Here is a 72,089-nt window from a genome sequence, read left to right as displayed (position 1 = left end):
CTATCTGTATTTAACATCTTACTGCACAGCCGCATTCCTCATGTTTAATTTATGTTGGAGATCTTTTGTGAGAAGTCCACCTTATTTCTTTAAATGAAATTGATTCATTCTAGGTAAAACATTGGTGACCCAAATATTATACGCTCTCAAATTATGCATTATGCATAGTCCCTCTCCTCCCCCCACCCCAGACCACACACACATATATTTTGTTTTTCCTTTTTTTAGCAGTGTTGAATGAGATTCTGCTCTGCTGAATATTTAACCAAATACTTTAATCATTGGTTATCTGGTAGAAACATTAAGCCTATGCTGATAGACACACAATTACGTGGCAGAACTGAGGCAATTGCCTATATAATTCAAATTTAAAACTAAACTCAACAACCAGTTTTGTCTGAAATACCCCAATCATGCAGAAAAAAATGTCCCTTTGGTTTGCATTATTCCCATAATTGCCTTAATTCCCACTCGACTCAGTGTGTGTAGAACCACAGACACACAGAATTTTAGTCTCTTGGAGATTATCTAGTCCAACCCCCTTACTCATCGGATTAGAAAACAGACCCAGAGAGGTTAAGTGCCTGGTCCAGATTGTTAGAAGGTGGTGGCAGAGTCCAGTCATGGACCTCCTGCTCCTGATTCCCGGCACAGCATTCTTCCAACTGATGCCGTCTTGTTCCATTGCTTCCAGAAATCAAGAAAATGGTGTCAGCATGTAGCCAGCATGAGAAACTTTAAATGAAGGCAGCCAAATGCCACAGAAGACCTTGAACCCAAACCAAATGCAACAGTTCACCTTGAAGGAGTATCAAATATTTTTCTACCCACATGTTCTGCTAACACTAAAATGAATTGTATTTTTAAAATACCAATGAGTCTTCACAAAATAGGACTATTAATACATATGCAATAAAACACTCTGACTTTAAGACCTGCAGGAAAAATTAGGTCCAGGGTGGTGTGCGAGCTTCAAATCTAGCTCTGTGTCAAGGCACGCACGCCAGGTTATTCATTTGATGACCTTCAAATAAAACAAACACGTTACATCAGACCATTTTGAAAGAGCTGGCACTAATGTTCCAAGTTCTCTATAAAAGAGCTCTCAGCCTGTTAGCGGGGTGCTGTTTTTCCATCTCCTAGGGCATTGAATTCGACAAGCATATGTCCTTTGTTTTTGAAACAACAAAGTTGTTTTTTGTACTTCTGCCAAAAGGGTGCTTTCTGTTTTAAAGACAGCCCCGATTACCAACTGGTTAGTTTACCTGCCTTCTCTGCTTTGAAATCCAGGGCATGATTTTTTATTTATTTATTTATTTTCTCTGATTTTCAGAACCATGGAGTCAACCTGTACGGTGAGTCGTTAGTGTAAACTACCCAGGCAAAGTTATGCTTGTTCTGCCTTCTACTGGCTAGAAGGGAGGACCCAGACTAAGGTCAACATTATTATGTGGAGATTAAACTGTAGAATTTAATTATGTGTTCTGTTGCTCCTGGTACATTTATTAATTTAGCAGTACAAACTGACTGGAGCTAAACAAGCAGGACTGATTAATTTGCAAAGACATCTAGGTAACAGATTGTGATCAAAGTGGAGACCTGATCCTGTTAGATTGAAATGTGTTGTTTTGTGCTGCATGAAGGACATGGAGCAGCATGGTTTATCTTTATCAATGCTTTCCTCTGAAGGAAGGGAACAAGCTTGCAGATACTAATCAGGGCTGAGGCCCTGCCACTCAATAATTACCCACTGTCTCATCATAATCCCGGAACTAAGCCCCTGCCCAATCCATCTGGGACCCTTTTCCATCTATTGCACAGCTCAAGAATACGTGTGTAAGCTATTACCTCTGGGCATGCTATCTGTCCCCTGAGGACAGATTCATGGCAGTGACCAATTAGGTTGCCATGTTCTTTCCCCCTTTGCTTCTGAATCATCCTGTACTTCTCAGCACTGGTAATGAAGCACAGATTCATCGGGGTGCAGAAATTCACTCACCTATAAAAGCTGAAGTCACTGAAAAACATCACACGGTACTTAATATCGTGGGATGCTTTGAAAAGAGGGGTGCCAAGACTATAGTTCTGTATCTCGAGGCTTCTTTAAGGCACTCTCAATCTGATGCTACCTTTTGTCAGGAACAAATCACATATTGAAGAAAATATTTCTGACCCTCATCCAGGAATCACACGGCTGGAAAGTAAAGAGGGCAAAGGTGGAGATAATTGAATCCCGGGTCCCTGAATGAGAACCCAGTACCGTACAATGGTTGAAAGATTGTTTTACCAGCCAGTTACTTAACGTCTTTGAGATTCCATTTCCACCTCAGCAAAACAGCACCTACCTCACAGGCTGCTTTGAGGGTTAACTGAGGCTCTCCATGTAAAGCACACAACTTTACACGCCATAAAACCTCAAAACACGTTAGCTAGTCCTACCATTCTCTGAATCCCTATTGCATTTATAGCCAGAACCTAGAAGTAGCTTTCGATTGTGAGGATACATTTCATCTTCCCAAATAAACACTATATCCCTGAGGGGTAAAATCCATGCCTTTTTTTTTTGAATATCCCACAGGTGACTAAATTCATAAATGTTTACTGATTCTTGGACTTGACCCTTAGAACTCAAAATACTTCATAAACAATTTTGAAGGCAAGAGGGATGAGCAGACAAATAAAGAAATAGAGGCAGCAGTGATATTTAGTGATTAGTTAATAAGGTTGCTATTATCAGCGGGTAGAAATTTGTAAGTTACCTTCAAGTCATTGCTAGAAGAATTTGCAGAGCAACGACCCACATGGTGCCTGCTGGGTGCTCTTGGTCAGTGTGAAGCCCATCTGAAACCCCCAGGGTTGTTTCCAATGTGTGCTCTGTAGGGAACGGGTCCAGTTCCTAATTAGCCAGGACCCCTTTTCAAGTCTTTGCTGATATTGACAATGTTTAATTAGTTAAATCTACAACTTGGCTCATCTTGCTCTTCTCTGGCAAAGAGGAAAATATGCTAAAATGTTAATGTGTCACGTTTACACTTACAAAATACCTGTTCCCTGAGACTTCGAGGACATAGCCTGAAAACAGTGCACACTTTGGAACTTATACCAGCATTTCTGACAGCTGTTTTGTATTTATTTCTATGGTTGGACCATTTCAATTTGAGGTTCTTATTCATTATATAGGCAAATATTTGGGAAGGAAACAAGCACTGGATGAGGTTTGTCTGTCAGGGTTATTATTAAGGTGAAGCGCATACCCGGGTTAGAGGAGGACAGGGATGGTTTGGATCCTGAACCCACTGTGGCTGTGTTACTTTGAAAGACTTATCAACTTCTCTGGGCCGCATCTGACCCTCATGTATATATATGTAGTCCCTGCTTCTACTCATTCAAAGGGTAGGTAAGAAACAATTAATTTGGATAAAATATGTTAAGACCTTAATACATTAATTTTGGCAAATTCTTTGCCTGCAGCAGTTCCTACCCCCTTCTGTTTTTCAGGTTCAACTTTCCTTAGTGGATTAAAAGTCTAATAAACTAAAAGAATATTTTGCTTTCTGTTTTTAATTATTTCTAATACATTCATCAATATTTCCACTCAAAAAATGATTATAGGTATTAAAACGAGTGCTTTGCAGGAGACATAATTATTTCTCTAAACCATTATGTGGCTTCACTGATTAGATCTGCACTTGACCTCGAGAGACACCAGCCTCTGAAGTGTGGCACTCACTTCTCAACTCCCTTTGGGGCATCTTTACATCCCCAAGCACTACCTGTGAACATTTCAATAACGCTCGAATCCTTGTGAAATGAGAAGGCATAGCATATGCAAACGTGGAGCATAAACTCATTCCTTATAAGCAAACTCCCTCACTTCACTTAATACCTTGTGTCTTGGGATCAATATAAATTCATTAATTTTGTCTACTGTGGCTCATGAGTAGGATGTGTTTGTATTGGTAAAGTGGCTAAACTGAGACTGTGAAGTTACAAGATTCCCCAGGGGGTCAGCCCTCTTAAATATGAGGAACTCAGAATTGCTGAATAATATCCAGTCCTGTCCCACCCATAACTCCAGGTGCCTTTTCTCCATCTTCATTTTCCTCAACCTCTTTGTGGCTGTGTCACTGCAGACGCTCCCTCCATCAAGTACACCTTTGACTTCTGTAACATGACCTTCCTTGGTTCTTTCTTCTCCTGGCCTTCCGGCTGTGGGTGTTCTTTTTTTTTTTTTTTTTTTTTTTATTAAATTCAGTTTTATTGAAATACATTCACACACCATACAATCATCCATGGTATACAATCCACTGTCCACAGTATGATAACATAGTTATGTGTTCATCACCACAATCTATCTCTGAACATTTTCCTTACATCAGAAAGAACCAGAACAAGAATAAAAAATAAAAGTGAAAAAAGAACACCCAAATCATCCCCCCATCCCACCCCATTTGTCCTTTAGTTTTTATCCCCATTCCTCCACTCATCCATACACTAGATAAAGGGGGTGTGATCCACAAGGTCTTCACAATCACACTGTCACCCCTTGTAATCTACATTATTATATAATCATCTTCAGGAGTCCAGACTGCTGGGTTGGAGTTTGGTAGTTTCAGGTATTTACTTCTAGCTATTCCAATACATTAAAACCTAAGACGTGTTATCTATATAGTGCATAAGAATGTCCACCAGAGTAACCTCTTGACTCCATTTGAAATCTCTCAGCCACTGAAACTATTTTGTCTCATTTTGCATCTCCCTTTTGGTCAATAAGATACTCTCAGTCCCATGATGCCGGGTCCACATTCATCCCCGGGAGTCATATTCTGCATTGCCAGGGAGATTTACACCCCTGGGAGGCGGGTCCCACGTAGGGGGGAGGGCAGCGAGTTCACCTGTCGAGATGGCTCAGTTAGAGAGAGAGAGGGCCACATCTGAGCAACAAAGAGGTACTCGGGGGAAGACTCTCAGACACCATTACATGCAAGTTTAGACTCTCCTTTGTGGTAATGAGCTTCATAAGGGCAAGTCCCATGCTCAAGGGCTCAGCACATCAAACCGCCAGTCCTGTGGGTGTTCTTTAGTCCTCTACCCTTTTCTTTCTAAATGTAAACCCTCTAGAACTTATTTATTCTTGTGTCCTTAATGTCATTCCTATATAGGACCTGCAAACCTACTTCTCGGGTCGTGACCACTCACCCTGGCTCTTTTTCTGGACTACCAACTATTTCCAGATATCTGAGCCTAGAGAAAGCCTCATCTTAAATTCAACATGTCCCAAAAGAAGCTCATTAACAATCCCCCAACCACCACCACCACCACACTCATACCCTAGGAAAACATTTCCTCTTCCAAACAACAGTATTTTACTTCCAGCAACTGGCTCCACGCAATTTGACAAATGCCTGTTCTCTAATTGCTTGCTTTGTGCATCTGTTTTGCCTCCTGACTAGATCGCAGTATCTTTGAGGGAAGAGGTTCCAAGGAGGCTCCCAGAGAGCCCCTAAAAGGTGCCAAATACTAAAAGGTTGAAGTCACCAATTGAGAAAATCCCCATAAAATACACCTGAGCTTTTGGCCTGTGTAGGATCAACGTATTTTCTCCAGGGAGTGGTTCACAACATATAATTTTTAGTTCCTATTCTTCCCAATGCTCAAGTTACTTCAGGAAGCAATTTGGGGTGAGAGGAAGGCATGGGTCCTGCTGAATACATGGAAACAAAAAATGTTCTAAAACATCTTCTATGAAGAAACTTATTCCACCTTGACTGAATATTCTGGTGACATAGGTAGACCTTGGAAATGTCCCACAAACAGGCAAGGTGTAAATACCTTGCCAAAGGAAATCAGCATGGTATAGTGGAATCAGACAGACCTGGGTTCAGATCTGACATTAGCTGCTTACTGTCTGTGTGCTCTTCAGAAAATCACTTAACTTCTCTGAACCTCAATTTCCTCACTGTAAAAACTGAAATAAAATTATTTCCTAGGATTTGTGTGGAGATTAGCAATAATATAGGTGAAGTGCCTGGTATAGTGCTTGTCACAGAGTGGGTTTTCAATGAATAGGGTCATTATTTATGATGAGGTTGACAATGGTGATGAGAATGATGCCCAGAACACACCTACTCACAGTAGAGGTCCACTTACATGATACCTGGCCCACAAGATACCTGCTTCATTCACTATGGTTAGGGGGCGGCGGCTCATATGTCCAATCAGCAGTGATTTCTCCAGCAGTTGCCTTCCTCCCAACCCCTAAGGAAGATACCCTTCCATAGTGCAGCCCTATTTCAAAAGAGAGAAGCAACAGAGGAGATGCTTCTGAGTTTCCGTTACAAGTGAAAAACCTGATTCGAAGATTTTTTGTGTGTGCAAGTCTTTCTTTGGGCAGAAATGTTCACAAAGGATGGACTCTTTGGAAGGACTATTTAAGAGGTAAGTCCCTGGAGTGATAGTTCCTGGACTCAGATTTTGTACTGCCCATGATAGCCCTGGTGATCTCAAGAGTTTCTAAAACTTCTTAAAAATTCACTGTCATTTAAAAAATAAAACTCCAATTGACAAAAAGGCATTACATCTCCACCAACCTCTGTAATCACTGGCTCTGAGTCAGCAGGTTTGGTATAAGGGAACAAGGATTGAATATTAAATTATAATCTAATTAGCAGATTTCCCCTCTCATTTTTTTTTTCCTTTTATCAGTTGAAGGATCACTTCAGTTGTGCAAATGTCCTAGGGTAGACCACTGGCCACCACAGAAACACCTCCTGGAGTTAGTGAAAAGTCTAATGGTGCTCATGATATAATGCAGATGGGCCATCTCAGACTCATATTACACGTTGTATGATCTATTCTATAAACACCCAGTTTTGGGATTCCATTACCAGTTCTCGAGGTGCACTGCTTGGTCACTACTCTAGAACTGTACCTGTTCTGAAGAAACTCACAACTCATCTCTCATATTCACCTTTAAGAAGCTTATTCACCTCCAGTCTTCTTCTCTCCATCTCTCAGCAACAAAAGAGCAAGGGTCAATCTTTGGCACCCAATTTTTGGAAAGTTTCCAACATAAAAATAGACATTGCCATCTTCCGTGCATCTATCCAAGTCTCCATCTCTCCATATAGCTAGTTCTCCATTGATCAATCTAATCTATCTGAGAATCGAGCCTGTAAACAGTAAGGGCTCTCCCTGGCCACAACACTTTGAAAAATAACTTTTATTGAGACATTGCCTAGCCTGATGTTCTTTTGGGACAGACTTCCAAAGCTTTCTTTAGTCCCATACAGGGGCACAAGTTTCATTCTATGCAAACTGCAGTTGTACTCTCTAAACTTGAGGGGCGAAAGTTCCCTTAGATATAACACACCATGAAATGAACATTGAACAAGGTCTGAGAGGCCTTTGACTTAATCATTATGCTTTGCAATTGAGGGATATTCTAAAATAGTTTATGATAATTTTATCTGTCCACGTGAGTTAATGTCAAATTTTCTATTTGACAGAGACTGCCAATTTCCCATCTGTTGGATTTGAATAATATACAAAATGCCCAAGATTATTTGTAATCCCTTTACTATCATAATCAATATATGGTGCATATGGTGCACCTTGGCCTACAGATGATGGCTGGGGCTCAGTCAGGTCATTATCTTCAGATACTTCCCAGTTGCTTGATGCCTTTCTTCCTGGTTTCTGATTATGTTCCTCACCTTTGCTGTAGTAGAGGGCATGCTTATTGGCAGGGATTTACTCAATCTGAGGCATTTGATAGACTTTCAGATTCTAATCTAATGGCTGTCTTTGGTTTTTTGTTTCTTTCACACTGACTGATCTCTCATTGCCTTTTATAAGGATTGGAAGCCTCTAACTTCTCTAGGAAAGTTTGTTGAGAAACCTGGATTCCATCAAAGTTGAGTTCCTTGTTAACATTCCATAGTCTGAGAAGAGAGGAAATGTGTAGATTTTCCCCTCCTTGCAGCAGAGTGCAAATCCTGAAATCTAAAGTAGCTAACATAATAATGGCTTCAGCAATCTTAAAACACCTGCCTGCATAGATGGGAGATGTCTACATGAAATTTTCCCAAGTCAAAATGCATTGGTTCATTTGTCCCCTGAGGCAATTCATGGATTTACATAGATTTCTCAACTGTGAATCAGTAGGTTAAGCACCCTATTGCTTCTGACAAAATTAAAACCAAGACCTCCCTTCAAATGGTTAAGTTTGGTGATGATACGTTAGGCTTGAGATGAGTGGTGAGCCTTGCTGAGGAACATTTCTCTCCTAACAGATAAAGCCTTCATTTGTGGCTTGAGCACAGAGAAGAAGATGAAGACACCAACCACAGCTTGGGTGATCAAAACCCCAAAACTCCAGGTAGAGCAGGATGCTGAATGACTCTTAAAACTGCTCCATCTTGCTCCCTGCACACCAGAGAGAACAGGATCCTTTAGTCCAGTAGCTGGAGTTTACATCAGAATGGCTATATGGGGTGGGATCTACCACAAGTGAAGCTCACTTCCCAAATCAGCAGGCTGTCTGGGAACCAGCATCATTTTCATTTTTCCCAATTGTCATCAAAATCCAGGGACCTATGTAGAAGGGGAAGTCACCTATATGGTAAGGAAGGCATAAGGGAAGACAATCTTAACCCTCAATTTTCCCACCATCTGTTTGGTGGTGTCATGTCCTCCTTTTGCATGGGATTATGCCTTTTATCCCACATTAGAGACTCAACTCATATTAGTTAGGGTAATACTAGCTGCTGCAATAAATAGACAGCAAATTTCTTTCTTTTTCATGTAATACTCTAGGCATCTCTTAGATCAGAAGTAGTTCTGTTCTACATGACATGACTATTTGGAGGCCCAGGCTGACAGAAGTTCTGCCACCTTCAACACATGATTTCCAAAGTCACCTTGGTCATTCTCCATTCAGTCAGTCAGACTGGGGGGAAGCATGGAGGAACATGGATGTCACCCTGAGCCATTCATGTTTATGAACCAGTTCATTTGCATTCAATTGTCTAAAACTCATTCACATGGTCATACATAACTGCAAGGGAGGCTGGGAAATCTAGATAGTTGGGTACCCAGGTAATAGATTCTTGATGAACAGCTGGCAGTCTCTACCCCACAGCTTATAATGCAGAGATCCCTGGGAGAAGTAAGTGTTGGCTGTTAATATTAGTGACTAAATCAGGTTTTGTCAGAAAGGAAAGAACAGAGGTCCTGTAAGTATGTGGAGGAAGGTGAAAGAGGAATATTCCAGAAGGTGGTGGCAGTGAGGTGGTAGCTCTGTGAACTTGGGCAAATTATTTGACCTCTCTGTAAAACGGTGTTATAGTGCCTACTTTATATAGCATTATAAAATCAAAAATAATAACTTTTTTATTATCCACCATATGCTAGACACCTTACATATGTTATTTTGTTTAGCCCTCACAACTATCCCTGAGTTAAGCATTATTCCCATACCTCCCATTTTATAGATGAGAAAACTGAGGTTTAGAAGAGTTAAATAGACTAAGCACATACAGCTAGTTAGAAATAGAATTGCTATCTGAACCCAGAGCTTTCTCATTCAAAGTCTATGGTCTTAATTACTACATTACCCTGCTGAGAAGATAAAATGAGGTGATTAGAGTAAATTATAGTACCCGACCTGTAGGAAATAGTCAAGAAATGTTGGTTTTCTCCCTTTTCTCCTTTATTTTTGTTTTTCACTGCCTAGGTTACTGCTTTCCTTTTCTGTGCTCAGATAATTCTAACTGCACTTGAAGTTGGCTTACTTTCATTCAGATTCACTTATTCAATAAATATTGAGTGTCTACTATGTGTGCATGATGCCACACACTTGGCATCAGTCACGAATATAAAAGACTTGATCCCCCATCCTTAATGCAGTTGTAGCAATGCCAACAGCATCTCTGAATATGGAGGCTGAACCATGTTGCACTTTTTTGAGATTGATTAATACCATAGCATTTGCAACTATAATATTATGTTACCTTGGACACCAGGCAATTAGCAAGTAATTAAATCTCCCTTGGTCTGAATGCACCTGCAACCAAATTGTGTGCTGAAGTTCTGTTACACTCATTAATTAGCATCAGTTGAATGACAGGATAACCAGAAAGAAAACACATCCTCTTGGAGACTAGGAGTAAATGACGGAAAAGTGGAATGTGCTTTAAACACTTTTTTCTTGGGGTTTTATTACTGCAGAGTGTATGGATGGGCCCATTGTTTATCAATATTAATGTCTCCAAGCAATAAATGTTCCTTGGGATGTTTATATTCACCCTTTCAACATCACAAAAACTTTGAAGATATCTGTTGCTTAGTCACTACCTGAATGCTACCAACAGTAACCAGTAGGCCCCTCAGAACAGACGGGGAAGGCACTAATACCTGATTAAGTAGAGGGACATTAATTATTATTAAAGAAGCCACAATTTTTATCTTTATGACCATCCACTACAAAGACATTGCAGAGAACAGAGGATTCTCACCCAGTTTCTCTCTAACCTATTACATTGCCTTTTTCAACAGTCTGACACCAGCCTAGATTAATTAATAAATCAGGATAAATTAACTTTTTGGTTATAGAGTATTTTTTTAATAAGTGGAGAAAAATTCAATAGATCATTAGAAATTATGTTTCCCCTTTTTAAAGGTCCTGGCCCTTTGATTAATAAATTGCTTTAAAAACTTGAGTGTGAAGCATGGCCCATAGGCCCATTTATGAGCCTAAGAACATCTCTCAATTAGGGACAAAAAGTCACCATCTGGGCTGACTCACTGTGTATGCTCTGCTGGACCTGCCACTGTTGGGTCCAGTGGTTCTCATCTCCACCCAGGGCCCCGTTGGGCTCCAGCCTCCCAGTCTTCAAGAAGGGCCATGAATCAAGGCTGCAAGTTAGAAACAGACCCAGGACAAAGTAAGAAGTCCCAGAAGCCCACTCTAGGCTGTTTAATGTCTATTATTCAAGACATTTGCTGGCCCTTAAACAAAAGTTCAATGGACAAACTTCAATGTCCCATACTCTAGAGGAATTTAGCTTAATGCTAAAGCAGAAGAAATTCCCCAGCCACTCATGTAACTTCATTAGGCAAAGTGGAGCATGCCTGCTCTTAAAAAGAAAAAAGACATTATTTTCTTTTGCAGAGATTGTGCTACCCTAGAAAGGGAATGCATGTGAAGTAGCAAATGTAGACATTTCAGGCAAATGTGTACTTTGTCTTCAAATGAACAGCTTCAAAATGATCTTGGTTAATCTCCTTTTATTTTTATCTTTTATTTCCCCTACAATGCCAGCTGAGGTTACCCATCTCCCAACAGCTACCAAATGGACTAGTAATTGTAAGGCTCGGTGATTTAATTAGACTCATTCTAAACACTCACATTTTTATCAATTAGTTAATGGGCTAAAGAGAGTGTCTTTGTTGAAGCCAGGTCATTTGGAAGCTAGAGGCTTCTTGAGGGCAAGAAGCTGAGGAGCAGCAGTGCTAATATCTGTAATTAAACCTCAAGAGTCCTAGGTTGTTCAATTAGGAATGACCTCCCTTCCCTTCCCTATGCCTTTCGTAAGATGGGGTTTTAATGTGAAACAATCACCAAAGAAAAATGCAACCAATACAAAGACTGCTTCCCCCAGAACTTAGATCTCGAGGTAAACAAAGCCAAGCAAAAAGAAAATGTTCCCAGTCTTCAGATGTCTCTCCATTACTGATTCAGCCAGGTCTGTTAACTGGTGGCATCCCTAAAAATAATAATTCTGGGTTTTTCAGATCAGCAATAGATATCGAGGAATCTTTTAAAATAGGTTCCGTCTCTCTCACAAGGGCCAGTTTCTAAAACAGGGTTTGAACTCGCCATCCTTTCTGAAAAATTTTTGTAATCACTTTTGTAAGTTACTGTCTTCAGTGTTTTTTGGCTTAGAGAATTCAATTTACTATTGCCCTGTGAAAGAAGGCTTCCATCTTCTGCCTAAAGTTATAATAAATAAACACTAGATACCTTAAGTCAAGGACTATTTTGCTTCTTAATGTGCTAGTCCACTTCCACTGTAGTAAAAAAAGACCATGGGCAATTCACAAATTGTAAATACTGTTCCCACTTGCTGATCACTGATAAAAATGTGAAGTGGCCTTACACATAAATAAAGACTAGCATTGATTAAAAACAAAAAAAAACAAAAAAAAAAACTAAAAGAAATTACCCTGTGAGAAATGGATAAAACAATTTACAAATTAAAACATACAAAAGACCACACTGAGTGATCTACCAGAAAACAAAATCCACACCCTCAAAGAATACACTCCATTATATTTCATTTCAGCATCATCACAATTATGAATCGGACAGGGAAAGATTTGCTTTGAAGCCAAGCACATCAAAATAATTGCAGTTACAAAGATAATTTGTTTTTTGCTTGCTTAGAAACCACTCATAGATGGGAAAATAAAGGACTGAATTTGTGAGAAACATGCACAACAGAGAAGAAATGACACTTGTTTTGAGCATTTTAACAAGTCTAATTCTTTAAGGCATTCATCGCTAACTTTGAGTCCTAGCCTTAGCAGTTGCCCCCAATCATCAAAATTAAAGTCACCAAAGCAGCTGGTAAAAGGTAACAATTCCTTGCTCCTACTGTAATTGTATGTATGTATCAGCTGTTTGGACCAGCAGCAGTTTACGTTTATTGTTATGGTCAACAATTATATTGTGCATGTTCAGTAAACACGCTGCTCTGCTGTGCTTCATAAATGTGCCCTTTGTTTCCTTCATCATTAGGCAGACAGTCCATTCTGTACAATTTCCAACTTCCAGACAGGTGGAATAAGGAGGTGGCATCTGTCTAAATATTGAATGCCATGCTTCCCCCATCTGCTGTAATAACGGTGCCGGGTCTGCTTGGCTTCAGTTATCCTCTTCTGCATACAACCAGCCAGCCATATGCCCTATATACTGCACGTGCCACCAGAGAGACAGGGCCTGTTTCACAGCCTCTGAGCTAGTAACCAAACAAGTAGGGGAAAGAGGAGAGGTGGAGGTTGGAGGTCAGGCACGTGCAGGAATCAGCAGGTGATGGTCAGTACAGCCACGGAGGATAGCTGCTCAAAGAACTGATAGAAAAGGCCTTCAAAAGTCAATGGCCATCAAAGAGCACACTGCCAATCAAATTTTACAGGGCATACCTTCCAGGCTAGGCAAATAAGATTTAGAGCACATGGCAGTTTATCGTTTATAATCCTGTCTTAGCCCAGAATGGCTTAGTGGTAGTTCAATGACAGATGAGGAGCACATGACAGCTGCAGGATCTTATACAAACACATACAGTAAAATTAAAATTAAATTAGTGACACGTGTGTACACATTAGTTGTGCAACAGTTATACAATCTGTTTGAGACCCTTCACAGACTCTGCCACTATGCCTTCGATACCAGGTGCCAAGAAGCACTTTCAGAAGGCAACCAGGAATTGGTCCTAGCTGGGGGTGGGGTGGGGTGGCCCTTCCCTCCGGCAAAGGTGTAATTCAAAAGGCCTCTATAGCAAAGGAAGGTGCTCAGGTTTCCATCCACAAACTCCGACGATTAATGAAGTTTCCAGTTGGCCTAATTAAAACTGACCGAGGGTTTTGAGCATCTGAAGGAGAGGAAAGGCGGCCAATGAGGCCGTAAGGGAACTGGGCCTGGAGTAAATTATCAATTATCTTATAAAGATGTCACATATTTTTAGAAATTAAAGGGTTTTTAAAATTATTAGTTTTACTCTCTTCTCTTACCCCAATATATTTCAAAACATATGACTATGTTTCATATTCACATTTGCTTAAACTCAGATTTTAATAAAAACCACAATGTTGTCTAGCAAAAATCCTAGAAAACAAAGGAAATGGTTTTCACAGTTCTTGAGCTGCTTGCCACACCTTTGTTAAACACCAGTTTCTTTTGAGTATATTAGTTCTCTTCATTCAGTCTTGCTGAATTCATAATCTGCAGAGCCCTAGAAAGTTTTTAGGAAAAAAAATGTTACTACAAATGAAAATTATACTTACTGACTTTAAGTGTTTTTATAGTAGTCTAGAATAAAGTTAACTTTCTTCCCAGGAAATTGACCCAAATATAATAAATGTTTCTTCCAAATGTCCAGCTATATTAATACCTCCTAAAATTCAACAAAAGGTGTAACTCTACAGTTCTGGATGTTTATAGTAATGTATTCTATAAATAATTATTTTATAAATCTATTTTATATTTTAACATATAAAATAACTCATGAAGAATTTTTTAAGTTAAGGAGTTTTTTTTAAAGACCATTTTTAAAAAGACTTTTTAATTATTAGAATATTATAACAAAATATTTTTTACATGTAATTCTTGCTAATCTCCATAACACCTCTTTGAACATTAACATTACAGCTGACTAATGCAAGAAAGCACTAAAAGGAATAAGCAATTTGACCAAAGTCACATGTAAAAAATGTCATCAGTGAGGTTAGCGTTCAAACAAAAAAACTTCCTACTTACTTTGCCTTTCTGGTTTTTATTATAGACTCAAAACTTTCTCACCTAATTTTACACACACACCCCCTCCCCCAATTTTGGGTCTGCTCCCCTGGTTTAAATCACCTGTGCCTCCCAAACAACTACACAAGAAGGAAACCTTAGAATCAGATAAAGAAAGAAAAGGCTTTTCATAAATAAAGAAAAGGCTGAAAAGTGCTTAAGAAGCCTGACTTCTAGATTGCTTTAGGGCCATCTCTAGGTACTTCAAAGAATTATATTTTCCTAACAATGAAATCTTACTTATCAATGATAATAGTGTGTTCTTCAACAAATTCTCATGAGGTACTAATAAAATTACTTATTTTCCAACTGAAATATCTTTGAGCATGTCCTCTTTGATATCTATATGGTATTTAACTTCCCTTGGGATCCAGTGAAACATCTCAGCGTTCAGAAGACTATCTTAGTAGATCAGAAATCACACTGGGTAAATAAAGGGAAAAGTTTGTATATATGTGAATTTAAAAATTAATTTAAAAAAGGAAAGAAAAATACGGATGAATGTATTTTGCCTAGATCAGAAAATCACCTGGGACAGGGTAGAAATTAAACTTTATTTAATTTTATTTCTGTTCTTTTACTAATCTTTCATCCACCTAGGTTCAGAGCCTTTATATTTTTTTTCTACCACAGATGTAGCATCTAAGAATGCATCTCCAAAATTCTTACGTGGATTCACTGAATCTTGAAGCAAAAGCTCCTTGATCTTTCTCCTCCTTAACGTGTCAAGTTCTACCGAGTATACACACAATCATCACATGACTCAATTAAAGAGATTTCCTACAGCCATTCTTAAAAAGAGAAAAAGAAGAAAACCTTTCAAAAGCAACTGTTTTGTTGTTGCTGCTGCTGTTGTTTAACCAAAGTTTCTGCTAAATCCCAATTCTCTGTTCCATTCCCAGAAGGCCTTTCAGTTAAACAACTTTTAGTCATCAGCCATATATGTTGTATGGTGGTATAGTTCAGACAAAGTTTGGAAAACAACCATTCTATAATGGCATTTATTCTATAATGGCATTTAACATAAGGTGGCAGAAGCCTTGTGTGAAAGAAAATGAAAGAAAAGGACAATTTCAAATCTGTACCACCAAGTCTTTGTTTGGTGTATCCGAACTACAGGCTGAAAATCTGCCAGCCTAGGGGCAAAAATTTAGATTAGATTCCTGGCTGATCCAACTAACATGTGCAGTCTGTGTACTCATGAGCACAATAAACCACAGAGATTGTAGACCTAATCTGTGCAGGGCTTTAAGATCTGCAGACAGATAGGGATAAGGGTGGGCACAGGAGATGTGCTTTTTTTCCAAAGAGGGCTGACAAAAGTGAAAAATGAACACTGACAGTAACCAATATATTTGTCCTATAAATAAATGTGCACTTTTTTTAATAAACAGTCACAACTGAGCATCAAGGCATCAATGGTAAATTGTAAAAGTTGTCAAAGGGGCTGAGAGTCAAGGTTTGGGGGTGAAATGTCTTATTTATAATGGAAAACAGTAGCAATCACTGCAGGTGATCTCAAGTTTATTTAAAAATGACACAAATCATAAAAATAGAAAATAAATTTTAAAAATACATCATTAAGTCAATTATTGGGTCAATAGAGTGGCTATGTTTGGTGTTGCCAAGAACAAAAGGGATAAGGGTTTCCTTTGGAGAAGGTTCTGGGTCTAAGATACTCTGTGACCCACCCATTAAGATGAAGCTTCTTTACTGGGTGGGCAGCAGTGAGGGGAGAAGGTGGGGTAGAGGATGATCTTACTACATCACTAAACAAAAACCTTTTTGTTTTTTTAATCTCCTCCTCATTATTATTATTATTTCCAGCTCCAGTTCTTCATTAGAAATAAAAGAGTTGTACTCAGGAGCCAAATCTGAAATGATGAAAATCCTTAGAGGAAAAGAAAAAAGAAAGATTTAGCAGCTCACCCTTTTACTACTGTTATGATTACTCTTTATTACTTAGCACTTACATGGCACTTTATTTCTTCCAAGTGCTTTACAATCCTTAATTACTTAATCTTGAAACATATTTAGAAAGGCACTTGAATTTATTTGACGCTGCTATTCAAAACCTATTTTGCCCCATTTTCGGCCCCCACTCGTGGAGGTACAGTATCTTCCTGCTGGGAAGCAAGGTACAGAAAGGGGTGGCTGATGGAAAGGAACTCCTGAAGAAAAATGGAGGGGGAGGAAAGAGAGGAGAAACCAGCCTGTGTTAAAATAACAATAATCAGCAATGACTACCACTCTCTACTTCTCTTTGGTATTCTTTGCCAATCCAGAGTCTTTCAAATTTTTAAATAATCAGTAATTTATAAAATGCAATAAATATATATTATGCATACCATATACACACAACAGATTTTTCTAACTGAATTATGTTGCCTGTCATGCAAATGGGTAGTCCTGAATCAATTAAAAAACAAAGCCATGTTGTAATGTAGTAACAGAAATTTCTGAATGCCACTCTTAGGCACAGGGTCCTTAAAGATGGAGGAGAAAAAGAAATACGGAGAACAATATCGTCATTCTATCAGCAGTTAACTCGAGTCTACTTATGCATGATCAAAGACTACAAATGTAGTTTAAACAGCATGAAATAATCGCTGGATTTACAATATGAAATTATTTTTAAAAGCAAAACCGACAACAATCCTGGTGCCACTATGTTAGGCAACCAAAGACTAATTTTGTGATGCACAGCCAAGTGGAGGAGGTGGTAGGGAAATTAGGGTTAAGAGGCTAACCTCCCTCCCAGGTTCCCTTTGAAGATTTCTATATTCTGGGGGAGAGAGTAATGAAAATATTTTACCTCCCCTATTGCAATTAGGTCGGTGGGCCAAAGAAAAAAGCTTCTCACACCACCACAAGCCAATGCAACTGCAATTCCCAGAAGAGGCAGAAGAGAAAGGATTCAGTTCTGTTAGCTGCATTAGAAAGGCCAGTCCAGTGGCAGTGAACAAATTTCCTTCAGAAGAGGTCTTCCTTCTTCAGCTTGGCATTTTGACAAGCGAGTGGGGGGCTAAAAGAAGCATCTTCCTGAAGCGTCTCACACCTGACAAACAACCATGGAAACAGTGAGAAGAAGGAAACCAAAACGAACCATGCCCAGAGCTGGGAGATGAGGAACAGTATTTATAAAGATGAAAATGATGCTACTCTTAGATTTCATGACAGTCCTTGGGAAGAAAAGAAAGACTTAACTGGAAAGATCCATCTATTTGGTTGCTTTGTTGCTGTCATTTTTCTATTTTCATTTCTGACGCTGCTGAGGCAAAGGTATAACATATAGAAAATCTGGAAGCCAGAAAGTTCATCAAACAGCTGTAAATGTGACAGCATTTATGAAAAAGATTAATTACTAGGAGTAAAGAGGCCCAATGCCAGGAATTTATAGGATTGATGCAAATACGATGCCCTGCTGGGCTGCTAGGCCCATAAAATGCAACCCTAATCTTCAGGCCCATTGTTGTTTTTGCAGAAACAACAGGCTTCTGCCATGACAACAAAAGGGTTTATAATGGAGTTTCAGTAGGGGAAAAAAAATCACTAAAGCCGTGGAAAATAAACACCTTTAGAGAATCTGTTTGTGAACATGTAACTCAGCCTTCCCTTAAAGCACCAGTGTCTACAGAGTGAAGGTACCATCCTGTGTTTATCGCAGAGACCCTTCCCGCCCGCCCGGTGGAAAGGATAGGACTGATTAATAAGAAATAGGAATGCTAACTGCATAGCCTGTAGCTCTGATTGGCAGTGGACAAAGAGTCCTTTCTTTATCTGGGAAAAAATCTGGCCACCTCCTTAAATAAGCAAATTGCTCTTGTAAACACACAGGAAGACCTTTGCCTAGAATCAGTACTTTAGTTTCTTGTAAACATTTTTAAAACTCTCTTCCTCTTATGGTTCTCCTTATGCATTGCGCCCATCTCTTATAATTGATGTGTCTGACATTCAGAAACATTTTGTGAAACCACAGGTTAGGCATGGCAGAAATAAGAAAAGAAGCTCAAATAGGCAATTGGATTACACTAACCAATCGGACCGGTGTCTGCTTTTGTTTGTACTCACCACACTGACGGCAAAAGAGAAAGACAACTTCTGTAACTAGTAATTTGGCGTTTGTACACCTACAAGTTTAAAATCATAGACATTTTCTGGGTACCAACTGAACAAGGGGGAAAAACAGCATGTCATCCTTGTGTGTGGATTCATAACATCTTTGAAAAGTGTGAATGGGCATATGTATAAACACCTACCCTAAGTGCAACTTATGTTTACATATAAATTGTCTTGACGTTCTACATCGTCCAAAGGGCTCATTAAGAACATATGGTGTCTATTTCACACACTAACAGTGACTTTTTAATTTGAAGTGAGCCACAATCAGTAGTCTTAAATCCTCAATGTCTCCGGGATTAATTATGGGCAGTAGACAGCAATAGCAATCCTCTCTTCCATATAAGCTCCATAGACAAGTTGGCAAGAGGAGAAAATAGGCCTTTCAAGGTTAGAGAGTAACAAGAGATGACATACGCAGGCTTTTCATGACACCCATTCAAACACGTAACATTAATGATAAAACTACTTCCATTCATAGGGCATCTTAGTAAAACACCATACATGCAAGAAACACCATTTCTAAATGTTTGCCTGTTTATTTTTATTTACAGAAGATTATTATTTTTTCTCCTCAGTAGAATAATTTAAAGAGCCACACACCACTGCCTTGAGTGACTCAGAGATTTAAACAAATGAACAAAACAACAACAATAATCCATCAACAGAGTAACGGGCCAAGCAGCAGCCTGTGGTTCTGTAGGTCAGTGGCTGCGCACTGGACTTTCAGGGGTTCAGGCTGTGTGTGTCAGGACACCCTACCTAGCTGTGCATGTGAAGAATCAAGGACTCTGCCCACAGTTGAACAGAGCAGCCACGGTGTAATTGACCGTGTACCTATCTGCATTCCCTGCTATGTCCAACGCAAAGGTGGATTTCCTAGCCACAGTCTCTCAGGCAAATTGTTCCTGTAATAGCTGTTCAAACCAACATAATGTTTTAGGAATGTATCCTACCCCACTCACCCCAGCTTCTACAGACTGGGGAAGGGGTTAAAGTGATATTTTGAGATCCTTTTAAAACCTAAGCTGTTTTACTGATAACAGACAAATTGTGTCATAGGTACCCGTTCATTTATTCTCCTGAGGACTTCTTGAGCATGTACAATGTACCAGGTACCACTCTGGGATTGAGGGTACAAATGGGATTCCTGCCTTTGGGGGTGCCAGAGAGAAAGGGTACCAGATCTTTCAGAGGCTTGGGGAAGGCTTCCTTGAGGAAGTGATACTTGTGCTGAAATGTTAGGGAGGAGTGGAGTCTTATTTTGCCAGACTGCTTTGAAAAACACCACACAATGGGCTGGCTTAACAACAAGAATGGATTGGCTCATGGTTTCAGAGGCTAGAAGTCCAGAGTCAAGGTATGGACAAGGCCATGCTTTCCCCTTCAAGTCTGCAGCACCTGGTGCTGGCTTGCTGTAGTCCTTGGGGTTCCTTAGCTTGCATCTCTGCCTCTCATCACATGGCCATCTCTCTCTCTCCTTGTGTCTGCTCTTCTAGTTTCTGATGACTTCTGGCTTCTGGCTCCTCTCTGAGGCTTCCTCTGACTTACCACATCCGGATTTCTTCTGTATATAAAGGACAACAGCAACACAGATTAAGGCCCACCTTGATTCAGCTGGGCCATACCTTAACTAAAAATAACATTCTCTAAAGGTCCTGTTTACATATGGGTTCACACATACAGGAATATGGATGAAGATTAAGAACATGCTTTTTGTTGGACTGTATAATTTGACTTACCACAAGGAACACCTAGTGAAGAAGGGAAACGGGGAGTCAGGTCACTCAAGGCAAAGGGCACAGTATGGGCAAGTGTCTGAGGTGGGTGAAAACAAATGCTTTTCAGGAAACTAAAGAATGCTGGTGACTGGAAAACTGGGAATAAAGGGGGCCTGGAGCTAGATGAGGCAACAGAGGTAGACAGGGGTCCGAACACAGGGTCTTGCATAATTACAGAACCTCTTTTCCTACCAAGTCCTCTACAGTTATAGATTCCTTTCAATTGCATTGTGACCAAATAAGATTATGGGTTCTCATTTTGGAAATTCTCAAAGGTTTAATGAACCCAAAATACTCCAAACAATATAGAAACCTGAATATAGAATACAGAAACCTAGGGTTTATAGTCTGAGCTGTTCAGACATCCAGAGTCCTGTATTGCAATTTACACCACACTTTAAAGGCTTAACCATCCAAGAAATTCAGAAATTCATGCATGGAGCAGGTTAGTCTCTGGGTTAGGAACTTCACTTACATACAGATGGATAAACCCTTTTCATAACTTGTCTATAATTAACAGAATTTTGGTCTTTTATGGAGAAAAATTTCGATTCTATAATAGTTCAGAATTGGTTTCTATAGATGTCTTCTTGTTAAAGCCAAAAGATTTTTAAAAAGTTAAATACAAGCACTTATTAGGAGATAAGTCCTAATAAAAACTGGCTAATTCTTAAAAAGCAGACAGACAAACAAAAACCATCCAAAGTCACTGTGAAATTGAATCGGCCTGCCAATATGGACAAAAAATTTGTACTAGCCATAGATACACAGTTATATAAGAATAATTTTATATGTCTTTGGAAAATTGACTCCATGAAAGGCAAATGTAAAGGGTCCTCATAAATAGAATGCATTGACTATTACATTTGACATGATTCCAAAATCACTAAAGCAAACATCTTTATTTGTCATAACCTAATTAAATATACCCATTACTGGTATACAAGACAGTATTTACCACTAAATTTTGCTATTTCTCAATTCATAAATAGCCTTCAATGCACCGGCTCTTAACACTTCATTGATTCTTTTAGGCTTTTCCCAAGCTCTTCCAGGTCTGAGGTCTGAGTTCTTGTTTCCCTGAAAGCAACCTTCCCATTGTTGGTTATATTTTTGTAACAGATGTGTTTTCAGGTTGGGAGAAGTCTTTTAATGAGTTGCCTTCTCACCCTATGTTCTATCTTCTTTTACTCAACCCCCTCATTTAAAAATTTATATGGGCTTTTTTCTTAGCCAAATGCTATTTTTAATATAGACAGTTTTCTTTCTCTTTGCCTAGTATGGACCCATTCTCCCCTTTCTGTCCATCATCCCTTGAGCACTGTTACAAGTAACAACAGCAGCATAAAAGCAGAGTAGTTTTCTGGGATTCTTAGCACCCTTTCTCTCCAAGAGATCACTCTTCAGTTGCTAAGGAGTAATATTACTATAAAACCCAGTAGTTCTGTGTATGGGGTTTGTATTATTGTTGCAACTGTTCCTGTAAGTTTGAATTTATTTCAAAAAAAAAAAAAAAAAAACCCACTCAATATATCCAGAAACCATATTGATAATTATATAAACTCTATACCAATCCTCCAGGCTATTGGTTTTTGGGCACTTCACTTCTCATTAGCACTTTTATCAGAAAAAGAACAAGAAAAACAGATGGCCAAAGTTACTGTAAAGGAGGCTTGATTCCTCTCATGTATTCAGAATCTCATAATTTTGGAGTTGAAAAGAACTTTAGGGATCACCTAGCCCATCCCAGATATGAGGAAACTGAGGCCCAAAGACCCCAAGTGACTCCCAAGGACACAGGGCTGGCACCAGGGCAGCATGGAGAGTAGAACTCAATGTGCTGACTCTTGGTCCTGTGTTTCTCTACTTCTTTATGGATACTCTCTTCTGGACCAGGAAGCAGAAGTTTGGAATTCTACTTCCATCCTGGCTTTCTTCTGACACTGCAGTTTTCGGGAAGTCATATAACCTTTCTGAAGCCCAGGATGATAATGCCTGCCCTAACTATTTCACAGAGGTACTATAGGGGAAATTACTTGATCTATAAAGATGGTGTATGGGAGACTTGTATTTTATGCATGATTATTCTGTAAACCCACAGCTTCTACACTAAAGGGAAAAAATGCTTAAAATTTTTTTAAAAAAAATAGAAAAAGCTTTACATTTATTTATCTATTTATTTATTTATTTATTTGGAAGGCAGAAGAAAATATATTTGAAATACTTTAGTGAAAGTCTAGATCCCAGCAAGATGGCAAACAAACTCAGGGTACTGACTTCCTTCATTGAACCTCAAATCGGATGCCACTGAAGTGAGTGATGAATTCAGAACACAAAATCCCCAGTTCTCTTAGTATGGGGAGTGGAAGGCAGGGAAAGCAGACAGGGTCAGGCATCACAAACATGCGACAAGCTAGGGAGGCAGGGCTTTCCTGCTGGGCATTTTTACTTCACAATTGCCCTGGGCAGTTCTTTGCACAAGCCAGTACTACCCAGGGCAGGGAAATAGTGCCCAGCACTAGTTAGAGGCAGTATCAGGGCAGCCTTAAAGCTGTCCATTTTATTTGTCTTCATATAGTGAATCAATTTTTCCAACACTATCGTTTTCTAAGTGACCCATTTTTTCTGCACTAATTTGTAATGAAGTGTCTCTTATATACCATTAGCCTATTCCTATATATCCGCACACATTTTTTAAAATAAAAATTATTATACCAAGCTTTATTGCATATCAATATCTGGTAGGGTGCTTCATGCTTCATGCTCTTCTCTCTTTGCTCTTCTGTTTCAAAAGTATGTTAGGCATTCACAGATTTTTATTTTCCCAGATTCAAGTTGGAATAAATTTGTCAAGTTTTTCAAAAAGTTCTCCTGGAATTTTGATTGGAATTTCATGAAATTTATACATTAAGTTATGTTACCAGCTCCTCAACTGGATACATACATATACAAGGAAATATCCATGGAAATAATTAGAATCAAAACTAAGAGAATTCATCTCTTCAGTCACTTTATTTCTAATTTTGTTAATGCAAATACAATGCTTAAATGAAGTATTATTTGAAAAGCGCTTTCTTTGTCAGTAGTTCGTTATTAAAAATTGCTCAGGATGGAGAGATACTATTTGTAACTCCATTTCAAAAGGACTCTATTGCCAAAGAAATCTCTTGCAACATGCAGGATGGCCCTGTTTCTACAGAAGGGCCTGGAAATGAATTAAAGGCCTGGGGGTTCTGCCCCTTTTAACTATTAAATCATTTATATGGTGTTGGATGGTGTGGTCCTGGCTGGGTTATAGATCCCTGAACAGCATTCAACTGTTCCTCTCTTTCCAGCCCTGCTTGGACTGTCACCGGTGCATTACTAATTGAACATGATGGGCACTATGTTGATTAAAGAGAAAATTGCATTCTACTTATGAAATGCTGATTAGCGTAAGTAGCACATGTGCTTGCTTTCTCTTGCCCTATTCAATAAACATTTCATCAGAAAAATGAATTCTGTCACTCAGGAGATGGCTCTAACTCATAAACTTCTTATTTGACATGTAGTAGTCAGAGGAATTTGGTATATGGTGCACGGTTTGTGTGTTGCCATATTTATTTGAAAAATTCCTTAAGTAAATCTTGGTTAGTAGTTTCCCTTTTAAAATGGGGAAAGTAAAAAGGACAAATTATGAAGTCCTGACCCCCCAACTATGAAGAGCAGCTGACCCAGGACCCTGAGCACTAAACCAGAGCCCTACTAGAGAGACCCAGGAGCCAAGGCAAACTCCTCCCAGAAGATGCTGGCACAGGTCAGCTGCAAAGGGCCTTGGAGAATGCAGTCTCCTGCTGCAGGCTGCCTGAGCTCAGGCCCTACTCTCTACGTGCAGCACCAACAACTTTCCAAAGCAGCTGTGAATGTCTGTCTTCCACACCCCCAAAAAAACTGGAGGAAATAAAGTATCAGCGAAATTAGGTGAGTGAATAATTGACTATTTCCCTTGGTTGCTTTTGGGATATCTGCTCAGCTCACAGTGATTCCCTCACTTCTGTAAACTGTTCTCCTACCCTGCTTATCTACGTGGTAACCTGGCTTATACCTTGTGATCCACCAGAATCTTTGCTGATTGGATTTATCAGCGGGGTGGGGAGGAATGAGGGACTGCCTCAAACTGGGCCAATTTAATACCTTCCTCAGAATGTGGAACTGGGTCAGAGAAGCAGCAAGCTAAACTCCACTGGTACCTGGAATTGTCACAGGTTTACTCAGGAAATGTGAGGAGGCAATATTCCACCATATGGACCAGAGAGACAGAGAGGGAGTTGATCAAAGAGAAAGCAAGCAAGAAAGGAATTAAGCAAAAATATCCAGAAAAGAAAAACAAAACACAGCATCAAAGTTCTGGGAGTTTTGTGCTTCAGCTCTACCTGCATCCTGCCCTTGGGTCTGAAAGGTACCCCTGGATCCTGAAATATTATTCCCACTTTTGCTTAAACCAGCTTGAGTTGTTTTCTTTTCCACATAGCTAATGAGGCTTGACTATTAAAGACACCATTTCTCTTCCAAACAGTTCAAAGTGACTGAAAGAGAGTCCTCAGTATCCATGAAAAGCTCTGCTGAGATAGGCACAAAACTTCGGAAGACCGAAAGTAGAAGGTCAGGCAATAACTGTTTTAGCAGAGCAGAGAAAGTAAAAATGTCAGCACCTAGTGAGGAACAGCCCCAACCAAAACAAAACAAAACAAAACAAAAGCAGGTGGATTTGTGCCACAGAATCCAAGAAGGAGTTAGGATTTAGAGGCACCAGATATTGTCAAAAACAGTGAATTAATGGTAGTACTAAACACAAAAAAATAAAATACTGCATATGACTGCTCATACAGGAGCAATTGGCCAGCCCTCCCTCATACCAGCAGGAGAGAGGAATTACTCTGAAGTAATGGAACGAGAGGGGCATCTGACTTGGGCTCATGAGGCATAGAGGACAGCAGGGGTGAAATGCAGCACTAAAAAATGGAACAGATGACGGACAGTTCCCATGCTGAATCAGGATCACTCAGCCCCTTTTTCCTTTTTCCTCCTTTGTCAGAGTGCCAGGCATATTCCCAATTTTTAGTATGCTAAACATGGCCAAATGGAACACAGCAGGGAGCCAAATTTAGGTCAAAGTTAGCCCACCAGTTTTCAATCTCCAGTGGGGGTCAGGAAGAGTAATGAGGTGAGAGGCACTGCTCTAAATGCTTACTGTGTAGTAACTCATTTAATCCTTACAACTGGGAGGTGGATAATATTATTATCCCAATTTTACTGATGAAGAAACTGGTCTTGGGCATTAAGTAACATGTCCAAAGTCACTAGACTAATGGTAGAAAGCTGAGATTCAAAGCCAGGTGAGTCGGCCTCTAGAGCCTGAGGTCTTAATCACTATGCTAAACTGTGTCTCAGGAGACAGACCATGATCATTAGAGGTTACCCAGTCTGACCCTTCAGGTTATAGATGAGGCACTTGAGGCCCAGAGAAGAGGGAAGTAACCTGGCCAGTGACACATGGACCAAGAACAGAACCCAGTTCTCCTGAGATCCACCCAATCCTTTCCTCACTCACTGCACATCAGGGAAGTGACATGAGATGGAAGCTGTCCCACAGGCAGCACACACATAGTGATGTGAGAATTTTCCAGTAAGTCAAAACCACTATGGGGGAGCCAGACCCCGAAATGAATTCTGCTCCCAGGAACAAACGCCCAGCCTATCTCACATCTAGATTTAAGAAGGGAGTCCAAGCACTAAGATCCAAAAAGCTGTAGAGTACAACTTGTGATACTCACCAAGTGAGGGCATTGAGGGTAACAGACATCATGGAGAACTGCCTGGAGGGGTGAAGAAGCCAAGGATCTGAGGGGGAATCACAAATGGAAATAAGATGGAGAAGTGAGTTGGCAGAATTCCAGGCTCCAGAATCCTAGAGGCCTCCTACGGAACAAGCATTCTTCCCAGAGCACAAAAGACAAGACCCACTTCACCTGTATGGCAGCCTATTGCCAACAAAGTGCTTTCACAGACATCCATTGTGGAATCTCATTTGACCTGCATAGCAGTGGGAAAGGACTTTATCCACATCTTACAGAAGAGGAAATAAAGAGCTCAGAGAAGTGAAGTAACTTGTCCAAAGTGATACTGTAAGTAAGTAGCAAGAGTAAGTTCTAGAATAGTGGTCAGCAAACTATGGCCCTGTGGACCAAGCATCTGTTTTGTAAATAAAGTTTTACTGAGGCACACACACACATATGAATACATGAATGACTGCTTGTACTTTTTTGGTTGGTTTTGTTCTATGGTTGTGATTTCTTTACTTTTCTTTCTGTGGTTGTTAATTATAATTTTTTGAAGTCTTTCATTTTGTTTGTGTGCGTGTGCTTCTCTGCCTTGTCTGAGTTCTACATTTCTGTTGTTTACCTGGTGTCTGTCTTATGGCCAAATAATATGGCCAGTATAGCATTAGCACCAACCAACTGGACAAGAGTGGAGTCCCGCAGGTCCACTGTTGTACCAGGTTTTAACTCTTTAGTTGGTAGATTATGGGGAATGGGGTGTCTGCAGCAGGGTCAGCATGGCTAGAGTGAGGTATAGTCTGGAGCTCATGGCAGTAGCTGTACAACCACAGTAATAAGAGTTTCAATATTTTAACAACCAGTATGGCTACACTAGTGTGTACCAGCTAAGTATCACCCCTGTTCATACCCTACAGGTAGGAGATTAGAGAATTCTCTAGAGAAACTGAACAGGACCAGAAAAAAAATACTGAAAATGTAGGGTCCCCCCCACCAATATAAAAACCAGTCATGCCCAACCATCCTGCAGTCAACAACAGCCGACAAAATTCTACCCATGCACACAGAGCTTCCAATTGCTTTAGGTGCCTCATGTGTAAATATGAATGGACATCCAGGATCACTCTGTTTTTGAGGAAAGACACTACCATTAAAGACAGAGACCAAATAAACAACAGAAATGCAGAACTCAGACAAGGTAGGGAAGCACACGTACACACACAAAATAAAAGACTTCAAAAAATTGTAATTAACATCCACAGAGAGAAAAGGAAAGAAATCGCAACCATAGAACAAAACCAACCAAAAAAGTACATGCAGTCATTCATGTATTCAATAACTACTGAGCACCTGCTATGTATCAGATATTGTTCTAGTGATCATGTCCTATTTTCTACCTCCTAAATAGCTCTTTAGTTGGCTAGCTACCTGACTCTCAGTCACAGACCTAGAAAACCTTCATCATCTCTCAACTAAACTTTGGCAATTGACTTTAACTCGTCTCCCAGCCTCCATTCTTGCTCGCCTATATAATCCACCATTTACACTTAGAATGTAAGTTCCCAGGATCTGCAGGATCTCCATTGCCCATAGAAAAGAGCATAAAAGCCTTAGTTCAGCATACACAGCCCTCAGTTATCTGGCCTCTGTCACTGCTCCAGCCTCATTTACCTACCCCACCCCCAATCCCACCCCCAAAATACCAAAACATTTGAAGATTCTCTAATACCTTGTGATGTTTCACAACTCTTTGTCTTTGAGATTGCTACTCCTTCTGCCTGAAATATCCTTCCCAACATCATCCATCCTTAAAGCCTCAATTTGAGAGACACACCTTCTCACCTCTCCCTAACATCAGGCAGAACTGAACACTGTCCCCTCAGTGCAACTCCACCTGCTATTGTGCAGTTCCCCTTGCATGGGTGGCTTACATGTCTGTTGCCACCTCCAACAGCAAATTCTTTGAGACCTGATGCCATCTGTCCTTTGCATCTTTGTGACTTAGTCCAGTACTCAGCACCTGGTAGACAGACGATGGATGAAAGAATTTAGGAGAATTTAGGAGCTGAGCCTAGCCTTATGGGGTGAAGACATTCCAAACAGAGAGAATGCAATGAGTCCAGAGAATGAAGTAAGAATGGGCAGAGCGTGTTTGGGAGTTGTGGAAATATTCCCCTACCCAGAACACTGGATTGGCAAGGGCAGGAGTGATTCCGTGGAATCTCTTGAACAAGCAGTTTGGTTCAGATACAACAGGGAATAGGAAGTTGTTTGTAAGTCTTTAAGGAATTAAAGCTATGAGTTAGACCAATGAGACTGTCATGACATCCAGTATTCAGGAAAAAAAAAAAAAAAAGGGAATTGTAGAGAGAGCGGCATGTATTAAACCCCTACTGTGTGCATAGTTCCATACACCTAATATCTCAGGTAACATTCATTTCAATCCTATGAAATAGGAATCATTATCCCTGTTTTAGAGATCAAATATTTGAAACTCAGAGAAGTTCAGTAACTTGCCAAGATCATGACAGTAGGATGACAGATTTAAATTCAGATCTAGCTCCCTATGAAGATCACATTCTTTCCATTACTCTGACTGGTCAGCAATCTAGGTCATTTCCATATCTGATCAAAAATATGGCAATTCTCTGAAATAAACACCATTTAAATTAATTTATGGTTTTCATATTTGGTTTGTTTCAATTACAAGTAAGCAACAAACAGGTGGCATGAGATAATTAACTCACTTCTCTGGCCTTAGTTCCTTCCTCTGTAGACACATGGACTAATAATGATTACTTCAAAGTTGTTGCGTAAACTAATAAGTTAGCACAGGTAAAATACTTAGAAAGTACCTGGTATACATAAATACTTGATAAATATTAGCTTTTGCTGTTATATTTCTTTTGCTAAACTGATAATACCATTATTTAATAATTCTAACTAACCATTTAAAATGTTTCTTTTCTGAACACAAAATTCCTTCACAACTTGCATTAGATATGATTATTTTGAAATTTAATGAATTTTAAATGAATTATAGGCAATATGTAAGTGAATCTTCTTTATATATGCTTACTATAAATAGCCATACTACAATCACCTATATTAAGATTACTGACTAGAAATCAGAGCAACCTTTTCTAAGTATGCTATCACATGAAATAAATATCAGACACACAATGATGCACTGCTTTTGAACTTCTTATAAGCCCAAAAGTTACCACCACTTGTTTACTTGACAGCTCAGCCATTAATTTCAGAAAGCCTACAATGAATAACCACCAAGGTTACAGTTGCCTTGCAGGAATCCCTCTGCTATAATCTCATAGTTTTTTCACTTAATTAATTTACCCGTTCCTTGCATGAACGTTTCATGAGTGTATCTTGTTTCATGAGTTTCATGAGTGTATCTTGTTTGGAGGAGATTAAGAGTCGCACGCTTCATTAGCAAGGTGTAAATTATCAGCAAGGCCCCCTCCATCCACCTGCTTAATCGGGTTAATGAAGCACCTCTGTAGGGCCTTCCTACAGCTGCCCTTACTACACTCTCTGTAGGTTTTACTTCCCTCAGCTGCTTGAAACATGGGGAAATGTTGAAAGGCGCTACTGGCCTGCTCTGTTTCCAATAAGGGAAAACTTGCCTCTGAAGTTCAGCTTAGCTTTAGTCTTTGAAAGACAAAAATGGTTGCATGGGGAAAATTACCAATGGGTGTTTTTGGTTTTTCCTTTTTGTCCCCTGCTCCTTTAAAGAATTCATCATGAGCGGTGCATGAGGCGACTCTTGAAATTAGGGGGTGATCATCTAGTGCAGAGTCTTTGCCTCCTTCCAGGTTTCCTGAATGTCATCATTGTTTTATATGGTTATCTCAGTCTTAGATTATCATCAGGGAAGCTTTTCTTTTTCTTCACTTTTCAGCTCTTGAGTATTGACTTATAACCTCTGCCCAATAATTATAAGAAATTTTAAAAATTGTGATGCTTCATGGATAACTACATTTAAGCTAGTCATTTCTACAATATCCTTCATAAAGGAATATTTATGGTGGCTCTTTCAAACCCTTGAGGCAATTTGCAAACTGACTTGGAGCGCTCTTGTCTTAGACCAAAAAGTCAAAATGAGAGAACTACAAGTAAATGTAAATAATTACTGGAGGACTCTCAAAGGGGCTTCTGTTCCTCTCTCCACTGCTGTCTTTCCTGATGGGCAAAACTAGCAGCATTTCAAGTTTCCTCAGGTAACATATAGGCTGAGTGGGACAGATGTAGCAGGAATGGACCCTTGGGTCTCCTCTCTGATATGCCTTCAGGTCAAAACTTTCAATGAACTAAAAATTAATTAGGGGTCAAATTTGGATGTCAGTAACCATCTTGAGAATTTTCTCAGAGAAAGAAGCCCATTGTGCTTAAATTCCTTGGCCTCTGAATTAAATCTCTTCTCAGACTTCAACTTTATCAGTTAGCTGAGTTGCCTATCCTTGATGACCAGTGAGATATGCTCCTGCCCCTGCTTTCTTAAACTCTCTCAAGTGCAAGACAAATGCATGGAGGAAAAACTGCTTTACTAGGTTGAGTTCTCTCTTTCACTTTGATTCAAAGCGAGTGGGGAAAAATTTTAAAAGGAAGAATGAGTAGAAGGAGACCTGCAAATGCATTCAACATGTGCTCTTGCTTTGGCTACTCAAATGGAAACCACTAAATACAGGAATGTTAAAGGTTCTCAGATTCTACTACAGAATTTATACTCTTCAGTTTATCTAATCTTCAACACACTGAAATTTGAGCTTTTAAGACCATTTCTCATTTGGTTAACACCACCTCTCAAATATAAACACACATAAACACACATAAACATACACATACAAACATATACAGTCCTGTGCTTGACAGAAATGCTTTCTTCAGTCTCTCTTATGATAGGGCAATTTAAGGTGAATTATATAAATGAGCAGATTGTTGCATCTATTATGTCAACACTGATAACGCAAATAGGGTAGGGGAGTTTAGGCATGTAAGATTTTCCTTTTATTATTAATGGAAAATTAATCAAATGACAGCTGAATGTGTTTCCATTCAGGCTTGTGAAACAGTATTAATATTAATGTCCAGATCTGTTTATCTTCACTCTCAGTCGTAGTTACAATTATTATGTTAAGATAAGAAACCTGAATATTTGCAGCAGATACCTCATTTACTTCTTTATAATCACTCCCATTACAGTCACAACTACCTACTTCTGATACAATAATTCTCTTTGCAACTGTGTAATCTCTAAGCTGACAGCCATTTCTATGCACCACATTGACCAGGGTACAGGAGCTGAGAACCAGGAAGGATCGAGGACTGCTTGGTAGTCGGAGGCAACAGAGGACAGCTCTGCCACCCAAAATGTGTGAGATATAAGTGCATTGCGTCCTCTTCCCAGAAGGAAAACTTCTGCCTTTCTCTCTTCTGGAAACAAATGCAGTTTCTCATTGGTTCTGGCATAAATCTAAGGAGAGGATGAGTCTTAAATTCCATATCTGGATGATGGCTGCACTTCAGATGTGTTCTCTGATCTGGTTTGCAGCGTTTACACATAATGTTTTTAAAGGCAAACTAGTGGGAAGTTGTATTTCCAGTCACATTAAGTTTCCTAAGCCTGAAGGCATTAGCCATGTTTGGACCATTCCCCATCTAGGAAACCATGTATTTCAGCTCCATAGTGATTTCAGCAACAATTTGTGTTAACATACACTGACAACTACGGGCATTATAATCAGCGTTCAAATAATATCAAAGGACAGGTGAGAAATTGGATCTTTTGGGAGAACCACCTGCAATGTCAGGTGATTCCCAAGAATGTGGGTGTGATCACATGATGCTCAACTGATCAGAAGCCATGTAAGTTGACTCCATATGGTTCTTTTCCATATATACTTGGTATGTTTCTAGCTATTGAACTTCAAAAGTCACTGGTGTTTTTATGCTTTTAAATTTTCTTTAATGAAATAAAAAGCAAATGCAACTTTGAGGTTTCTTGGTTTTTGGCAACCTTGAAAGCACATTTTGATTTTTCAGATTAATATGATTTCATTCAATTATGGTTAATCCCCCTCATATTACTGATAACTGAATAGGCACTAGGGAACAAAAGGGAGAGAAAGTATATGATTCATGAGCACAAGGATTTCCTACTGAAGGTAATCTTTTTCAAACTGAAACCTTCCAGCTTTAGCTTTTTTTATTCAAATTTTATAGCCATCAATCCTAAATCACCTCCATGCTTTTATTTACTCAACATTCAGCAATCCCTTACTGACTGCTAATACCCTATGCTGGTCACTGTCCTAGATGATGGACAGACAGAGATAAAAGTCAATCGCTACCCTCAAGGAGATCACAGTCTAATGAGGACAAGCTATTAGCACAGTGTGTGGTACATGTTTTGACAAGGTAGGGAGAAGAGGGCTCACTCCAACCAGGGCAGGAAGGAAATAAGGAAGGTTTCCTTGGAGAATAGAAACTGAGGATTTTACAGTAGAAAGAGATCTTAATCATCCTGTAATTCAACCTCCCGTCTATAGACTATAGAATTCCCTTCTGCAAAATCTATGGCCAAAGTTTCATCCTGTTTCTGCTTGACAGTTTACTGATAAAGAGCACCCAGTCTACAAGCCAGTGCATCCCACTATTTGGCAGCTCTAATTAAATTAAATTATATCTTAGTTTAAGCCAAAATCTTCCTCCTTGTAACTTCCATCTATCACCATCTTGCACTCCAGAAGATTATTAATTCTCTTTTTGATATTTATTTCTCTCACATATATGAAAACAGTGATCAGAGGCTCCCTAACTTTTTCTTCAGATTTAAATATCTCCCAGTTTCTTCCAATGTTCCTCAAATGAGATAATTCCCAATTAACCTTATTTTTCCAATGTCCTTCATAAAGTGTGAGCCAAAACCTCTGCAGTTCTTCATTTATGATTAGGACACTATATTTCCATTAATTCAGTCTACAATTAGATTTAATGTAATTTCCTAGGGGTGCAGCATTGGACAGATCCCCTAAACCCTACACCTATTTCCTTATTTTAAGAATAGGCTTGTTTTAATGAAGTTTTATTGTAAGTTAATGAAGTTTTATATGTAAGTGGTTAGCGCAGTGCCTGGCACACAGTAAGAAATCAATAAATAATAGCTATTAGTTATTATTATCATAGTTGATAATATTAACATCTATGATCCTTGTGATATGACTTCTCCCTCAACTCTGTAAAGATATGTTTTTGTCTGAAAAACATTCATCATTAAAAACCTTCTTCAGAAGAGAAATGTTGGGGATTGAATTCTGTCTCCTACAAAAGGCATGTTCAGGTTCCAATCCTTGTTCCTATTGGTGTGGACCCACTGTAAATAAAATCTCTTAAAGATGTTACTTCAGGTAAGGTGTGGCCCAACTGAATCAGGTTGGGTTTTAATCCAGATTACTGGAGTCCTTTATAAGCAGAATGAAAGTCAGATGGAGAGAGAAGCCACAGGGAGCAGTCAGAAGCTGGAAGTCAATGGAACCCAGAAGAGAAAGGAGGAAACGCCATGTGCATTGCTACGTGACAGAAAAGCCAAGGAACCCCAAAGACTGCCAACCAGCCAGAAGATACTGACCCCGAGAGAAGGCAAGCCCTCTGAAACCATGAGCCAATAAATTCCTGATACTAAGCCAACCCATTGTATGGTATTTGTTCTAGCAGCTAGGAAACCACAAGAAGTGATAATGGGAAGTTTAGTTCAGTTCAATTCAATTCAACCAATATTTATTAAAAAACTACTGTGTGCTGGACTCAATACTGGGTGCTGAGGTTAGAAGATGGATACAGCCTGGCCGCTTGCCCTGTGTAGCTCATGGTCTAACTGGAGAGACAATCACATAAGCAAACAATTATGATAACTTATAATAAGTGCTAAACATGGGTACTTGCAAAAGTGCTATGAAAAACTGGGAGACAGAGGGATTAGCTGGCCAAGGAGAGGGGCAGCTGAGCTGGAAGGCTTCACAGAGATGGTGATATCTGAGCTGCTCGGAAGGAGAAGAAATGGTTTAGCAGGCAGAAGGGGTATAACATAAATCAAGGCAAAAGTCAAAGAATTGCCATGGAAAGACAAGAACAACAGTTTTGCTAGAATGTAGGTGAGGGTGGGGAGTGACCAGAGATAAAGGTAAAAGGCCTTTAATAACTAAGCCAGGCTACGTGTTGTAGAAACTTGCTATTCAAAGTGTGGTCCCAGGACCAGCAGCATCTGGAGATTGTTAAAAATGCAAATTCTTGGGCCCCACCACAGACCTACTGAAGAGAATCTGTATTTAAAAACACCCCAAGTGATTTGTAAGCACATTAAAGTTTGAAGAGCACCTTAAATGCCAGACTAAGTTGTTAAGCCTTGATCTTGTAGCCCTTATGTGTTATAGATCTGGCTTCTAAAAAGTAAATTTAATAGCAGCAAGGAAAAAAAAAAAAAAACAGATTGAAAGGTGGAGAGCAGAAAGCAAGGGACCAGGCAAGAGACCAATGTAAGAGGGGAAACAGTTTTACCCTGATACTTCAAACATTTGTCCTGTGCCTGGAATGTTCAAACATAAATCATATTTTGTACCTAGCAATGTATTTTTTTCTTTTTTTAATATTATTATTTTTTTAAGTAGAGAAGCTGTACGTTTACAGAAAAATCATGCAGAAAATATAGAGTTACCATATAACCCCCCTCCATTATTTACACCTTGCATTAGTGTGGTAACTCTGTTACAACTGATGAAAGAATATTACTATAATTGCACTATTAACTATAGGCCGTAGTTTATATTAGGGTTCACTGTGTTATCCAGTCCTATGGGTTTTTTTTTTTTATTTTATTCTAGTAACATACATACAACCTAAAATTTCCCCTTTTATTCACATTCAAACATATAATTCAATGCTGTTCATTATGCTCACAATTTTGTGCTACCATGATCACTATATATTACCAAAACATTTTCATCACCCCAAGCAGGAATTCTGTACCAACTAAGCATTAGCTCCATGTGATGGTTAAGTTCATGTGTCAACTTGGCCAGGTTATGGTGCCCAGTTGTTTGGTCAAGGAAGCACTGGCCTGATTGTTATTGTAAGAACATTTCATGGACTTAAATCATCAGTAAGTTGATTGCATATATTGTTTATTACATCTACAATCAACTGAGGAGACGGCCTTCAACAACGAGAGACTTCTCATCCAATCAGTTGAAAGCTTTAAAAGGAGAAGCAATGATTTCAGCAGTCAGACAAGAGAATTTCCGTCTCCACTTCAACCAGCCAGCTTCTCCTGAGGAATTCATTGAAAACCTTAATTGGAGTTCCCAGCTTGCAGCCTGCCCTACAGAATTTGGACTTGTGCATCCCCACAGCTGTGTGAGACAATTCTTATAAAAATCTCCTAATATTCTTAGATATCTCCTGTTGGTTCTGTTTCCCTAGAGAACCCTGACTAATACATTCCCCATTCCGTATCCCAACCCTGGTACTTGGTAACCTGTATTTTAGTTTCTGCCCCTATGAATTTGCTTATGCCAATTATTTCATATCAGTGAGCTCATACAATATTTGTCCTTTTGTATCTGGTTTATTTCACTCAACATGATGTCTGTGAGGCTCATGTATGTTGTCACATGTATCAGAACTTCACTCCATTCTACAGCTGAATAATATTCCACTATATGTATATAGCACATTTGTATATCCATTCATCAACTGCTTCCATCTTTTGGCAATCGTGAACAATGTCACTATGAACATTGGTGTGCAAATAATCTAGCAGTGCTATTTTTGTAGAAAAGAAAATAAAGCATTTCTGCACTTCACACCAGTAGGATGGCTACTACTATAAAATAGAAAATAAGTGTTGGCAAGGATGTGGAAAAATTGGAACTCTTGTGCATTGCTTATAGGAATGTAATATGGTGCAAATGTTGTGAGAAAACAAACAAAAAATTAAACATAGGAATAGCATATGATCCAGCAATGCCAAACTTAGTATATACCCCAAAGAAATGAAAGCAGGGACTCAAACTAACTCTTGTACACCAATGTTAACAGTGGCAATATTCACACCAGCCAAAAGGAGGAAACAACCCAAATGCCCATCAACAGATGAATGGATAAACAAAATGTATTTTATACATACAATGAAATATTATTCGGCTGTAAAAAAGATGAAGTTCTGATACATGCAACAATTAGGGAGAATCTTGAAAATATTATACTAAGTGAAATAAGCCATTCACAAAAATCCAAATATTTTATGATTCCACTTATATGAAATATCTAGGATGAGAAAATTCATAGAGACAGAAAGTAGATCAGAAGTTACAAGGGTCTGGGAAAAAGGGAATATGGAGTGATAGCTTAATGGATAGAGAGTTACTGTTTTGGGTGATGAAAAAATTTTGGTAATGGAAGGTGGTGATGCAAAGTGTTAAAGTAATTAATGCCACTGATTGTATACTTAAAAGTGACTAAAATGGTAAATTTTGTTACATATGTTATCACAATTTTTTAAAAAAGAAGTTCTGCAATGCATTTTATTCTCTCCATTCATATTAGAATTCCTTAGTGATGAATTAAAACCTTTTAGAAATACTATCTAAGTATTAGGAATGATTCCAAATATATTAACTATTTTATTTCTTAGTATTAATGCCTATCTTCCTGGAAAATGGAAGAATATTACCTGTAAGAAAATCCCCATCCTGACCAATGTTGCATGCTAGTGTACACCTGTGTTCTTTCTTTACTGTTGGTGTAGAAAGTAATATCTCAGAAGTTCCACAACTCCATGTATTTTACAACAGAAAAGTATCAGAAGAAACCCCACAGCAGTTCAACCTATGGAAACAGTTTTTCGCTCTTCTTACCTGACCCAGAAGAGTAGGAGTATTGGGGGAATTAGAGCTTAGCTATTAAACTAACAAGTTCTAAATATATCCCCCCCCACACACACACACAAACCAACATGCACATACACTCTACCACCAAACACACACACTCACACATACATCTCCTTTCTTCAAGAATTTCTCTATAGAATCAACTGTGAACAAAGCTGACTCCATGGCAAACCCAGGAGGAGTGAGAAGGACTTGCACACTAAATTAAGGTATGCAACAAAAATATAATTCCATTTCATTATTAAGGGAAATATGAATATATGTTTAGAAAACTATTCTGAACTTGATTTGAGCATTTCATTTCATTGTTATATAACAAGTGTGTTAGGAATATCGGCTATTGACAAGGTTCAAGAATGTCACTGAATTCTGCATCATTCTGAGAAGGAAATTTTGGAGCAGTTTGGCACTCCCTCTGAAAAAGAGCTGTGAAAGCTGATGTTATATAGACAAAGATTTCTAATGCCAGTAGAGATGTATTTTAATTTTTTTTCATAGTAGGATTATTACCAGCAGGATCTATTAAGATTACAACTAGACCATGAAAAATAAAACAAAAACAAAAACAAAAAACTGGTACTATTTCTCTCAAAATCAACTAGTGTCCAAGTTAACTACCTAGCAGGTGAGAACTCTGGCACTTACCTGTCATATAACTCACTACTTAAAGTACCCTGTTTCTCTCTGGTTTTAAATATTTTAAAAAGACCACCACAGAGATTAGTTTACAAATATCTTCAATGTTTTTCCAAGTCAGTTCACTTCTGATGAATCAAAGACCTAGCAGTGACCACTGAGGTTTCAACTGTGACCTAACAACAGTACTTTTTCCAATTAACTTTTTCTAAATAGAATAAAACTGTTCAGCATCCTGCTCTGGTCACTCCTTCCCTGCCTGGTGGCCAGAGGAAATGTTAGCCATCCTCTGGTCCTGACAAAGACAGAATAGGAGAAAGGGTGGCAGGCTGTGGATGGACTGCCAATTTCATGCCAGCGTTAAAAAGGGAAATATTAAAGCCACAGCAGTCTTTTTGAGAGCCCATTGATGCCAGGCACCACAAGAAGGAAATCTGTATTGGCAGGTTTTGTTATTTTTTAACTTGACCCTGACAATACCTGCTGGGCTACCTGTGCTTTCTGCCAAAGAAATGTCAGATGAGGGAGGAAGTTTGCACACCTGGTGAATTCAACCTCACAATGCCATTTGGAGGGAGGAAAGAGAAAGAGAGAAAGGCAACTACAGAAAAGAACAGAGCCAAGAAATAGAAACTGGGGAGGAGGAGGAAGAGAAATGAAACAAACAATTTAGAGGAATTCCTTTATGACATTTTCCAAGATCACATTACACCACAGGGACAGTAATAATTAAGTATTATGGCACCTCTGGAGTGTGAGAATACAACGCTCTGGGTTTGAAATTTTGTACCTGGAACTCAAAAGTAAACTCTGCAGCAGTCACTTCGTCTATTTTACATTTTGATGACCTATTTGGCTGAGCTGTTACTCTACAGAGTTTCCAACAGCATGTAATTAAGCATTAAGTGGTCTCTTAATGGACTGTCCTTTCCAAAAAGGTCTGTCTTTAATTTACAATCAGTATGTGTGTAGAAAACACTAAGTAATTGATTTTGCCCATTTCAGTGGCACTATGGCCATTCCTTTAACATCCTTTTTCAGGAGTCCGTTTGATTGAGAGAATTGCAGGGGGGTGGAGGGTGAGGGGGCTAAAAGAGGGATAAGTTTCAAAGATGTTCAAGTCAAAGCCAACCTTGTTAGCAAAAACTGTCATGCAACTAGGATAGGGCACAGCACCACAGAGAGCTTCAGCAGCTACACACCCTGGGACCAATATACATTCTCACTGCAGAGCCCCTCTTGTGCTCTGATCTCCCTCTTCCTGCCCAGGACACACGAAAAGGAACTGGTAGACTTGGGTATGGAGTGTTGCAAACTGCTTCCTTTCATTAGAGTGCTGACAAACATTAGTAAACTTCTTGTGTCATTTACATTTCCATATATTTTTTAACCCACTAATGTTTCCCTTTTGACTAAGAAATCTCTGGCCCCTGTAATCACTACCCAATACGATGTTCTCTCACAAAAATTAATATGAGCTCCATGGAAGCTGAAATCTCATAAGTCCCAGATATACAGTACTGCCTGGCACAGAAAAGACTCTCAAATACTTGCTGAATGAATAAACACATCTTTATAACAGTCCTGGTTTTCCTAAATCCTAATAAAAGTTTAAATGGAAACAGTTTTGAATAGTTTGACACCTGAGAATCCTTTCCTGTAGCCATTCCAAAACCTATTTTAATGTCTCTGGGGCCAGAAAAAGATGATTTTATTATTCATGTAAATGTTAGTAATTCAGTTAGCGTCTGCTGTTTGGAGAAAATACAGCAGACGTGAGAAGCTGCAATGTGCTTGGTTATTCTTTCAATCTCCTGAGGAGGTCAAAGCTGAAGCATCTTCAAGGCAGATACCAGCCAATATTAAATAATTACACTTCCTGATGGAACAAATGCAAATCCATATAAACTTACAGAAATCCCTTTGGAAATAACACTGTTAGTGCCATAACTGTCAAGAGAACTGAAAAATAAGAGCAGTGTTTGATAAGCATACAGTTAGATCAATTATAGATGGAAATTCACACCCAACAGGTCATTTAGTAGAAAGTCCATCCTTCTCCTGATGCTGGACAGTTCCCCGCTGCTTGGTTCCAAGTGTTCTTCCCTCCCTGGCTTTAAATGTTCTAAACTGGAGTTTCTGCTACTTTCCTTGAGGGACTCTTCCATAGTTTATGAGAGGTCACCATTGAGACATTTATTTTCATCTCTTTACTCCAAATTTGCCCCTTAGACGACCCTGAACAAGTCTTCTGCCTGCCTGGTGAGTTAGGCCTCCTCAGACGATTGCAGGTGGTTGTCCGTTCCTTGCTCCATTGCAGACATCACAAAGAAGGTCTTGCCTCCTTTCGTGTGCCCTCGGAGACACGTTTTGACTTTGAAACCTTAAATAAAATTGTTTGCACAGACCTGTGTACTAAAGAACTGCAGAAGCTGATGACTAAAGCTCTGCTCTTTACAACTGTGGTCCATTTTGCCTATTCAGGCTTTCTTGAGATATCAGCCCTTCTAGCCACTTACGCATTTTCCCTGTAATTCCTTAGAGAGCTGAATTGCCATCTTCAGTAAATTTATTTGAATAAATTCATTAGCCTGTTCTCTTCTCTTTCTGCTATCATCCATATTAGCTGATTTGCATAAATTCTTTTTAATTCCCAATTATTCTCTTCTTTTTTAAACCAAGAGCCCAATTTACAAGGTCTTCATTACCTTATTGCTAAACTGTTTTACTTCACTTTTCTTGTTAAATACCAGTGTTTAGGGGGAAACTGTGAAATGTGTTGGCAGCTGTGTTTGAACCATGTTTAAAAGGAAATTAAACCCATGTTTTGACAGGGTTTTTAGAGATGGAGGGGTGGGGGGCATTGCCCACAGACTGAATTAACCTAAACTGTATAGGAATGAAGATGTCAGTATCATTCTCAAATATAGTGAGAGCAGTTTTGGTGTTCAGAGTGTTTGGAACTGGGAAAGAACTGCTTGCAGTGATGGAGAAATATTTTAAATCTTTAAATGGTGGGATATAAAGAGGATAAGATGGGTTTGTTTTGTTACACCTTGTTGTCTTGTCAAATCGTTACTATTCTTATTTCCCACTTTACAAATATATGTGCTGGTCTCAAAATCCTTATCATTTCTTTGATAGTTGAAAAAATATATAAACTCTTTGTGGCAAAGACAAACACAATACAAAATTAATTTAACCATACAGTTATACTACTTCTGCAGTTTGATACATATCATACATCATGTAATCTCTCTTCTTGAATCCATCCTCTCACATCTGTATTCCTGTATTTTTAGTAGAATAGTATGGTCAACATTAGTTTATCAAGGCTTCTGATTCTGACTTAGTTTTGTTGGCCAGATACTAACTACAATGACAATGACAATAATGATGACAACAATAAAAGGGAAATGGATTGGGCACTATCTGCGAGACACTGAGCTAAGTGCTTTAATCTTCATGACAATCCTGGGAAGTAGTTACTATTATTTTTCTTGTTTTGTAGGTGAGGCACAGAGTGGTTAAATAATCTTCATAAGGGTGAACATCTACTCGGTTATAGACGAACTGGGATTTCAACCCAGTCAGTCTGACTCTGGAGCCTGAATGGCTTAACCATTATCTTAAACTACATCCCTGGTGACACTAAGATCCAATTCTCAAATAACCAAAAACATGTACTAATTCACATTTTCTAAGACACCTAGAGGTCACAGCTCCTTATCAAATAATGTTGTATGGGGGTTTCTATAATGTTAGGAGAGCTGGAGATAAAGGCCAAAAAAAAAAAAAGGAAACCCTATTTGAATATGAGGTTGAGATAAAACTAACCAAAGCTCAGGGATATAATCAATATAATCAGGAAAGATAAGATGGATAAGCATACATCACACTCCCATAAGGAAGCTACAGACTTCTTTTGACACCAAATCTACTCAAGTTACCAATAAGATACTCAAGTGTAAAAGTTTTAGATCAAAAATGAAGGCTGACTTCTGATAAGTAGCATGTTTGCCTGTTTAAATAGTTCTTTAAAAGGCTGAGTAAATTACCTAGACCTGCTCATTGGTTTAAGATATATGAAACCATTTCAATCCTATCATCATCACCATCATGATGAATATGTGGCAGTACCAGGCCAAGAGAATAAAGGCCTGGTACCTCTGTCTGTAGAGAGACTACCTCTGATGGAACAGATACTTAAGATAGTTCTGAAATTATATTCCCTTCCAAATACTCTAAGCATGATGGTTTACCTCGTCTGACCAGGCAAATGCTGTGATTCTCTTTATGTTTTTGAACCTGGTATCACCAAAACTCTGTAGCGAAGGCCAGTCTTAGGCAATAACAAGACTTCAATGTTTATTCCATGCCTTATTTCCCTACAATTAGACAACCACTGAATGTTACAAAATGTACCACTTTATCAGACAATCAGTGATTTTTTATCATAAGGAGTGTCCCTTTACCAATTGTATATAATGAACTCATCCTGTGACTATTGGACTTCCTAATTAGTCATTAGTTTGTGTTTATCTAGTATATAATTTTTAGGAAAAGATACCAAACAACAGAGTAGAGTTTGCATATAATACATTAATTAAAAATGTAGGGCAACAAACAAAAGATCTAGGAATGAAGTTATGGAACAATATAGCAGGATGTCTCTATGACACTGCTGATGACTGAAATTCTACATATGTCAACCTGGACTTTGATCCTGACCAAAGGAGTTTATTGCTAAAAATACTTAAAGTAATTTGGTTTTGCCTTTTGCCATCAATAACTCATTTCGAGCACACGGACCTTAAAAAATGTATTATTAAAATAGTTGCAGTATTTTTTTTAACTTTTTATTTTGAAATAACTTCAAACATATGGGAAAGTTGCAAAAAATAATATAAAAACAATACACAGAACTCCAAAAGACCCTCACACATATGAGTGAGATTTTACTACCTTTTAGCATTTGGGGACATATATTTTATCATCCTATCTATCTATCTATCTATCTATCTATCTATCTATCATCTAAATATGTGAGAATAGGTTGCATACATCATGCTTCTCTAATACTTAACACTTCCAGGTACATTTCCTGAGAACAAGGGCACTCACTATATAACCACCTTGAGTATAGCTATCAAGTTCAAGAGATTTAACATTGATATAAAGCATACAATGCAATTTTCAGTTGTCACAATAATGTCCTTTTTCCTTTCTGGGTTGGAAGGCTTTTTTAATTTTAATTTTGATAACATATATGCAACCTAAAATTTCCTCCTTTACCCTCATTCAGATATATAATTCAGTTGTGTTAATTACATTTGCAATGTTTTTCTACCATCACCATCCTCCATTACCAAAACTTTTCCATCATCCCCAAGAGAACTTCTGCACCAATTAAGCTTTAACTCCCCATGCAGTATTTTTTTTTAATCATCATTTTATTGAGATATATTCACATACCACGCAGTCATACAAAACAAATTGTACTTTCGATTGTTTACAGTACCATTACATAGTTGTACATTCATCACCTAAATCAATCCCTGACACCTTCATTAGCACACACACAAAAATAACAAGAATAATAATTAGAGTGAAAAAGAGCAATTGAAGTAAAAAAGAACACTAGGTACCTTTGTCTGTTTGTTTGCTTCCCCTACTTTTCTACACATCCATCCATAAACTAGACAAAGTGGAGTTTGGTCCTTATGGCATTCCCAATCCCACTATCACCCCTCATAAGCTACATTTTTATACAACTATCTTCGAGATTCATGGGTTCTGGGTTGTAGTTTAATAGTTTCAGGTATCCACCACCAGCTACCCCAATTCTTTAGAACCTAAAAAAGGTTGTCTAAAGTGTGCGTAAGAGTGCCCACCAGAGTGATCTCTCGGCTAGTTTTGGAATCTCTCTGCCACTGAAGCTTATTTCATTTCCTTTCACATCCCCCTTTTGGTCAAGAAGATGTTCTCCATCCCACGATGCCGGGTCTACATTCCTCCCCGGGAGTCATATTCCACGTTGCCAGGGAGATTCACTTCCCCCATGCAGTATTTTTGACATCTCTCCATTTTTATCTGTCAATTCTCTCTAGAAAAATCAAGCAGAATCATTAAAACTGCTAGAGATGGGATAGCAAGGACAGATTAATTCCACCAAGCAGTAAAAGCACATTTCTGTGACTTAAGGCAAGAGCTGAGTACCCTGGGATATGAAGCAGAAACTGTTCCCTCTACATATTTGAAAAGCGCAAATAGTAGCGGTCCTTCCACGGGCCATTTGGCCTGGTTTCCCTCTGGGAACCAAAACACAGGACAGCTTTTGTTCACCAGAACATCCCTTTCCTTCATTCACCACTGTTCCCCCACTCTCTCTTTTCCCTTCTAGCCCTGGATTGATGCCAAATGAGTATACAGTGATCTGTGCTGAATTTACAGCTTGCAAAAATAAGGCCATTTGCAAAACAAAACAAATTCTAGATAGGACTTTGCTTTTTATTTTTTAAAGTGCATTTTCCCTCTACTTATCCATTTCCAGAGGCTTTTTCTAGTCATGGTCACAGTGATGTTGTCCAAAGTTTATTGGGCAGGGAACACACACATTTACCTTTTCAACCTTTCTAATTCGTATTGAATTCTAAGCTCCCACATCTTGGCCCTCGAGCATTTTCCTTGATAAAGCCCCCCTACCTTCTAGTCCAACAAAGACCAAAGACTTTGGATATGAAATTTTTAAAGTAACCACTGGAGAAGAGGCTTCAATTGTATTGGCCCAACTGGCAATCTGCGGAAGGCCACACGAATTGCTCAGAGATAACACCCTTGCCTTTCACCTTGTGTCACCATTTGAATCAAGCGGAGATTAACAGTGTCCAAGGGTTGTTATCACCTGGTGATGGCTTGGGAGCTGATATAAAATAAATTGCTAGTATCTTGTGTCTACTTGCCTGAGGTCACTTGGTTCAAGCTATTTTAGGAACCAGATCAAAATCTTAGCTGCTATGGGTACTTTAAATGGAAGCCTCTGCACAAAGATCAAATGCTAAATAAACCCATAGATTATGCTTGCTCTTGCACTAATGGAAAATATCATCTCAAACAAGGTTGGAAGTAAGCTGAGGAGTTGTGAAGTGAGAGAAATGGGCAAGGTCTGTGTGTTCTGAACCACACGTCTCCAAGTATTTAAATTCCTTCCTGAGTCTCTTACCAGTAATTTTAACACTCTGACCTTGAATTCCCCACCTGAAAGGCAAAGCCATACTCTCCTTCCAACTCAGTCAGAAGGTCCCACCTCCCACATCCTTTGTTTCATCCACCTTTGACAATCATCAAGCTTTAAGAGAAATTAAAAGCTTTTCAACAGGAAAATTTGTGGAGCGGGAGGGGAGGGGGAGAAAGAAAGAGAGAGAGAGGTAGGGAGGGAGGGGGAAGAGACAGAAAAAGAGAGAGAGAGATTGAGAGAGAGAGAGAGAGAGAGAGAGAGAGAGAGAGAGAGAGAGGCTCAGAATTCAGACTGGAATTACTGAAACTTAATTAAGGCCAGATGACTGCTTTCTTTTTGCCGTTCTTGTTTGTTTTGTATTGGTTAAAGGGGCTTTTAGGTTTGAATTATTAAAATCATTACTTAAATTTTCACTTCACTTTTCACGTATAGATGCTATTTTAAAAACCACTCTTCCATTGATTTAGAATTTATGTAAAAACAATCTCATGTAAAATAGTTCAGATTATGCTTAACTGAGCAAAATTTAGAAATCAGGGAATTTAGAGATTATTTTGTTTTAAAAATTCAAGGTTTCAAAAATTTGAGGGTAGATTTAACTTTTTATGGGGTTGCCATATTATCCAACTACAAATGTTTCTGTCTCCAAGTTTACCCTTCATTCATAACATATGCACCATAGACCAATGGCTCTTAATTCTGGGTGGTTACAGACCCTTTTGTGAATTTGATGAAAGCAGTGGATCTTCTATCCAAAAAATCACACTGCATACACACAAACACATACAAACAAAATTTTCTATACAATTGAGGGTATTCACCCATCCTCCAAAACATATCTATGGGCACTCATTCCCGAAGGAATGCCTGAACCACAGGTTTAAAATCCCTGAAAAAGAAGATCAGCTCAGGCATTCTATTAAAAATTATATTACATACCCAATAGTTTTATCAAAATATATAAAGGGAAAGAAAAAAAGGAAAGTAACATGACCATTTTAAATGGGCAGAAATTGAGATTATTCATTTAATCCACTCAGTAACTAGTCCTTGAAAAGGGTTGCATGTTTGTACCAAGTTTTCTACTTCTCCCCCATCTCAAAATCAGAGGATCCTATGGCACTGTAACTTTTAAGACCAAACAAAGGCTATGCCTCTGGTAAAAAGTTATTCATAAGCAGACTGAGTTCTTGTTAGCCTTCTAAAGCTTCAAGTGGCCAGCTCAGACTAGAATTAAAAATCGATTTAATCAGGAAGAAGAGCTGTTGAAAGATGCATTTCAATTACACTTGCATCAATTTAATACTAAAACTATTAACGTGATTCTTCTTTCGAAAATCACCGAATTTCATTTTTAAGGATTTCAATTTGAAAAATACATACAATTACCCAAAACATCCGCTCCCCCCACCAAAAAAAAAATCCTTTGCATTTCCATAGCAATAAGGATGGCTGGAAACCTCGAACCAAACATTACACAAAAGTTATCAAACGTGCTTCGATTAGTGGACAAAAAGGACTGGGGGAAATCTTCATGCACCTTTAATGTTCAAAACCAGTAACTCAAAATTCATTTTAGACCACTTCATTAACCAGCCTTCTAAAGTATAAAGTATCAAGCCTTTCCATACCCCAGCTGTTGAAACTTCGAGTTGCAACCGGAAGTCATCGCGTCTGGGCCCTCAGTGCCGGGTTAGGCGCACTTCCACCAAGGCCCCCTGGACAGCGCCGACTGCGTCCTGGCACACTCGGTTCCGGCCTGGTACACTCGGTTCCGGGACTTGGGCGCACCCCGTGTCGGAAAAGGGGTTACGCCAGACCACAAGCCCTAAGGTCAAGCCCGTCTCAGTTCTCGCGTCTTTTCACCCCAAGGAGCTGGGGGTAGGAAGTTTGGACTTCCGAGCCAACCCAGCGTCGGGCCGGGACGTGTGGAGCGGGACGCGGTAAGAGCGCCCACTTTGGCCTTGGCCGAGGTGAATGTTGCCAACCGGCTTCGTTTCTGTCACACTCACCATTCACCGATCCTCATAAATGCCACAGAAGCGGTTGGAGAAGGAGGAGCGTGCGGGCCAAGGACTCCCTGAGCCTCTCTGCTTTCGAGCGTGGCGGTACGGTGTGCTGGAGACAAAGCCTTAGTCTCTGCCAGGCCGCGGCGACCCAGTCTGCCGCTCCGCAGGGTCCCTGGAGGTCCGGCCACGTGCGGTCGGGAGCGACGCGCAGGGCATGAGGGCGCCATGAGTTAGAGGCCTGCTTCCCCGGCTAGTGCCCGTCGGGGGCGCGGGTTGTGGGTCGTGACCCTGATTCTCCGCCTCTACCCCGGCTTGGAGGCCCCTGACCCACGCAGCTAGCCGGAAATCTTCCTCTCAGCCACTCCTGACTTCTCCCTGGACTCTCCAAATGACATTTGCTCGGGACACCACGCACGGGAAAGGGAAGCCCCCTGGGGCGATGCTGGTGTGTTTTTCGCAGCTCCGCAAGGCCCAGCTTTCGGGGTCTTCCGTGTAGTTTGAGGCATTCGTTGGGTGGAAGCTGGGGTGGAGAAGGGGATCATGATACAGTTGCCATCTTTTCTGGAGAAACCCGGAACCCCCTTCCTCCCTGGCCCCGCGGCAGCGTCAGAGGTCGCTTAGCGCCGACGACTGTGCGCGGCCGGGCCCAAAGGCTTCCCTGCCACAGGCAGGAGAGCCCCGCGAATGCCCTGGACTTGGCGGGCCACTTCGGGGCGAGCCGAGCAGCCCCTTTAGGGATCGGGCTCCGAGGCCAGAGGCCGGGAGACGAGGGAGGCCAGCCGGAGCGTCCCCGAACTCAGGGTAACTGCGGCATCTCCGGCGAGGGGCTCGATCTGTTCGGGCCACTTCCCTTTGGGCTTCGGCTCAGGCAAGCGAAGGGCAATGACCGGCGACCCTCCCTCTCCCCTTTAGTCTGGAGGTGAGTTTATGGCTGCATGCAGGTTTTTCCCTCCCCTTGTTGGAACATAGTGCGGTTGTTAAATACTGTTAAATGAGGAACACACGAGTCTCTGCTGCTAGAAAGAACGCCGCTTCTTAAGAGCGTCGCAGCTAAAAAGTGGCTTGGCTGTAAGCTTATAATCAGGTAGCTATGGTCAGACACCCACTCCACACCTCGTTGCCCAGGGTCCATGTCCAGTAAACGGCTACCAACGCTTTCAGAACCATTTGAATGTTAGGGAGATTTGTTAATGGTCCATGAGCCTAAAATGTCACTATTGGTTCGAGGAACAAATTTTAACAACTCCAAGCTGCCATAGGTGATTTTCTGTTTTCAGTTAGACTCTGGAGGTCCCAGTTGGGAGGTTAGGGGCAGGCCCAAGGAAAAGCCTGCACCTCAACCTGGGAGCTATCTCTAAAGGGAGATTTCAGGTCTTTACCTCAAGGACCTGGGGGAGGGGGGAGGAGGGGAGCAGACCTTGAGGACACAATATCGCTGTTCATCTAACTCCCAAAGGTGGGATTTGCTGGTTCTTTCATGGACAGTGGGGGGTGGGGGGCGGGGGGAGGCAATTATCAATTCTAGACTGCTAGAAACTGGCATCTTATTTTTAAAGAGGCCCTCAGCTGGAAATGTTTCCTAGGGATGGCAAATGGACTAAGAGAAATCCTTAATACAAATGGTCCCCTTCCCACCCCCACAGAAGGCAAGTTTAAGGCAGGGCACTAGAGGGTGGCAGAGGATTCTCTCTGATTCTTGGGCATCTTTTTTTTTCCCTTATGCTGCAACAGAAGTCAATGCAAACTTCAGCTACTTAGCATTATGTTTGCTTGGGATTCTTTTTGTTTTGTTTTGTTTTTCCTAACACCATTTCCACTAAGAATTGAAGGTAATGGATGAAGGAGATTAAGGAATAAAAGTGAGTCATAGACCTCATGCTGTTCGACTTTCCCTCTAGGAGAAAAACAAAAATTCGAAGCCGACCCTCCCCCCTCCTGATAGCCTGGCCGCCTTGGCACCATCAGTTATCCTTGACCTAGTGAGTTGGACTGGTAGGGCTCCTTTATTTGAATTTGCTTATTGTTGTTTGCAGTCGACAGCATGTTGGTTTTTAAATATAAAATACACTGCGTTGCAAGAAAGGAAGTCTGGCTGCTGCTTTTTATAACTAGGAGCGCCTCCCTTGGCGGCGGGGACTGCTGCGTAGTGGAGGGCCTTTGAGACTCGTGCCTGCTTCCTCCTCTAGAGCCATGTCTGCCTGAAGAAGCTTACCCCAGCTCCCGGATTCAGTTCGTTTCGTTCGAACTGCTTCCACTTAGAAGAACTGCCCTTTAAAAACAGTTCCTAGATTTCATTTTAACCAGCCCCCCCCCCCCCCAAAAAAAACGACAACAATCACAAACCGCCGCAGTTATTATTTAAAGTCTCCTGTTATTAACAGGCAGTTTGGAAGAAATGCTCCAGGCAGTACTGTACAACGTACAACCTGTCTCAATATATCGGAGCAATACGGGTTCACAGTGTAGTGTTAATTCTGTCCGAGGCAAATCCTATAATCTGTGCAGTTTCAGAGCCCAATACCGAAAACTATCGGGGTGGGCTTTGTATGGGGTTTTGCTCCCAGCACCCCCAGGAGAAACTCCCAGGGGTTCCTCGTCTTTTGTATGGTGCTAACCCAAGGAACTGAGACGACTAGGGAGATACGGTTTTATGAGGGCAGGCTGCGGTGGCTGGGCGCCGGCGGTTGAGAAGAGAAGAGGTGTTTGAGGCGCTGGTCGCAGATTTGGCCGTGTTGATAAGTGATGGGGTTTGGGACTCTTTAGTGGCATGAAAGGGAGAGGGATGTCTATCCTTCATAAAAGTTTCGAAGAACGCAGAATGCAGCAGACCGAGCTCAGGGCCGATCCCTACGCGTCATCTTCCTATTCTTGTTTTACACCACGTCAGCTTCCATTTGCGTGGGATGCGCCTGTCTCCTCAACTCCTTTGTGTTTCTCTTTTGCATGATTAAAACACGTCTCTGTATGCAACAAACCGCCGCCTAACACTGGCACGCCTGGTTTTGGGTTACAGCTTTGTCCAGGTAACGACAGCGAGGTTCCCACCGAATGTGGGATGCGGGTTCTAACATGTGGTTGAGGCTGGCGGCCAGCGCGCCCGTTTCTGGTTAAGTGGTGGAAGGCACACGATCACGGCCCCTGCCCCGCAGGTAACCGGAATAGGCTGCCTGGCATTTGGGGGCTTTCCGGGACTCGTAAGAGACCATTTCCCTGCTCGGGAACTGGCTTCTGGCCTCCAGGGCAGTGTAGTGATGCTGCAGGTCGAAGAAGAAAACAAGACAGGGCAGTTGGTTAAAAAACAAAAATAGGGGGTAGGAGAAAAGAAATGTGTCGAGGGTAAATGGGTATCCACAGGCTTTTCCCTGAAAACCTCAGCTCAGTGCAGGGACCCCCAGGCGAGGGCCGAACCCTCAAGCACAATTCTCCCAGACCCACTAGCCGAAGCCTCCGGCTTTCATGGGAGGATCCCTTGGGGCCCCAGGGAGGCCCAGCTGGGCCCGGTGTCGGCTTTACGCCAACCCAGGGCACAGGAGGCTGCAGAAGCGGCGGGAACCCCCGTCGGTGGTGGTGGTGGTGGTGGTGGTGGTCGCGGCGGCGGCCTCGCCCTTCTCAGCCAGGAAAAGTGGTTCACTCCCCAGCCATCTGTAGCGCTTCCTCTCGGGAAACGCCGAAAGCGAGAGGCCGCGCGCTTCGCCGGGTCCTCATTTGTCGCCTGGCCCCTTCTCGCCGCGCCCGGTGGGCCCTGTTCACCTTCCTCTCCTTCCCTCGCGGCCTTCACTCCCTCCGGCGCGGGGCGCTCGCACCCCCGCCAGCGGGCCGTTCCCTGAAGGTCCCAGGATTCTTCCGGCCGCCAGCCGGCCGCCCCCGCCCTGCCCCCGGGGTCGGCCTGGAGCGCGAATTCGGCCAGATTGTGAGGTTATCCAGCCGGCCCATCCAGAGACCGGCGCTAAGCCGGCGGCTGACCGAGAGGCCTGGTTTCAGGGCCGGATGTGGGGCGCCGGGAGGCACGCTGCCCTCCCGGCTGGCGGCGCTCATCTTCCAGCTCTCAGGCCCGCGGCAGCGCCTTGGACCCTCCCGCAGCCCACTGTGCCCGGGTGCGGCCCGGGGTCCCCAAAGCCTGACCACAAGGCCGAGTGAGGCGGGCTGCAGCTCTGGGGAGGTCCTGGGTTCCGACTCGGGAGGGAGCCAGACCAGAGAGCGAGAGGGGAATCGGGAAGAAGAAAGCCTCTTCTCGCCCTGCATGGCCCACAGGGCTGTGAGTGGGCCCCAGAGGGCGGCCCCAGCCAGGAGAGCCGATTCGGGCCTCAGCCCCAGCTGGGTCTCCTCGGGGTAGAAATGAGATTTCCCTGGATAACCTCGATTGGGGATTTAAGATTTCGAAAATATAACTTTTAAAGAGCACCAGGGATTCGTTGGAGAGCACGACCCGCTCTCTGTTGGCTGTGAAGACCCACACCTTGGCGCCCTGTCCCTGCAGTTCCGCCCAGGGCCTCCCAGAATCTTCGGCATTAAGCGGCCTCTGTGCGGAGCTGAGGGTGGGACACCCACAGGAAAGGTGAGATTAGAAGGAACTGTTAGGAGGGGAGTTGAGGAAACTGACCATTATCTAAAACCTGGAGGTTTCGAAAGCCGGAACTGAATTGACTTGATTGAATTTCGCTTCTTATCTATGAAGTGAAGAAACACTTCCAAGGTGAAATACAAGGGGCCAAGACTCTTTATGGGAAAGATAAAGGTTCAGGGCTACAGATCTTCGTTAGCAAACTACCCCTACCCTCATCTCCGCTCTCCAAAACGGAAATTATATTGCCGTCTCACTTCTTGTTAATTACAGATATGCAGTTGAAGTAGCTCCCCGAAGCCTTTGGGGGACGGCGTCATTTCAGTACTAAGTATCATCATTATTGTGCTTAACTTCATTAAATCCGGTCTTGGCTAGGGGTGGTGATCAGAAGTCTCTGGACGTCTTTAAACCCGTGCTTGCTCCCCACCCCTCTTCCCCTCCCTGCGTTGCCTGCGGTCAGGGAGAATTCATTTCTACTTTGCCATCAGAGGGACTTAACTCTGTGGTCTCACTTAAACGGAGTTGTGCAAAGGTGACGGAAAAATTAGTTTCAGAGAGTGCTTAGCATCTCTTCTTTCTGACCACTTTTTTTTTTTTAAGTTTCAGGGGTAAAAAAGCTGGTAACTTTATTTGCTGAGTAGACCGATGTTTGTCATTGTTTTTAAAAGGCAGTCTTTTCTGACCCTTTGTGAATTATCTAGAAAACTGAAAGCAGTGTGAGAAATTATTGTACCCGAGAGCTGGATTTGCGTTAGTAGTGCATGAGAAAAACTGAACAATTAAGATCCTGAATCTCAAAAACTGCAAAACTACAAGGCTGCAATTACACTTCGGTGTAAACTACAATATGGTGAATATTATCAGTAGGTACTGGAAAATTTTTGCCTCAAGTGCTGGGTGTAAATGATTGCACTTCCTTTAGCAGAAAAATAAAAACAATTTACTGATTAGGCAAGATTGGGTGCTCAAGAGAGCATGTGCAGCCAGGGTCAAAATATCAAATAGCCAGAAAACAAAATGGTTGCAATTACTAGCCTTCATTTAAAAATTACAATCAAAAGGCATTTAATTTTGGTCAGATTTAAGAGTAATGTTTTAAAATGAAATTTTAAAATATTGCTTTGGCCTATGGAACACCGTGATCAACTCTCCATTTGTCTTTTCTGGTGATTGATTTACAAAACACAGGTATAATTGAAAAGGGACCCATTTTTTCAATACTTTCTTAAAAAAAAAAAAAAAAAAAAACTGGCCAGTGCCTTATGTTCACCTACTGAAATTATAGGTTTTAAAACTTTTCTGAAACTCTATTGTTCAGAAATCATTTCTGCCTGAATTGCTTTCAGATTCTGATTACACTCTCTCTCATGTTTACCTCAGATATTTTGGAAGTTAAAAAAAAATCTCCTTAATCAAACAGAGAATAGAAACAAGGAATTCTTGTCATTCTCATCTTTTCTGAGGTACCCCTGTTTTTTTCCTTCTCCTCTTAAAAAAAGTTAAATCTCCATAAAATCCTGCTAATAAAGTGCCTAAGGAATCATTATAGTATGTGGTAGGCAGGGAAAGGTAAAGAGAACAAGACCCTAGTGAATATTAGGCTCTCTAAATTCAATTTCAGAGCAATCTGATGAATCTAATGAAATTCAAAAAGTGTACATACCATCATCCATATCTATTTCAGTCATAGATTAGCAAAACAAAAAAAAATTTTTTTAAATAAGAAAGTTTGTTGATTTCCTCTATGTCCTAAGAAAAACATGTTTGAGGAAGGAGAGGCTTAATATGGGCTTTTCATTCATAAATAGTGGTATAAAATTAAACTGGACCCAGTGTTGTGCTAGAACCATTTTAATATAATTATACATATCTGCCAAATGCAGGAAGAAAAGGTTTATGCATATATAACTTTTCCAGTTAACATCTGCAAGCATAAACAACAATGATCTCAATTTATAAATTCATCAGGGTCAGAGCAATTGACCAATGTCTCTTTACTGCTAGGTTTACTAACAGTAAATTACAGATGAATTAGTGTCCTTTTGTTTCTCCTCTCTTACTCTCCTTGTACCAAGACATTTTGTTGTATGGTTTCAGTGCAGCTTACCTCCAGCCAAAGGTAGATAAGTACTCAGTTGCTCTGAATTTTGCTTATAATTAAAACCTATGTAATCACAGAAGAACCCCTGCAGAGGTGGAGTTCAAGGTTGCATACAATAACAGGAGATCACAGTTTTGAAGTCTAGCACAGATTTAAAACCACAGATGTACCATTTATATAAGACACACACTGATTGTCTCTTAAACTACATATTGACTCCTTATGAACATTATTTTTTAAATAAAGTAGTGCACCTAGGACAATCAGTCGCACAATTCACACAGCCCTGAAAAGTTTTTCAGTGCCAACTACCAGTTGGTCATGAAACTTGAATGAGCTTGAGACACTGTCCATTCCTAAGATTCAACCAAGGATTAGCTAAAACATTGGAACACCTCTGCTTAAGAAGGCTATGACCTTCCCTCCCCTCATGACTTAGCTTTGTATTGACATTGTTTATTTTTGGTGGTGTTTGGTAGCACATGGCTAGAATGCTTTTGATCACTTTGCAAATCAAAAAACCCAATGATCTAAAACTATGACAGGACCTTAAGTAGATTGTTTTGTCCATTTCAGGTTGCTGGTTGGTTTGCCCCTCTAAGGCCCTTCATTTTTCCTTCTATGCTTCTCAGAACTTTGATCAGAAGATGAGTCTGAGCATCACCCCATCTAACTCTTAACCAATGCCTGGCTAAAACTGGAATGTCCAGCCCAGTATCTTTAAGAATCACCCACAAAAAGAGGTTCTATAGCAGGTCTTCACAAAACCTGGAATTTCCACGAGGATGTCTGATCTTTATAATCCAAGCAGTCAGCATTGAAGTTAAGCTTCCAGGAGGCAGTTTGGTCCTTATAATCCAAGCAATCAGTGGTTGAGTTAAAACCCAAGCTTGAAGCTCCGTATCCCTGGGTGGAGAGAGAAGCTGGGGACTGATTGAGATGGCTGGTGACTGCATTGGTACCCATGGGGCTGAGTGTGGCCCCTGGTCCAGGAAGCTGGTGATGCATAGGGGTCAAATAAGATCCACAGTCCATGCCCCCAAAGTAGGAGGTTGAGCCAGCATATCCTTGACTATAACCTGAAGCCTGAGTATAGGTCATGGGATAGGACCTCTGCATGCAGGAAGAGGAGGTGGACAAGGGATCTGACAGTGGGGAGATGGAAGCTGGGCTCCAGATAGACACGGGAGCACTGCTGCTGGAAATGGCTGGGACTGAGGTGCTAGAAGGGGGAGTGAATTGGCCACTTGTTCCACTCTCTGAACTCACTTCCCGAGCTGGAGATGTCTTCTTTTTGGCAGGTCTCACTTTGTTTTGACCTCCATTCTGTTGTTGCTGCTGCTGTTGGCGGCACTTAGCTCTTCGATTCTTAAACCATACCTGGAAAGGGAAAGAAACATCTTTAATATGATTTTAGTCACTCCTTTAGGACAAGAGGAGTTACCAGATTATAAATCTTTCCTACATGGACAGTTGAGCTAAGCAAACATTCTCTTTGGCCACTGAACACTATTTATGTGACACTCTGACGCATGTCCCTAGATGTGTAAGAAATTTGGGAGGCTCTGTCTAAAAGCACTTGATCTGGCTTTACTTCTAGCCCAGAACAATAAAATTTAAACATCAAAATTTTTAGCCAAGTCATATGGCTACAAATTCTCCATCCCACTTTCCTTCTTCTTCTTTACTATCATCATCTCTTAATATGCATATACACATAGAAATGTATACATACATTGGGACACTCTTACAATGGAATAGAATGTATCTATGTCTTTCTGAAGAAAACACAAGAAAAGTGGGGGGAAACAATTTTGATACATGGCAACAAGAATAGCCTGAATCCAAATGGTTTACAGCTCATCTTCTGGGAAGCAACTGATAATATAGAAGTTGGTTCCATCACCTTACCTCTTGTCTCTCCTAGAAAGACCCCACTTAAAAAGAAATCTCCAAGAAGATAAGTGATCCTGTTGAAGAAGGAGCTCTGAAAGCCATTATTTGTTGAAAGCTTTTTTTGTGGTAAGTGGAGTGGCCTGAAATGTATTCTGCTTTTGAGCTCGAGGACAGTTCTTTCTACTAGTCTCAACTCTGAAACTGGAGTCTGTGCCTTAAGGGTAGTGCCACTCAGCACATGGATTCAGTTTCCTATACTATGTTTGCTGACTTGTCAACTTAAGCCCCTGCATGGTAACTTTGAAAATCCTCTTTACCAGCTCCGTTCATGTTCTGCAATGAAGGGAGTTGTATTTGGTGCATGAGGCAGCTGATCAGAGAAACTACTGCAGTTTTCTAAGCTGCAAATCTTTACTTGTCCTTCTGAGTGAGCTCTCTAAACAAATGTCTTAACTCTGGTAAGTGGTGTCATCAAGGCCAATATTACCACCACCAAACTATTCGGAACTATTTGTTTTCTTCCAGTGAGGACTTTGGTTCAAGCCTCACAAGCACTGAAATGTCTTCCACCCTGGAAAAGCCTCTTTCATGGCTTGCAATTCACACTGAGGTTTGGCACTTTCACTGACATGTTCTAGCTGAAGGCGAGTCCCAGGCAGGTTTGTGGTTTGGGTACTAACCATTCTTTCCAGAGAACTCTTTACTAGACTTGTTCTCCAGGCAAGTTTGGGTTGACTTTCCTTCTCCAGCTCAGGGAAAACTGTAAGGGATCAAGGCTACTTAAACTTTAGGGGATTGAGGGTAAAGGGTGTCATTGGGATATTTTATTATGTATTTTATTATGTAGATCTGCCACATATTTTATTATGTAGATCTGCCATTGCTAGCAAATTCTGTTCAATCCCTAATACATGAAAGAAAACTCTTATTGTCTTAATTTCTTCCGTAAGAAAGCCAGCTGCTTCTACAGCCTGGCTCTACCACCAAACTGAGGTGTGGCTTTGAAACAAGTCATTTACTACTCTATTCCTTCATCTGTAAAAATATATGGACTGCCCAGGAGCTGAGTTTCTTTCACCCCTCAAAGTGTGACAAGGGGAGAGGATTTCTTCATAGAAGGGGATATTAGGACTACCCTGAAGTCTGACCAAGGCTGGGTCTCTGTCCACCATGAAAATGAAGGGTTCTAGGACTTTGCTTTATCACTGCAACTAGATAGCCACTCCTCTTCTTGCAATCTGGGCCAGAAGATCCTTGCTTATAGGTTTATGTAGGATAAGGAGGCAAAAAAGTGGCTGGAGGAAAAAGAAAGAGGCACTCAAGGGGAGTTAGAATAGTTTACTGGCCTCCAAAGGAGAGTTTAGAACGATTTCAAGCCTTCCTCTGGTCCTTTGAAATACCTGGGGTTCTCTCCTAATCCTCAACATAGAGCATGCTGCCGTGGGAGTGGGAGGGGGTGGTGGTGGTGGTGGTGGTGGTTCTGGCACAATCGGGAAGGATAGCTCTGTGGGTCTTTCTCCATCTGCCTACCTGCACCCTGGACTCGGGCAAGTTGATTTTCAGCGCCACCTCCTCCCGCATGAAGATATCTGGGTACCGGGTCTTGGCAAACAGCGCTTCCAGCACGTCTAGCTGCGCCCGGGTAAAAGTCGTCCTCTCCCGGCGTTGTTTCCGGGGGGTGGCTGCGGGACAAGAAGCCCAGGGCCCTTTAGGGTCGGGGAGCAGTTTCTCAGTCATAGGGGTCTCCACTAGTCTTACGACTTCCCCTCCGCCCAACTCCCAACCCCACTGCACTCCCAGATCCTCCCGGCCCGCAACTCAGAGGCTGTCCATGCTCTCCCCACCCCCTCCCCAACCTCGGCTTCCGCTGCGGACACGGAGTCCCATGACACAAACTGCCCCTTCCAGGGCACCCCCCCCCACACACACACACACACACTTCGCCTGACGTCGGAGATGGTTCCAGCCGAAGCTTCGCTTCGAGAGTTAACAAAACAAACGTAATGGAGAGAAAAAAGCAAACAACAACAACAACAACAAAAAAGAAAACTTATAAAGGATCCCAGACGACCGGCAGCTCGCATCACCCGGGCGAATCTCGATCCTGTTCCCGTGGTTTTTAGGAATCAAGGGGTCTTTGTTCCTGCATCTTTAAAATGGGGGCATAGTTTACACTTCTCCTAGAAGGATTTTTAAAAATGGATCTGATCGGAAAGCCCTCGCACCTGAGGGAAGTTACACGGGAGGGAAGTTAAACCTCCCGAAAAAAGTGGTGTAGGGCCCTCAGGTCATTGGGACAGGCCGGGCGTCGAGGGAGAACTGAGAAGCCGGAGGGTGAGGAGGAGACAAGGAGAGAAAACCTGGCTTCTCCAAGAGGGCATCTCCGATAACTTGGGCCTGGAGATAGGGGCAGGGGCCTCTCGCTCAGGAGGCAAGGGCAGTAACATTTCTCAATCACCCCAACGCGAGTCCCCTTTTCAACTGAATTAAGAATGAAGCGATGGGATTTTCTGCAATCTTTGCAGATCCAACTATTCGCTTCTCCCTAGCCTCTGCTCTCCTCGGTCGGAAATGCACGGCGTATGTGAGCTGATTCTTTGGAAAGAAAACCGAGTGGGGACCTCGCCTGGAGCTAGGGTGGGGGCACTGCTTTGGGAAAAAAGGTGTCACGTCCCCGCGTCGTGCGCATGGGGAAGGGCGAGACGAGAGGTGCTGCGGAGCTCACTTACCCGGGTAGCCCACAGAGGGGTGCAGTAAGTCCATTCCCGAAGTGGTCAGACTCAGCCCATTGACTGCGTAGGGCGGTTGCTTTAGATAAGACATCATGCTAAGGTTGCTTGGAGGCGCAAAGTCGGCCCAAATCAGGGGGACCCAGTTGGAGGGTCTCTCTTCTCCTGGGGTGCACAAATTCAGGGTCCTTAGTAGGTGGATTTGGGATGGTAAAACTAAGGGGCAAACCAAACAGAGGTGCTGGTTTACTGTCTCGGAGGCAGCAGGCTCCTCCACGTTCCACCACTAACTTAAAAAGAGCTGGGATTGGGCAAGGCAGAGGCTTTTAAAGGACTAGTAGACACCCTCCCCCTCTCCTCTCCCAGCTGCTATGGAACTAGAGTGGATGGAGACCAGATAAACCTGTCTTCCCCACCCCCCACACTAAACTGGAAAAAAAAAAAAAAATACCCGAAGAAAGCAATTACAATCTGCCTTCCCCCCAAGAACAAAACCCCACGCCTTCAAATGCACACATTGCATTCCTATCCCTACATTTGCATAGGACTCATTGGCTGGCACTAGCTAATTGTCTCAAACAAAACTTGATTGGGGCCATTTGCAGAGACAAAGAACTCTTTGGCTAAATAAATAATGCTGATAACAAAGCCCATTGGTGAGAAACAAAGAAACAATTCAAGAAATCTACCTCTCCCCAGACTGTTGCCTTTCCGCGGCAGAGATTTTAATTATCTTAGCTTTTTACCACTTTCAACTGCTACGAACCTAAAATGTCAGTACATTTAACATCTAAAATACCAATTTGCTAATCGACAAACTTGAGAAAACTGCTCAACTATTATTCCACATTTGAAGTAATTTCTAGTCATCGTTTTCACCTAATTAGTAGGCTGGGTAATTAGATTTAGAGGTAAGCAACAGATTTATTAGGGTTTTGGAAAACCTTGAGTATATGCATCTAAAGAACTAAAGCTAAACAAACAAGTATTTAACTTTTAATCAACACCCATCAAATAATTAAACATACTTAAACAAAATGTCTTCAAGATTGGCACAGGACTTGCTAGAAATACTGAAGTAAAGTTAGAATCCTAATAGTCAGATAATGACAGCACTCTACATTTGCAAGTAGAAAGATTGTGCATTTGTAGTACAAGCCACTTCCATGTTGATTTTGATGTGTGGACGCTGCAGATTCTGCAGGAGGCAGATATTCAGACATTTGGGTCCTCAGCAACTGCAGCAGAGTTTCCTGTTTAACTCTAGCTAGCTTTTGCACATTTTGATTTTGAAGAAAGACATACACAAATATCCAAAGTTGTGAAAACAATAGAATTTCTCCCTACCTTTCAAGTTTCCTACAAACCTATAAGAAAAAGAACTCGGGGAGGGGGGGGAGAGAAAAAAAAGAAGGCGAGTCATTTACTTCCTTCACCTGAGTCTCCCCGGGCAAAGGAATCCAAAGTGGATGCTAATATCCACTGCAAGTTTGCAAGTGTGGCTTGTATTTCCTAAAATATGGCACTTGTCCTGGAAGGATCTTTACTTTGCAACTTTGACACTGAGAGATTGCTTCAAAATGGCGGATACAAGATTAGAAGTTCCTTCTTACTTTTACAGAGCTCTCACTGACTTGAGTTTTAAGGATTCTGGGTTTTCATTGCTTAACGGAGCAAGGCACAAAGTTCCACAAATGGAACTAGGTTGCTACAACTTCTTCCTGAGTTAAATTTATAGCACAAAAATAATGCCTGCCCATCTAATTTAATATAATTCTATAGATGTCCTTCTTAGAGGAGTTTGTATTATCTCATCAATAAAACTAATTTAGTTGCTCCTACAACAAAGCCTTTATATTTTCTAGTCTCTTTTCAAGATGAAGTTATTTGGAGACTGTGAAAATTTGCTTAAACATTCTCTAAGTTGGAGTGTGTGTGTGTTTTAAATGCAATCTTACTACCTTGGAAAGTTCTGAACTACTACAGAGAAAACTACAATCATAGCAGATGTACACATAAGAAATATGGAAGTGTTCTTACATGTAGTAGTATCACCCAATTAGAAATGCCTGACATATCATACAATAAAGTGGCACACTCCAACATATTAAAAAAGCAGTAACAGAAAGTACCAGGACAGAGAACCTTCTGGGAGCTTCTTTGCCCTTACAATTTCAAAACGGCTAAAATTCCCTGGATGGAACCTTTTCACTTTTAGTCCTGGTTCCCCCTTAAAAAGAAAATGAGGAAGAAGAAGAAGAAAATACTTGGTACTCTCAAGAGCCAAGTATACACTTTCCAAGTCGGGGGCACGGGCCTCTCCATCTAACTTTCAAAGCCCTACAAGGAGTCCTTTCTCTTTTCTTCTGTAAGCAAAGCCCGAAGGGGAAAAAGAAATACCTTTTCAAAACTATAAGCCTCAAAATGACCGTTTACGAGGTGGCCTCTGAAGAAGTCGTCCCTAGAAGGCGCAGGCGGCGGTCGCGTGGCGAGTCCTCACAGCCGATAGGCACTCGCAATTCTGGGCGCAAGTGGCTGGGTCCTGCGTGCCTGCCTGGCTGCCGGCCTGCGGTGCGCCGGAGGTCCCGCTGCACTGCCCTCCCCGGCCTGCGCAGCCTTAATATCTAACGGTCAGTTCGTGCAATCTGTCGCTCCCTTCCCTCCACCTCCTCCCCCCTAGTTTTTTTTTTTTTTTTTTTTCCTTCCAAGGAGCCCATCTACCAGTTGCTCTATCCTCGCTCAATAATAATTACCTCGTCCGAGAATTAATTATAATAAATGTTTTCTTGATAAACTAACGAGATAATCCGAGGGGCACACGTCCCTTAATTACAGGCCGCCGTGCTCAGCTCTGCTTCTCGTCGGGCTGATTAATTTTCTGCTTGATGGAAAGGAAACAAAACTACGCGGACTGGCGACTGGCCTGCCACTGGAAAGACTATGAAGAGAAGGAGGAGAGAAAGAAAAAGGAGATACGTGGGCACCATGAACAACAGCCAGCTCTAGCCTCTTTCGTCGAACTCGAGTGAAAGTTTTTGGCCTTAGGGAATCAAAAGATGCTGCCACCCGCGAGAGAGGGAGAATGGAAGAAACGTGCCAGAAGGGATGGCCTTGATTATTAATTATCAGTCGGTGAAAGCACGGATGTTAGCTCTATGAGAAGAGGTCTGGGTGTCTAACTTACTGTGGGAGGAGGATATACCTCCCAACTCCTCTGCTGCTAATAACTTTTAGCGACTGGAAAAAGACCCAAGGAATGGAGGAGAAATCCTGACCCCCCGCAGCTCAGGGATGCAAGGAAGAATTTCAAGGAGCGAAATCCCATCCCGTTCCCAACTAATCCACAAATCCAGGGTTCCACGCAGCTCGCCCTTCTCTCCCCGCACCCCCTTCCGTCCGTAAAGGAGGAAAAAGCCAACTCGCTGGTATTCTGGCAGAGGATATGGGTTTGTCAAAATGTGCTCTGAAATTGGACGTATGATTTTCAGGAGTCACTTGAACCCACCAACATAAATACTTCTGGAGTTTGCGGCGCTACACGTCACCAAGTTCGGGTGCTGGTAGATCCTCTGATGGTCCTTAGTGGGCAGACCAGAAGCGGAGGCTGGGCCTCGGCGATCCTCTCGATCCCCGCCCAGCGCCGAACCACGACGCTCCATTGTCCCTGAGCCTGGGAAGGGAGCGCGCGAGGACGCGGGCCCTGCTACCGCTCCCATCTAAGAACAGCTGAGAGAATCCCATCCCGAATGGAAGGATTCGTGTTCTCTGCTCCGCCAAGGTCTCGGGCCGTGTAAGGGCCACTCATCGCCAGTTCTCCCGCCGCAAGTGCGCGCGGAGGGTTACACCGGACAAGCCTGGAAACATACCCCGCAAAGTTGCTTTGCTAAAGACTCTTTTAAGCTTGCTAGGTTTGGTGACCTGGGTCTGGGACCACGACAACCGGGAGAAGGGTATTGCTTTACCGGGGCTTTTCCGAGACGTAAAGAATACCTAGAGACTTTTGAAAGAAGCAGTGAACGGAGAGCGAATCTTGGGCTACTCTAGGCCAGCCGAGAGGGGACCCAAAAGAGCGAGACGCGAGCGCGTGGCCAACAAGAGGCCGGTCCTCCTCGCCTCCTCGGTTATTCGCTCGTGTTTCCCATAACGTTCATTTAGAGCCAGCAGGGACCCGAGAGGCTGCTGCCTGCCCCAGCGGACCCTCCGAATGAGCCCGGCACGAGCACCGGCCCGAGGGGGCGCTTACATTATTGTTGTTCTTGTTATTTTAATCCATCCGTCTATCTATGTCTACAGCTTTTTGTCACGGACTCTTAAAAATGTCCTTGTATGGACCCAAACGGCCCCAACCAAATCTGGGGGTTAAAACGCAAAGATCGCAGGAGAACCCAGAAACGGCGTTGACATAAAAACAAAACCATAAACAAAACCCCTCCAAAACATCTCAGATTAGACTCAGGTTTTCGACGAGGTTTTGCAGAAGCGGCAAGCCCAGGAGCGCCCTCCTTCCCTCCAACTCCCGCCCCCATCGTAAATTTTTCGCAACGATCGTTATTACACCTTAGATTTTATAAGTGATAAAAAATACATCAGCCTTCAGAAGAGCTCTACGTTCTCAGAGGTGCATTGGTTGCTCTATTCGAGGTACTGGGGTGACGGTAAACAGACAGAGGGACAAATAGATGTGGATATATAGACAGATAAGACAGGAGGACACTTACCTTACAGCTGCATAGGAGTTTAGGAAAAAAAATCAAATTATCCTTCAAAATTCCAAATAACCAGCTATCCTAAAAGAAATCAAGAGTACTGAGTTAGAAACCTTGCAGTCTTGATTCCATAAAAACTCAAACACAACAACAACAAAAAAATTAAAAGAACAGACAATGAGGAAAGTGGCTAGAATTCGAAATTCGCGTGGGCACCTCTGCGATACATACAAAGTAGACGTGGTGAGGACTGCTCTAGCGATTTTTATTTTTAATAACAGTGGAGGCTGAGTTGGAGCTGAGGTCGGTTCCGCTCTCAGGGAGATTTGCTGAGAAAGCGCCTCTCTGGCAACTTTTTGACGCAAACTCTCCAACCAATGGCAGGGAGAGAATGATTGACACATCTAAGCCAGAGGGAAAATAATAAAAACACACAACAGGGGGAGGAAAACAGGCCTCTGCTGCACGGGGGGACGAGCAGGCAACAAATCCAGGCCTCCGACATTACCAGAATGTTCTTGAAAGACACTGGGCAAGACACTGGGCTCTGCTTAAAATATACATTATGAACCGGAACATGTGAACTATGGACATTTTAAATGACGGACAGGAAGGCCTCCCCTTACCTTCTTTTCCTCTGCTTTCTTTTATTCCTTTACTCCCCTTTCCCCTTTCCCTTTCTTCTTCCTCCTCCTCCTCCCCTTCTCCTTCTCCTTCTTCTTTCTTCTTTCTTCTTCTTCTTTTAGTGAAGGGGAAAGGGGCGACCCATACAATGTAAGATGGGAAAATAAAAAATATTTACGTAAAGGCTGGAGAAGGGTGGGGGTGCGAGATAACTGACTTATCGCATTCGACCGAGACAGGGATTGTGTGGATCAGAGGCAAAAAGTAAGTCAAAGACTGCAGCTTTAAAAAAGGACTACGCCGTCTCAAACAGGGTCAGACCACGCTGAGGGCCAGAAGAGGCACTGGAAAGAGTCCTGGGAGGGAGGTGTGTGCGTGTAGGGAAGAGAGAGAGAGAGACGCACGCCCAAGAACAAACTATTTTCAAAAGCTCGGAGTCTCTCCCACTCGTTACGCCTTTGTAAACACCCACTGGTCCCCAAGCGAGAGACCCCGGCTCCCAAGATATTCGCGAGGTTTGGAATTGAGAAGCCCAGGACGGGCTGCGAAGAGCACGAATCGTTGAGTCTAACCTCACGGCCGGTTTGGAGAGGCAGCAGGAGACCCGTCAGGCCTCTACGGCGCGAGTGTGGGGTTGGCATGATACCCAAGAAGGGAGTGAACGGATTGGAAACAACCGGCCTTTCTGAATTAAAACAAATGCCACCAAATACCGGGCACGGCGGAGCCTGGGGTTTAACTGGGCCGGTCGCGCCCGAGCCTGGGGCGGAGAGCCGGGAGGTTGAGAGTGTATCAAGGGACCCCAGCCGGTGAGATCGAGCTCAGCCCAATTTCTCCGCCTGGCACAGAGATCAGGGACCTGATAGCTTTCAGGCAGAGCTGGGTCCCTAGAAAAGCAGAATAAGATTGGGTGGAGTATGCGGAGGGGGCACAGGTGGAACGTGTGTGTGCATGGAAGGCCAAAGCGGGACGGAGAGCCCGAGACACGGCCCTTCCCTCTCAACTCCCAAAACAGGAAAAGAAAAAATAAATCTCTTCCTAAACACCTCCCCCCGTCACCACAACCACGGCTAGTGAGCCCAAAGAAACAGCTCGCTGCCTTTAATTTGGGGACCTATGTTAATGAAGTTGGTAATTAATTCGTCGCTTTGTTGTCGGTTCTTACACTGTATGTGTAATCAAATGTGGCGGTCCTCGGGATTTACAGCAATTAACAAATTACGGGAGTGCGCGATCGGCAGCAAGCACTCGGCAGCCAGGCTGGGCTCCGGCTCCCGCTCCGGCTGGGGCTGTGCGCTGAGGCCGCGGCCGGGCTTGCAGGTGTCTCGCATCTTTGGGCCCCGGCGGCCCCACGAACCCCAGAGCTGCTTGGGGCTCGCCCAGCTCCTCGAGGGTCCTGCGCGACCGCTCCCGCCCATGGAGACTGCTGGCTGTCGCGTTCCCAGCAGTTGCGACTTTCAGGGGGTCCGGGCTGGGGGAAGGGTGAGTAAGGACCTTTTTACTCACCCCGCCCCCACTGTACTGCAACACCTGGCGACCGCCCCTGAGGACTTTAATTGGGGTGGGGGGGCGAGGACAAATGCCCCAAGCGGTCTGGCGGGCGCGGCACTGGCTGTCAGAGGCGCTCCTAGGTGATGCTTTTGATGATGTTAGGGCAAAGCCATCCCGATCTCCTGGCCCAGAGACCTTTTCCTACCCTGAGTAAAAAGTATTTCCCCCAGTTTGATCACAGTGATGTTTAAAACACCAAACAGAAAAAAAAGAAAAAAGAAAAAAAAAAAAAAAGGATTTTGTGGGTATGGCTAAGGGGAAGAGCGGGAGGGAGGCCTCGGGAACAATGGGGGTGGGGTGGGGTGGGGTGGAGGAATATCAGAACACGCGCTTGTGATCTCCACGAAGTAAGAGAAATTCTTTAGAGTGGGACCTCCATTCGCCGCGGGGTCCATTGTTGTGGGAAAACCCGCAAGCCCGATGTAGATGGTGGCGATGTCCTCTCAGTTGACAGGGACAGCATCTCCCTAAAAGTCCCCCGTTATGTTCGACTGGGGCAGATTGCGGCTCGGTGGGGCCTGGGGAGGGCTTCTCCCCTTCCAGGGACCTGCAGCAGACGGCTCCAGCTTCTCCTTTACCCTCTATTGTAATAACTTCACAGAAATACGCGACCAATAACCCGCGAGTTGGAAATGGACAGTGTTAAATAAACAAGGGTCTCTTTAAAATTCTCATCCACTCCAGATGTCTAAAGTAAGATTGTGATGATTTTGTCACGGTTTGGTAAATTTACCCCTTTAAGAGGCTTTCATAAATCCCAGAACACACCTTCAGCCAGATTTGAATATAGATTTAGGTTTTAAAACCCAGAAGCTGGAAACACTGCTTTATCAAAGAGAATTTCCTTTTAGCTTAGCAATGTGCTGAAGCTCTTAAAAGATTGGATCTGAGAGAGAGAGAGAGAGAGACAGAGGAGAAAGAGAACTAGAGACAGAGAGAGGCAGACAGGGTGGGGGAAAAAACGACTTTCTTTTTCATTCTAGAGGAATTCTGCCCAGACTCTGCAGCAGTTGGTGGCAGCCAAGCTTTCTCTTGGGTGTCTCCTGGAAAAGTTGCAAAATTGCTCTTCACCTGTAAGAACATGCTCTTTATCTTCCAGTCTTTTCCTGTCAACTTGGAAATTGCAGACAGCCCGGCTCAGGTACAGTCCCCACAAACCTTACTCTAAGTCAGGACAAAAGCCACTGGCTTGGGGTAGGGGGCTGGGCTGTTCTACTGAAAACCTTAGATACTTCATAGGAGAAAAAGACTCCTTGGATGAAAAGTCTAACACCTGATTTTCAGTAAGTTCTTTTGAACTTCCAATATACTTACTATCAATTCTATTCCCTCTCTCTCTAATTTCTTTTTTTTTCTACTGTGTCCTGTGCCTTTGTTTTTTTCCTATTTTTCTATGAATCTGACTTATGGTAGCATGCTTTGTGTTTTTAAATAATTTTCATTAACAAATGGATGATTTTTAATTGCCATATATACAACTATCTTGCTATGTATATGAAATTTAAGTATTCAAAAGCTAGATTAAGAAAATGAATGCACAGGAATTGTATACTTGTGTGCAGTTTCCAAAATATAGCTGATATTCTATATTTATATTTTGAAATCTAGATTCATGTCTGGCGCTAGTTGGGTGTACTTATTCCACACTACAGGACAGTTTAAAATATTTCAAACTTTCCTCCAAGTTTATTAACTATGGGGAGGGGGAAGGGGAGAGGAGAGGAGAGAGCTGGGGATTCTTCCAGGCTAATTAAAAGAGAAGAACAAAACCCATATTCCGTGAGAACACAGTCTCTCAGGGGAAAGGAGCTGGTTAGACTCCCTGAATACTTACTTCAGAAATATGAAGATTAATTTCCTGTCTTTTCAGTGATTCAATGGATAGTGGGGGCCCACATCTAGTCTTAGAACTGCTACAATGTTTACAAAGTTATTTTTATCAGGTTTTTAGATATGTCTCGATGGCAAAGTTTGACAAGATTAACTTTAATTAATTTTTAACAAAGGTTTAAGATTGGCAATGCAGGCAGAATTTGGGGGAAAATACAAGGCAACAGGGCACTTATGAATTAAGCTTGGGTTGCCCATTCCTTGCATCGTGGTCCTTTCAGGAAAGAAGGTGAGGGAGAAAGAAACAACTTCAAAGATAGTATTGTGCTGTCTCAATAAAAGAGTAGGCAAATTCCAAATGCGAAAAAGAGGAAAAGAGGACCATGTTGTTCCGGAATGAAACGGATTAAGATTGTGTGACAAGTGTGAGATCTGGAGCTGTGAGACATTTATGAGCTGAGTGTGAGCTTGTGAGTTATGCCTCTGTCCCTGAGAGTGGGGACCAAGGGTGTGTGCAAAGCAAAGTTAGGGTGGGGGACAGGAAGGGCATCTGGGAGTGTGAGAGACAGAGAAATGTGTATGTGTGTGTATGTGTGTGTGTTGGGAGGGTGTGGACAGGAATGTGGATGGATTGATGAAGGGTGTTAACTGTCAGTTTACATAATTTTCAACTCCTGGTCCTGAAGTTTCCTTGAAATCAATTCTACTGCAGGCAGCAGCCATGAGATTACAGAGCTGATATAAAACAACCATTACAGTCTAATATCTTGCCTGTTTGCAAACTTCATTTAAAACTGGGGAAAAAAGACCCGGAATGGTTTTGTAAGAAAGGGAAAAAAGAAGAAAAGAAAACCACAGTGAAGCTTTAAACTAGTTTGGATAAATCTCTAATCTTTTATTTGTAACCTTTTACAAGCTTTATTTCCCGTATATGAAAAGCTTCTTTTATTTGGGCACGACAGACTTTTCCTTTGGATTTTTAATTAGAGCCCATCAATTGTAGCCATATTTAAGAATCAATATAAAGTAATCCTTCAAGATGGGATAAGGTTTTAATCGAAAATCTAATTTCCTACTCTTTGCAGATCATTTTTAGGGGCTGGTTGATTTAAAAAGAGTTCACTTTTAAAAAGACATAACACCTAAAACCTAGAAAAGATCATGTCTACAAGAAACAAACTGATGTTGCCTTACAAAGAAGAAAAGTCTGGCGGGTGTTGGGAACTTTCTTTTTCTACTTTGAAGTACTTGACTTATTTTTTCTCAAATACATTCTCTAGTGTTGTTCCTATACAGTTTTGCATTGAGTGAAGAAAGGGAAGAAATTGTTGGGTTGAAATAGTATTTCATATGCAAAAGACCGTAACCTAAATTTTTTTTTTATTAAACAAAGGAAACATAGATCTTAATAGATCCCTTTAACTACATGCATCAAAAAGCCCAAGTTTAGGGAATGAATATGAATGCCACACACTTTTCATTTTTGTTCATGGATGCAAACTTTCCACTTTCATATCCAGGAATAAATATTTTCGACAAATTTTAAAACTTCAAAATTAGACTTCTGCAATTTCAATTTTTTTACAGCAATTGAAAAGTTGCTCAACTCAAATACATAAAATTTTAAGCAGTTTTACCAGTTATTGGCTTTCAGTTTGTCTTTTAAAGAAAAATGAAGAAAGAAGAAAGGAAAGGAGGAAACAAACAAACAAACAAAAACTAATTGTAGGCGCATAGCCTGGACACTTTGTGCTGCTGAATGATCAAGCTAAGATTTTTGTTCAAAAGCTGCACTTTATCAAAATGCGCATACTGCATTTTCAACAAACATCTGCTTCAGTTTAAGATCTGTAGATCATCTGTAAACCAGAAGAGCTGCCCCCTCCCCCAAAAAAGTTTATAGTATTTTCAGACAGTCACTATACCCCTTTTTATTGTTATATCCGTTAAGTGAATTTGAAAAAATGACCTCATCGTGTTTGCTTTTGTTAATCTGAATGCAGCGGGTTTGAACATATTTGAAACCCGCGCTTTTCTTTTATCTGCAGAAAAGTTTCAATTTATTTAAAAGCCCAGCATTTAATGCACTCTATGACCGCATAAATTTTAGAGAAACCTCTTGAATTTCTCCGTAATCGCGTCTAATGAAAACCTGGGATTTTCCATTACTTAAAAAAAGTGAAAATATAATGCATCTTCATTAGGAAAATTGACTGCTGTGCTCACGACAGTTCTTAATTGAAAAGGCAACCTATTTTAATAGTGTGGTTGAGAAGAAGATTACATACTTTATCCAAACACAAAGACAATTAATAATGAGAAGCAGGCTGCTGCCATTAACTCTAATGCAGTTGAATCAATGTCAGTGAAAAGTACTCATACCTGAGATTCATAGTTGCAAACTTCCCTGGCTCCCTCCTTCCCCGATTCACCCACTCCTTAATTTAGGTTTCTTAACAGGCAAGCGCCAGGGCAAGCAGTTATCAGGAGGCTATTTTCGGGCAAGCGAGGCGTGGGGCCCGGCGCTACAGGCCGCAGGTCGCGCAGTGCAGGGCAGCACCGCGCGGCCCCGCCCGAAGGCGCCGGGGCTACGGGTCTCTCTGCGCAAACCTCGAGTCCTCCCTCCTGCGCTGCGCGGATCCCGGGCACGGGCGGCCGCGGCCTCGCGCGCGGGAGGATTTGGAGGCCTAGGGCCACCAGGTTCCTTGTGAGAAGTTTAGGAAATGGACTGGGTTGTCTCGGAGAGGCTTGGTTCTGCTTAGATTCATTTACCTAAGAGTCATGGAAGAAGTCAAACATCTTTTAAAATTTAGTGTGAGTGTGGCTGGGACCGTCTGGGCACCCGAACCATACGGCCAATCAACCAAGTTTTCCAAAGCGTCTCCTCTGAAGCTCTCGGGCCAGGGGAGCAAAGCATGTATGTATGGGTGCGCGCGCGCGTTGTTTGTGGGAGGGGGCTCCCGGATCTTCCTAGATCCGAGCACGTCCCGACTACAGAATGCGAGGTGGAGCGGAGGTGGCGGAGGCCTCTGGGCTTTTGTATTCGCGGACGAGGCATGGCCAGCATGGGCCACGCGTGAGCCTCCTGGAACGCTGGGCCGCAATCTGGGGGAGCCAGGGCAGAAAGGGGAAACCCCGGGCTTGCGCCCTCCGTGTGGAACAAGCGGCGGCGCCTAAAGCGCCACCTGTTCTTACCAGCGCCGGAGCCCCGCGCTCCCGGGTGCGGCAACTCGAGGGCGCGGACTGTGCTCGCTGTTCTCAGTTCCCGGGGTGGGTACAAGTTGGAGAAGCGTCAAACTCAATTTGGGTGTTTATTAGGTGTTTCGGAACCTGCAAATGGCTAGTCCCCTTTTGCTTGGCTTCCTACAGGCCTCAGAACCGGATCTGGCCGCTCCGACACTGTCTGCCAGCAGAGATTCGAGGAGCTGCGGGTGGGAGCGCCGCTCCCCGCCATCAGTATCACACCCAGTTGGGGCCAGGGCGCGACTCCAGGCTAACAGGAGCACCCAGCTTAGGCCACCACTTCCCTACACCAAAGAGTTGGGTGTGTGTGAGGTGGGGGAGGGGGAGGGTTCCCTCGACTAGTCCTTGCGGCCTCTGGTATTGGCCGGCTGTGCTCTTCGCGCCCGGAAAGAGATGCTGCTGGGGTCTGTGCCCATGGGAGGTGCCTGGAAGGGAAGAGAGAGGAGCAGGTAGTCAGCTATCCAGGCTGCCCCCGCGGACACTGCGTCTGCACCCAGCCTTGTGGGGGACGTAGAAGCAAGGACCGCCCCACCCCCCACCCCCCTTTTTCCAAGGCCCAACTGAGTAGATCCCTTGAGGGATATGCCTCACAGGATAGGATCTGCAAAGGTTGGCTTCCCTCTGCCTCCCTCAGTGTTCCTGGGCTACTATTGTCTCCCAGTCAACCTTACAACACTTTGCCCCTGCTTCCATCAACTCATCTACAAATGCCCTGCAGACTTACCACTTTTGTGATGCTGCCTGTGGGTTAAGGAACCTCTAAAAGCCTCTGAAAACAGGCAGGTCTGAAGTTTTCCCTGAACCCTAGGCTCCTCTTCTCCTTTCCTTAGGACGGGTGGGTCTCTAGAGCATTGTCAACTCCTTTTAGTGAAAGCCAGCTATCAGCTACTTGGATGGTCTAGGAACCATCTCCTCTTCTTCCCCACCTCCCCCCACACTGTATCTAGAGCTTTTCCTAGTCTTTGCAAATGCCTTTTCCAAATGGCAAAAGTTGAAGCACTCCAGCTATTACTCAGCAACCACGTCTTGGTGTCCCCTGCCAGTGAGACCATCTGTATCAGCTGGGTTTCACGAAGAGGACCAGGTCTCCTAGATTATTAAGAGTGGTTCCCATTTTGGGATTGTTTGAACCACAGATGTCTTACTTGCCCAATATCACAAGAGCAACAACAGACTGGCTTGCATTTGTGGATCTGTTTCTTGGCATTTAACCTATGGATGCTGGAGGCATCTTTATTAGCATGTGTGTGACTTTGGATAGCAGCTCAATAATGACATTCCTAATCATTTATTGAATACCATTTAAGCCAGTTCGTTAACAGACAGTAGCTCTCAGCCTAAATGGCAGTTTTCTGGCAGCTTGTTCAACTACTGAACAAACAAAAAGTGAAAATTATGTTTCCAAAGCTTAGCTCTTGAATATGACAAAGACCTGTATCAGACTACACCAAATATAAATGGTATGTTCCAAGTTACTTTTGGAAAAGTAGTTTCATTCTGGTTGCACTCTCTTACATTTGATGCACAAAATAGGTCAGAGAACAGAGAAGGAAACAGGCATGGTCCATAGATATTGAGTGTCAACCGAATCATCGGCCTAAGTTTATCCTGACTTTTTCCAATTGTAACAGTTGGAAACTGTAACGACTGTAATGTAAAAAAGCAGAACTAAAAAAGGCCGGGGTGAGGGCTTTTTTTCCTAACAAAA

At 41.9% G+C, this 72,089-nt stretch overlaps 1 protein-coding gene across 1 annotated transcript; it reads right to left on the bottom strand.

The window, feature by feature from the left end:
- Positions 1-53,615: 53,615 nt before the first annotated feature.
- OTX2 (orthodenticle homeobox 2) lies at positions 53,616-63,186 on the bottom strand. The gene is made up of 4 exons (XM_037835307.1): positions 63,146-63,186; positions 58,428-58,643; positions 57,229-57,380; positions 53,616-55,182 (listed from the first exon to the last, which is right to left on the bottom strand). The coding sequence occupies exons 2-4, from the start codon at positions 58,522-58,524 to the stop codon at positions 54,562-54,564; spliced, it is 870 nt and encodes a 289-aa protein (XP_037691235.1). The 5' UTR covers positions 58,525-58,643; positions 63,146-63,186; the 3' UTR covers positions 53,616-54,561.
- Positions 63,187-72,089: the final 8,903 nt, after the last annotated feature.

Source organism: Choloepus didactylus, chromosome 4, assembly GCF_015220235.1.
Source record: "Choloepus didactylus isolate mChoDid1 chromosome 4, mChoDid1.pri, whole genome shotgun sequence".
NCBI lineage: Eukaryota > Metazoa > Chordata > Mammalia > Pilosa > Megalonychidae > Choloepus > Choloepus didactylus.
The sequence above is the reverse complement of the archived record's forward strand: the minus strand, read 5'-3'. Positions and strand labels throughout refer to the sequence as shown.

Excerpts from the sequence above, each read along its gene's own strand:
- OTX2 (XM_037835307.1), bottom strand. The coding sequence starts at position 58,524 with ATGATGTCTTATCTAAAGCAACCGCCCTACGCAGTCAATGGGCTGAGT. Across the intron at positions 57,381-58,427 it reads CCCCTCTGTGGGCTACCCGG|CCACCCCCCGGAAACAACGC; the intron begins GTAAGTGAGCTC and ends CTTGTCCCGCAG. Across the intron at positions 55,183-57,228 it reads TGCCCGAGTCCAGGGTGCAG|GTATGGTTTAAGAATCGAAG; the intron begins GTAGGCAGATGG and ends TTCCCTTTCCAG.